Source organism: Colletotrichum siamense (genome assembly GCF_013390195.1).
Source record: "Colletotrichum siamense strain Cg363 chromosome Unknown KSG_Cg363_contig11, whole genome shotgun sequence".
NCBI classification, from domain to species: Eukaryota; Fungi; Ascomycota; class Sordariomycetes; order Glomerellales; family Glomerellaceae; genus Colletotrichum; species Colletotrichum siamense.
Window position 1 is genome coordinate 598,840 of NW_023501024.1, and position 72,089 is coordinate 670,928.

The following is a 72,089-nucleotide window of genomic DNA, read 5'->3' on the forward strand; positions in this document are numbered from 1 at the left end:
CTTGGCTTTGCGGGAAAGAGGAAGAGCATCCCAACCCGGCGCCTCATCACATTGTGGAAAAATGAGACCTGGCGGCCTATCATAACCAGATGGTGTGATTGGAGAATCAGCGATGCAATCTTTAACATATCTAGGTGGGACTGGATAATGCGAAGCAGGATCCCAGATGTAAGTTACTATACCCTACTATCCACCCTACTATCTGTCCACCTTACCCTCTACGTGTTTATATGGTATGTTGCTCCATGCGACACATAGACCTAAAGTCTCTTCTCTCATAACCTTCTTATTCTTTCTTCTTTTTGTTTTGTTGTTTTTCTTTTATTCTCGAAAAACAGACCCAACTTCCAAGCTCATACTGGCATATTTCGCCTCTTACTCCTCCGGCCGCAATAGTTCAGAATAACGTGACTAACGTAAAAGGTGCTGTAGTTCTGGCTACAATGGGTTGACGAAGTCTTACACGTCCTGGACATCCTCAGTACTTGCTGCGGCGTCCCCGTTGATCCTTCGGCGGATGAATGGAACCGGATGAGGTCAGACATGCTCCTCAGTAGTCCCACCTCACCTCCCGATCAGATATCAGAAGCTGTCCATACCTCTTACCTCCCTGTTCCTAGGCCTAGTCAATCTCTAGCCCCCCTCACAGGCCACCTTATCGCCCAGGTTCCATTTAACAAGTCTTCTCAGCAAGTCTCAGACACCATCGCCTCCCTCTCACCCGCCCGCCTATTCAACATCACAGCACACCTCGCAATAGCCAGGTCTGATGCCGACGTGCTCGCTAGGGTGATGCACCACGTCAGCCTCTGGGTTAGTGGAAACAGCCTAGCCCCCGCCTATAGCAACACCACGAAACCACCGTATCGTTCCGCCCTCGTCGCGCCCTGTAAGCGCATCCTACTCAACAGTAGCAAGGACCCTTCTCGCTGCCCAGCAAGCGTGCTATCGTTATGTGAGGTGCTAGAGGCCGACCTCTCTCGCCTCACAGGCCAAGGATTCTCGTACATAAGCGACAACGCTATGCCCCGTAACGACGCATCCGCAAGTCTCCCCCTCAACCACTTTCGGGCGATCATTAGAGCCTATATAGCAGATCCCCTCTCCGGCCTCGCGGAGGTCATGTCGATAGAGGTACAGAATGACGTGTGGAGGGCTGTGCAGCCCATGCTTGAGCTTTGGCGAGACGATTCCGCCCTCCGCGTGTCGCTCCATGACACCCACAGCTTTGGGTCCGCCGCCTACAGCACCCGCTTCCAGACGCACAGTCCCTGGAGTGACGTGCTAGGCGTGGTGGCTCGCTGGTTCGGCCACGACGCCTTCGCGCCGCCCCCGGTCATTCCCCCTCTCAGCCATAACCTTCTGAACCCTCCTAGCGCCAGCTAATACTCCCTGGATGGATACCATCCTCGCTGGCGAGCGTCGCAGCATCAGGCTCGCATACCAGGTGCCGTTCACAGTCACGCCGGAGTTGATTAAGAAAGGCTTTGAGCATTTGCAGAACCGCAACCTGCAGTCCACCTCCAAGCCTGCGCTTGCTGCTCACTACCTCTTCGCAAAGCAGCTGCTACACCGCTGTATCCTTAACCGAGAGCCTTTTGTCGACCTAATCCTTGTCATCGCGCTTGTTTTTGGCAGCTGTAGTGGTACTCCTTATGCCTCGCCCGGCACGGATGAGTTCGAGATCTCCGTCAAGGGACCTAGCCTTGGGTCTGTCCGCGCCGCGGCTTTTATCGTAAGGGCTCTCTGGTTCGCTAAAGACGACGAATTTCGAGAGGCCGAGGCTAACGGCGCCATCCTCCGCAGGCAGGAGCTGTTCCGTCAAGTTGGTGAGTAGATCTACGCTGCCCTGTATTATTAGGCCTCAACATAACTACCTTCACCCCCTAATCTCTTAAATCCCCTTATCATAAATCCACCTCTATATTTTCCTTTTTTTTCCTTTTTTCCTTTGTATTCAATGTTTTCTCTCCTTTCTTTCCTTTCTTTCCTTTCTTTCCTTTCTTTCCTTTCTTTCCTTTCTTTCCTTTCTTTCCTTTCTTTCCTTTCTTTCCTTTCTTTCCTTTCTTTCCTTTCTTTCCTTTCTTTCCTTTCTTTCCTTTCTTTCCTTTCTTTCCTTTCTTTCCTTTCTTTCCTTTCTTTCCTTTCTTTCCTTTCTTTCCTTTCTTTCCTTTCTTTCCTTTCTTTCCTTTCTTTCCTTTCTTTCCTTTTTCTTTTTTTTTTTGTTTTATTTTTCCCTTTCCTTTTTTGACCTTTCACTTGCCCCGGCTACTACCCTACTTAGGTATCTAATACAGGCGTCCATATAAATACTTACCCTCCTTCTTCTAAATAGGTAATCCAGGTCTTAACCATTACACCCTAGTCCTCGTGGGCCTTTGCGACTTTGACCCAAAAAGGCCTGCGAGAGAAAGTATGTTCGACCGCCAAAAGATAAAGAGCCCGGCAAAGCTAGAGGCGTTGCGTAAACGACTTTTCGGCCTGTTTAACAGCCCTGAATTGTTCTTCCGCGAACTCTTCCACACCCATGACTATAGCCAGTGGCTGTTAAACTGCAGCCCAATCTTAACGACCATTACCTCGTTATAGCTTTAAACATAAGCTCTCGGATTAATTACTTGCCACCTTCTTCGTTTTTGTCTGTTTAGATATAGAGAAATATATAAGTGATATTAGCTTTGATCAGTAGTTATGCGATATATATATACACACATATATATAAGGTACCGTATATACATATATCTTAATACACACATATGCATATTCTTCCGCAGCGCCCATACCTTCATCACAACCACCCCTACCTCTCAGGATCGGCTATCTATCAAGCTTCCACAGTATCCGGCAGCATTCTACTTACCCATAATGCCATCCTGGTTAACCCTATGCTGTCATCCTCCTGCTGAAGTGGTAAACCCATCTGTAGAAGGTCTTCCTTCACAGACCGTCGCTCATCCCTAGATAGTCCTGTGGTTGCGCATTCTAGTGCCCACTTCGTCAAGATGTCATCATCAAACCATCTATCACCCGATAGCCTAGCTAGAATCTCTTCCCCAGCGCCCAGCTCACGCAACTGCGCCTCAATTACATCCCCTTCTGTTGTGGCGAACAAAGTAACCCAAGCCCAAACTAGTGGCGTTACCTCTGCTGATCTCTCATCATTGGAGGGTTGTCGGTTATTCTGGCGATATGTGGCCGTAGGATGTATAGTTGTGCAGCAGGCGTCACTATCCCCACCCTTCATACGAAAGCAATAAAAGCATGCCCCCTTTGCGACTGCGAGATTTGCGTTTTTGGTCTTCCCATGTTGACCTACGACGACGTACCAGAATACGTTACCTCGTAGCATATCAGTTTTGATGCGAGGGTGCGGTTTCTTCCAAGTAGTGCGCGACAATGGACAATCCTTCGACTGGTGGCCACCTTGCATACCTAAAACACCACAGATAACACACCTATAGAGGTACAGTTGGGTCATTTTTTCCTCAAACCCCCTCATCATGCGAATGATTTTGCTGGCAGAAGGCTTCGTGGCTTGTTGGGACGGCCGCTCCGAGGGCAGCATTTGGCTTTGTCGGTGTTCATGGTAGGCCGGAGTCTCGACGTTCTTGAAGCTTGCCTGCTGCACCTGTTGATCCCTCTGCTTAGCTGCCTCATCCTCTAAATAGCTTGCCTGGTGAGAGTGGCGTTTTTCCAACACCTTCTGCCGCTTTCGTACTGGCTGAACAGTGACGTGTTGTTCATAGTCTTCGTCGATGCTATGCTCCCTTGACGCTGTGTTACGTCTACCTACAGCAGCGACGCTTGAATCACCACGACGTACGTGACGAGGTTTCTTGGCTGGTTGTGGATTCTCCTCGCTGTCGCTTTCGCTAGATGTAGGTGTTCGCGTACGTTTTTCACCAGCCGTTGGTATAGTGCTTGTAGCACCGTAGTTGACGGGTCCCTCACGCGGGCTCCGGCTGGGGCTGCTGATGTTGCTTCGGCGGTCTTCTCCTGGCGGCTGTTGCCCACGCGGCGCGCGGGGATGACGTTTTCCGATGTCGACTGATCCATCCTCCGACCTCAGTGGTACTGTTGATGGAGTGGTGGATGTCGCTGAGCCCTGCTGGCTGGAACCTGCGCTGGTTGTAGTACTACTAGAGGGTAAGCTGTTGATGGGCATATCCGGGCTGGATTCCGCAAAGTCAAAGTCTGATGCGTTCGGACGTTGGGCGTGGAGACGCCACTCGCATAGGTCGCATAAAGCCTCACCCGCGTCCCGGATGCATTCCGTCCGCTGGTTCCCCCTGTCGAAGTAGCGGGCCAGGGCAACCCGGCGGCATGTCTTCGCCTCCACGAACTCGTTCCGCGCTCGCTCGCTGCCCTTTGCGAAATCCTTAGGGAGGGTGGCCTTAGAATACCAATCTTGCATCGCAGAGCCTCTGGCCTGAGGACATATATCGGGCATGCCTGGGGCCTTACGGCCGGGCGCGAGGTATATAGCTGTGCCTTTGCTCGCAATCCTATTCGCGCGGCCCAGCGTCTGAACAATGTCGCACATGCCAGCCCTCCCAGCCATGACTACCACATTCGCGTCTGTGTCCACGCCAGTACCCATGATACCCGTCGCAAACAGGACAACGCACTTTGTCGCGTCGCCTGCCAGCGGTTGATTGGGCCCGACAGGCGTCCATGCGTTAGGCGCAGACCTCCACGCCTCCAGCGCCGCACCTGCACGTTTCCGCGCCTCGGGCGGTTTGCTGTCATAGTTATGCTGGGCGCAGATCAGGGGCTGACCGAAGTGACCAGCAACCTCTTCAGCAACTCCTATGTTCACTGCTAAGATGACCAGCATCTTTCGGGGTCGCCTCAGGTGCTCCGTGTAGATGTCATGCGGCTGGCTGATGGCCTCCTCCAGGCGCGTGATAAGCTCCGCCGTGTCCTCAAAACGTCGAACGCAGTAAGTCAAGTCCAGCCGCTCCGTCGGGCGGCGGAAAACGATGTCTGGTACGCCCTCTATCTGTTTTCCGTCGTACGGCAGCAGCCTGTTACCTATCAAGAGGTCGTTCAATGCCTCCTCCGCCAGCTGATACTCCCCACACTTTGCGATCCTGAACGTGTCAACGACCACATGCTCTAGCGATGGGGGCAAGGTAGCTGTGAGCACGATCCACCGGGGAACATGCGCAAGGCGATGGAGTATGTCGTAGAATGCTAGCCGCCATTTGTTGAACATAGTGTCGAAAAGACAGTGGTATTCGTCGAACACCACCCTGTCAAGCTCCTTGTCCTTGATGAGATTTGCCACCACAGTGCCCATGGGCCCACTTGTTAACGCTTCCGGTACTGCGATGATAAGCCGTGTCTTACCGAAGTGCCTTGCGTTCCTATCTGGGGAGAGCTGGGCTGATGTCACGGCCACGATACCGGCCGCCTCCGCGCGCCTCGACATGTCCTCCATCATCGACACAAACGGCACGATGAGGAGCGTGACGCCTCCTTCGGACGACATTGCTGCTGCGAACGTGATCACCGTCTTCCCAGCACCTGTTGGGAGGACCACCACGGAAAGCGGGTTCCCGCTGTAGGCGAATCTCAGGGCCCCCTCCTGACCCGGCTTGAACTTGACGTCCGTTGATCTCTGGAGGGTTCTAAGCAGCAACAACCGGCTTTTTCTTATAGCATGGTCAACGCTTAGTAGACGTTGCATTTGTGTCGTCAACCTGGTGTTCTCCACCTTTGCGATCTCCTGTTGGCTTCGGGCCAGAGATGCCCCCCAATGTACCACCTGCGGAAGATTTCTGCGTACGATAAGAGAAAGGTCGTTAGCCACAGATCATGCAAATCCTCTAGGTATGTTGCCAGTCCACCAGCCTCCTGCCCGCACCAACCATCCCAGCCTAGGTAATACCTCTCCATATGGAAATAAGCAGATCATACAGGTCACTACTTACCGCGTTAGGACTGAAAGTGGCTTTGGTCTCCCGACCATCTCTGGTCCGCCGAACCACGCGTGAAGCACTCTGCTAGCGTCGCAGTGCTCCAGTCTTGTCTTGACATCTATTAGGCCGACGCCCCCACTAGAGTCCACTGCGTATTTCGCCATCGCTATGCTGTTGCTATGCCCAGCCATCTCATGGACGATAGACAGGAAGCTTTCGCCGTACCCTTCAGAGCCCAGCGTGTTGTTATTGGGTATTTCGAGCAGGGAGTTCAAATGCCGCCCCCACATCTCCGCTATGTGTCGGTAGTCCGCCAGCCCTATCTTAACGCCTATGCCCACAAAGAACCTTGAGAACTGGACGTAGAACATCTTTGGGACCCATGCGCCTGGCGAATGAGGAGACGAGCTCAGTGTGTATAAACTCTCCGTTTTGCTGTCGTCGTTATGGTTGACAGAGTTGTTGGTGCCCTTGTTCAACAGATCTAAGGCTTCCTGCCCGAACCTGCTCACGAATGTTGCGCACAAGTCATCGTATATCTCTCTCAGTTCGAGGCAGGCATCCTCCTCGTCATTTGCTACTGCCTCCTCCTTCAGGTTTAGGTTTCTGTTGTACTGCTTCTTGTTGTGCTGCCTAGTGTTATTGTTGTTGCTGTTGTAGTTAGGAAGCTTATTGTCGATTCTGTCTGTTGACTCCTCCTCTTCGTCGTCCTCGTCGTCATCCTCCTCTTCCTCCTCTACTAGGCTACTGCTGAAATCAACGACCTCAGGTGCCCCGGCCGTATCCTGGTTACTATGCATTAGCTCTTTCGCAGTATCGTCCAGCTTAAGGCGAGCCGCTAGGTCCTTGATAAGATGTACAAATCTTGCTGACCGCTGCTGCTCTGGTCCCCTCATGCAGAGGAACTCGCTGTGGTTAATGCCTTTACTGCCGAGCGCTCTTGCCCGGGATTCGTGGAGAGACTGCATAAAAGGGAGCACGTAGAACAGGTAGTAGGTCAGCACATAGCCCATGTGAGGAGGCAACAGGTGCCACGTAGACCTCTTAGGGCTGGGCCCATTGTCCGTTTTGTGGTAAGTTATGTTCACCACCCAGCTGGCGTAATTCTCGTCCCAGAACAGGTTCCGCTTGCTGTTAGCGATGGTATTCGTGTGCCGGATGGTCAGGAACTCCGTCCCACGACACTGTGTCCCAAGGAGGAGAAAGATTGCTACCAACATATCCCCGAGGAAAGCGTGCACTTCCTCAAAGTACTTGGTTACAGCGTCGTCTCTCAGCTGGAAATCCATCCCATGTTCGCCTTGCGTAACCCATGCTGAACTGTAGGGCTTGTGCAATAGCCGCCTGAAAAGCTTCGCACCCTCGCTGTTGTGGTCTGGGAATGTCTGCGTATATGCCGACATACCTACGTCCCTGTTCCCGAAGTCGTCCTTGATGTTTGGGAATGGGATATGCTTGTCAATGTGGTCCTGCAGTGAGGAGAAGATGCCCTGTCCCACTTGGTCGTCTCCCTCGCCACCGCCGCTAGCATGATTGTCGTTGCTACTTGCTAGTTCAGGGATCAGCAGCAACGACGTAAGCCTTTTGTGTAGGTCGACCACCATCTCGCAGAGACCCTGATGTAAGCCGATGATGTTCAACTACACACAGGCACGCGCGCAATCGCTCATGGTTAGCACTCATACACCTGACCAAGCACAGCCGGTCTCCTAGGTCGGCTTAGGGAGAAGGTACTTACCTCAATGTTCGCGCCGTGCGTCACAGTGTTGCCGCCGTTCTTGAGTAACGTGCTTGTCCTGCCGGGGGTCGTGTAGCATGCCTGCATAGCGATATTGCGGAGGTTGTAAAGACAGGCGAGCGCTCTCCGTTGCACATAAGAGGTTACATGATTTCGATATTCCGTACCCCGCATAACATACGAGGAGAGCTCCTCCCGAATGTAGGTCGGCCAGCAGTTGTCCAACATAGAGGTGAGACCTGCTACACGCCCACTGTGCTCCATCTCCCAACATCCCCAGTAGGTAAAGGTCGCTTTAGCGCATGCGATGAGGGCGGACATATCCTTGCTGGCGACTGTAGGGTGCCTGACGCCCTCTCTATCAGTGCAGAGGACCCCCGCCACGTGTACTAGCGGGCAGGCGAACTTTGTGGATGTGATGACACCCTCGCTCATCGCGAGACTTAGTGTCAACAAGCACAGGCACCATTTGTCCTTCGATGTTCTCCCGTCATGAATCACACCTTGAGGCCGCACAGCAGCAGCGTTGATCTGCGAGGGCTCTCCTCCATCGCTCTGGGCCAGTTGGATGATGTCTTCCAGGGCAGCTCCGACTGTCTTACGACTGAACTTGTGGGTACGGTGCCTTTCTCTAGGCGGCAGGTCCTGGATCTCGCTCTCCCACTCGATGGGCGGCAGGCCGGTCATCACACCGGTAGTCGATTCGCTCTTGTGGAGAGTATAGCGGCGAAGGAGGTATACGCATGCCCTCCCCCAGACGCGGAGGTAGGCAAGCAGCGTTTTGTCCCTGACTGCAAAGGCGGCCTTGCCGTGTGTGCCGCGGTTTGAATATTGGTTGCACACCGTCTCTATCTCGCGCCTGGTTTCCTGGTAGGAACCCCGTGTTAGCACTTACTTTCTAGCGTTCTCTCACTAACCCAAGCATTGAGACACTTAAACAAAAGCTTTCTAACCACCTTATCGACCACAGCGCTTACGCCACGCAAGGAAGATTAACACCACCTATGATTAAAGGCCTAACAAAACGCCAAAAGAGAGAAAAAAAGAAGAAAAAAGAAAAAGAAAATGGCACTAGGTGGAGATGTTTAGTGCTTACTCACCTTGTGTTGAAGCGTTGCCAATGCCCACATCTTTCTACTGAACAAGGGGAACTTTTCAATCATCTTCTTCACCGCTAGCGTGTCATCTTCTAGTGCATCTGGGCTCATGAGGGGGCTTAGCTTTCTGAAATCGACACCATTAAGCAGCCCGGAGTTGAGATCCATGGCTTCCGCGTACTGGTAAGCGTCGTCAACGCCTGGTCCGCTCGCATGAAAGACCATTGTCGTCGGAGTCGGCGCCAGCGCAGTCGCCATCTTCGCTAAGGCTACCTCCATACCCCTGTCACCCTCTTCAACAGGCCTCTTATTAGCACCTAAGCAACATCATAAACATACTTCGTACTCAGGCCCTACTCACCCGCTAGTAGGGTGGGAGTGACGCTCATCGCCCGGATGTCTTCCCTAGAGCTCTGTGTATTCTTAGACGGGCGCTCAACGCGAACGAACACCCCCAGGCCCTTGCCACTACCTCCCTCCTTGCCCTCGGTGTCTGTCTTCTTCTGGCCGGTTCTAGTACTTGTGAGGAATTTCTGGAGATAGATCATCTTCAGGCTTGCCCCGCAGTTGCAACTGTCATCAGGACACTCAGGTCGTCCCTTGCAAGGTTGTTCGAAAGCATGCAGCTCGGCTTCACTACCACTAATAGACCCAAGCAATAGTTAGCGGAGCCTCTCCCATGAATTAACCTGGTATATAACAAAGTTGCTATGATCCTCAGCCTTCTGGCCCCTTCTTGATCTCACATACCTTTGGAATCCGTGTCTTTCCCTGAGGTGCTCCTTCGTCTTGGTGTTGCGGCGGTGCTCTTCTTTGCGGTTGGCTTCATCCTTTTGCTTGGGTTCATCTTTGAAGTACGTTTTCTTTGTGAACCGCTGGTCCGGCTCGCACAACATGCAGGCCCAATGGGCCGCGACAATCTCAGAGCCGTTGCCTTTCTTCCCAACGTTAAGGTCCAGCCTCGGCGCCCCAACACTAGTCGACAGCGGCGGAAGATGCTTCGAGAACCTCCCCTCCAAGCTAACTCCAGCAAGCTGCTTCAGATACCAGGCGAGAGGCTTCTCAGCGACCCTATGCTTCCCTATCTTGAAATGGTTCTCTTTTATCGTAAGGTGTCTGTATACCTAGTCCGCGTGTTGTTAGCTCCGGCTTGTAATCGAAATTTGTATGTAATCATCTGCATGTAAATAGCCTGCAGCCCTAATGAGCCTAATGGCGAGCTATTGCTTATTACATCTAAGACGCTTTATGTCTCAAACGCATCTAGAAATCGCAACAGCGAATGCTTGCTTTTCCACAAGCTAGATTGAAGTAATAACAACAATAGCAACAACTATAACAACAACAACAGCAACAAAGACACTCATATAGGATATAAAACCTAATACTCCACATTCACTAGAAGCCTCCACAGCACCTTATTACTCCCTACGCCCCTATAGAAGCGGGGGCTTAAAGGGCTAGACTAGTACCTTATGTATAGATTCCATATATAAACCTGATATAGGAGAAATAGGCAATAGAAAATAATCAAACGAGATATAACCAGCTTAACGAAACATAAGAGAGCGTGTTTATATAACTTACCTCAAGAGTCTCAGGAGCGCTGCTAGTCTTATAGTCAGATTTATCTGCAGCTATCATGCCAGTACAGCAGCTAACGCAGTAGAACTGCTGGACCTCCGGCCAGTAACGTATGTTCTTATCAATGTCGCGTCGGATATCGGCAGGTACCTTGTCGTCGGGCTCTGGATCAATGTCCATACCTCGGCCGTCGGAGTCTAACTCCGAGGCTGGCTCAGTAGCTATACCCTGAGGATGGTGAGGGATGTCCGGGGGCATCCGGTCGGGGATAGTTGATGGAGTTGACGTCTGCGTATCCATGATCGCCGAGTGGGGCAGGAGGTAGGCGTTAGGGAGTATAGGCTCTTAGTAGCTGCTACAGCTGGGTCCTGTCTAATAAGGTGACTTGGTTAGCAAGCACTAGCACCTCTTTCTCCCTATCCAGATACATATATATAGTATCTGATCAACGCGTCTTGTTAAGTTCCCATCCTGATCAGGGTCATACTAAGAGGGCCTGCACATGATACTAGGTAGACGAGTAGTAGGCAGTAGTGTATGGTCTGGGAGGCTGACATGCCACTGCTCAAAACAAGCATGATCGATATATCGGAATCCATACCTCATTCAAATAAAAAGGAAGATATTTAAAAAGCTTACTGCGTGAGATGATGAGAAAGTGCGAAAGCTTTCGGACTTTGATAAGAGAGTGAGAAGGAGGAAGAGAGTAGCTGAATAGTAGTGTCTAAAGTTGTTTTTCGTTTTCGAAGCTTGAGGAAAGTGTTATCTGCAGTAGACCTTTTCCTATGTAGGTGAGCTTGATGCGAAGACGATGTCAAGATTCGGTTCCTGGCTAGGACGCAGGCCCTTTAAATAGTCGTTCAGGGATCGCCTGGACCCAGGGCATCTCAATCATCCGAAGCAGACAGGTCAAGCGGTATACACAATCCAACGCATGACAAAGCGCGTCTGCGTTGCGTCCTCTGTCGCCCTGACTCCTAAAAATCGGTTCAGGAACCAGAACGCAACACGCACGGGGCAGCCACGTACTCGTACCTCAAGACATGAGGATCGCAACCGAAAACCGAAAATAAGAACGCCTGCATAAGGCCTAGCTGATCACATCACTTGAAGGACCCCTTTGCCGCCGAGTTTCCCCATCCCAGGGTTCCCTCATCATACCCCCTCATCATACCAAAGGGTTAGAATATAAGCCTTGCAGCCATCCATCCCTATAAGCCAGCAAGGTTAGGACACCCTGCCCAACAGAGCATGTAATTGGGCAGCTAGCCAAAAATAAGATTCACCACAACCTGGAAGCATGTGTAACTACAGTCTGGGAAGGATGATGGTGGTAGACAGGGACGTAGAGACTACATGACCTATATGGTCTCGGCCTAATGAAGAATGGGTTTTTACAACGCCGGGTTCTCATTCCTATAAAAAAGAAAAGAAGAAAAAAAAAAGAAGAAGAAGAAGAAAGAAAGAAAAAATACAAGAAAAAAGAAAAAAAAATACAAGAAAAAAAAAAAAAAATACAAGAAAATAAATATAGCATGATATCCTATCCTCATCCGTAAATTTGATCCACCCTCTCTACCTATCTCCTCTATATCGCCTCTAGTCAGTCGAGGTACCAGAGACATAATATCAGGGTTGGTCTCCGTTGATAATACGAGATAAAGGTAAAAGCCTGCACTGAATCACCCTTATAGGCCACCCTTTCCGGTAGCCCCCTCTTAGAGGCTCCTGCATACCTGCGCACCTTCCTCTTCTTCACTGAAAGCCATTTTAGTATACCCACAATAGCAGCCCTCCCTCCTCACGGCTAATATACTTCGTTCTACCTACGTCACCACGAGGGCCTTATACGTTGCTTTCTTAGAAGCTTCGCCTCTTTCCTACTCGGCAGGGTAACTATCCTAACTGTATGAAGAGGTGGACGCGTGAAGGCCTTCTCTATTCACCTCCCCTCCCGGACCAGAAACGAGGGCGAAGAAGGGAAATAACCGCGCCCCGTATCACGCGTCAAAAGCAGAACTTTCCAAGGGAATATATTGATACTATTAAACACCATATGTAACGCCTCTACTGTTCATCCCACTCTCGTAACTCCACTAGGTAGGAATGTGGCTATATATCCAGCGCCGAAAGTAGCCGCATTCTCCGCATTGTTCCACTATGTGGAAACGGAAGACAGAACAAGAGAAGTTAAAGGGAAAAGGAAAAGAAAGAGAAGTAAAAAAAGAACAGGGTGGCCGTGAGGTGGATAGGAACAGTGCCCCCAGGTACGGCGCCCTTAGCCGTTACTTTCATCACCCACATAGCTTATATGTAACCGGTCAAACTGAATCAACCTACCTGTCTTATACACCCCTCTTCCCCCGCGACCCATATACCCCCTACTGCTTGCACGGTTGCCCCACATTCAACCCCCCAAGGTGTTCCTCCATTATGGAACTCACCTTGCGCCACCCCTGAAAACATACGTAGGAATGAATAGGTATAAGCCGTCGAAAGCTGAACCCCGTTTAATGCATTATACCCCTCGATCCTCCGGGCCCCCACACACGCTAAGCATGCTACTATCAGAGCCTACAGTACCTCTTCCTAATATTCCTCTCCCCTAAAGGACCAAAGAGCCTGTGGTTATATCTCCCTTGTCAGAGGGCAGCAGTACTATGTATAGGTCGCCCTAGAATACCTGATCCCCGCACCACTCTGCTTGACCCTGTGTGTCGAAGGGCATGCGGTTATGCACACATGTATATAACTGGATACCTGGACGCCCCATTAAGCCTATCTCGGGGCTTCGGCATTACGAATATCCAGCTGTAGTTCACGCGTCCTGATTCGTTCTAGAAGTGGTGTCTTTGACAGCAAGCCTATCATATCTAAGCAGATTAGTACATAAAACCCTGCTACTAAACTTGGGTATTCTTAACTACCTACCCCTGCTCTATATACACTTTCTACACCATGTTGTTTGTGCGATAGCAGGCCTGTATCACCCGCCACATCCCACTCCCAACACCGGTTTATCCTTCTTAACTTCCCAACCGCATGGTTTTCCATTAGAATCACTTCTAGCCCCCTTCACCAGTAACAATTTTTACACTGGCTGGCGGCTAACCACCAGACCCCTCTACCCGCCTAGCTACGCGTCGCACCCATCGCCCGTGGCCCTCACGCCGTCCATAGCTGGCTGCAGCATCACCATCAATCACCATCAAGTGTCCGCCACCTACCCATATACTTCCCTCACCTGATTCAACATACCTTACCTAGGTCCACCTCGCCATACAGGTATCTCCTAAACGGGTATCATTCTAGGCTCCTACCTATACATCCGCCACCCTTAGGTCCCCCCCACCACTCGTGGCCTGCTACCCACCCCTCCCACCTCTCACCTCCCACCTCCCACCTCCTACTACCTCCTACCTCCTACCTCCTACCTCCTACCTCCTACTACCTCCTACTACCTCTCTGTTGTGAGACCAACAGAAGAACCATGTCTCCCGCGTCGCACCCTGTTAATGTACATCATCCAAGGCAGGCCCTGCGCAGGTCCACTGCCCAAGCCGCGCATGACGCACCCCTCCCAGATGACGGAGGAGACAGCCATAAGCTCCTGAGCGGGCAAGACCCACAGCCAGCCCGGCTCTTCAGCTCAACACTCTCCTCCCTGCCCGATTCTATCATCACATCGAAGCACAGGACGCCGGACATAGCCCCGTCAGCAGCCAAGGGAAGGCCGCAGGAGAGGTCACAAACCCCACCGCCCTCTGCCAGGTCCTCCCCCATAACCGTCTTCATCCCAGCCAGCGATGTGACGATGAACCTTCGCTGGCGCGTGTTCAAGTCCATGCAGGCGGGAAACTACGATCGAATCCTCCGCCTCCCTGTATCGACAGGTATGGGATTCGCCAAGCTTCACCTCCAGACCGAAGAAGGTAGCGGGCTGGTCGAGCTGCTGCTCGACGTCGCCGACCCCCCAGTGTGTGTCCAGATGTGTACCTTCCACACGTCGAAGACCCTCGGCGTGTCCATCCTCAACATGCCGAAGCCCAACACCCAGACGCAGGAGGCCGTCGTCGTCAAGGCGAGCCCACGTCGCCGCGCCCCACGCGTGCCAGTGGGAGCCTCACGCCAAATAAGGGCACCGCCCATACAGGCCGACATGGCTGATCCCTTCTCCCACCAGCCCTCACCCGACACCATCACATCATACTCCGCTGGCATATACGGAGAGGCGGGGGTCACAGGCGACAGCTGGCTGACCAACCCAGCCCTCATCGCCAATTCCAAAGATGGGGTAGCCACACTCGTCAACTCCCCGGCGCCGTTTAGCTGTCCCGGAATGTACCTGCAGCGCTCATCCTCCACCACCATTGATATTGTTTTCCGCGGAGGGCCTAAGGTCTGGCTCGTCGTCAAACCCACGTCCAGCCGAAGGCTTGAGGACTGCGTAAGGGCTATCCTCTCCCGGCCGTCACAGGGACAGGGGAAAGGACAGGGCGAGCAGCAACAACAACAGCGACCTGCGCGTGGAAACCCTCCCGCCACACCTTGCTCGCAGTTCTTCCTCCACGACAGGATCTTCATCACAAAAGCCGTGCTCGACCGGTGGGAGGTGACGTATTGTATTTTCCGCTGCGTCGAGGGAGATGTCGCCGTTGTGCCCCCAGGCACCTACTTCTAAGTTTTTAACGCCGGACCCTGCCTGTCCCAGCTTGTCACCATTCCAGCCCCTATGTCAGACGCGGGCAGCCCGTATACAGGCGACCTCCGTCCCTGTGGTGATACCTGCGAGACCCTCCAACCGCCCGGGAGCGCGTGGCCCGACGATTCGGCCACCAGCACCGCTGGTGACAAAGCTGCCTCCTCAGACTGCGACCCGGCCGCGGGTCCCGGGCGGAAGAAGCTACCCGAGAGTCAGCCCCTGGACCACCGGGACGTCGTGGGCGGCTCGGGACCGAGCGCGGGGGGACCGGCAGATATCCCTGTCGTAAGGCGTGGCCTCCGGAGAGCCGTGCCGCATTCCCCGCCGTCTTCGGGTGACGACGCCGCGGATAGTCCCACACTCGGCGGGCGACCGGCCCCACCATCATCATCACCATCATTATTATCATCGCACCCCCTCGCCCGGCACCATCACCGTGGTATAGCCACAAGCGACAGGGCATCTACGCTCCCACGTGAAGGACATCCAAGTGGGAGGACGTCAGCAGGCAAACGAGCCCGGGCCACCGATCCTCCTACCAACGACGACAACACACCAGCCAGCAGCAGCCAAGCCCGCGCCGCGGCCCAACATGCCAGTAAGCGGAGGTGCCCGACACATAACCCGATCCTAGTCTCACCGCAGACGACCACACGCCCGGGAGACCAGCCGGCCGCAACACGAGATAGGCCCCACGATGGGCAGAGCAAGAACCACGCTAGGGATGTCGTTAGTAGCGACGAGATAGATGACACGGATCATACAGACTATGGAGATGGTGGTGAGGATGTGGAGGACCTCGACTGCGACGTCTCCCGCCACGACACGCCAGATAACGTCGCAGAGATGTCCGAGGATTGCTCGGGGAACCGGGACGACGCCGACAACAAGAAACCCCCCTCCGGCGAGGCCAGGCCGCATACGTCCGAGCCGGCCTCGTCCGTGGACAAGGTCGAGGCCATTATAAGGTCCCTCGTCACCCGCGGCGTCGAACAGTGCGTGGCCCTCTTGCAGGCCTGGCGGGCCGCCGCGACGAGCTCGACGCTCCACCTCCCGCGATGCGAGAGCCGTGCCGTTCTCTACCGCAACACCCAGCAGGCCAAGTGCCACGAAGCCCTCGCCAGGTACCAAACGAGGCTCGCCTATATCCAGCTGAGCAGGCGACTCAAGAAGCCGGGACCCGACAGCGCCGCCGTGTACCGGAGCCGCAGCGACATCCACAGCCTCACCTGCGAGGTGCTCGGCGTCGACCCCTCCTCCGCCGATACCAAGTCGAGGGCGTTCTATCTACAAAGGGCCGACATCAGCCGTTGCCTCTACACTGGCCGCATCTTAGATATTGTCTCCGGCGATGGTCTTGACTTCCTCCCCGTCCTCCCCGCCGGCAAGCTCGGCCTCACCCTGTCAGACTCGCAGGACCTGGCTCGCCGGCTTGTCAGCCTCGCGTCCGGGGAGGCTGAGGACGACGAAGGTAACACCATTAAGCAGCTGGCCGCCTTCGGCCGGTTGTTCGCGAGAGTCGTCCAAGGCGAACAGGCGGATCCCCTGTTCGGGCTCGACGTCGAGCCCGTCGCCCGCCTGGCGTCGGCAGCGGAGACGCCCCGGCCGCCGAGACCTACGTCTGGCCCTGAGCGTATCGCCGCGCACACATGGGGACTGGGAGATAAGCTTCGGGCGTCCATCGGCAGGCTGACCGGCGCCGGGCAGGACGTCTCCCTCCTGCGCGTGGGCGGATGCGCCGTCTGCACCCATCGCCACGGCCCTAACCCACTACAGTGGCGCGAATGTGCCTTCTAACAGCATATAGACCTCCCCCACCCCTTTGTCCGTATCACCTACACGGGGACTCCGGCGTCGATGGTGCCGAGGCTGCAGGCCGTCCGTCACCCCGACGTTCCCGTGCTAGGACCTTTAGGAAGCACCTCCTCACCCACCACCAATCCTGACCAGGTCAGCATCACAGCGGGAGATATTGTGAGCGTCGTCCCTGGCGAGCTTATCCTAGATAGCTCCTCTGCTGCCTCCGAGCTCACGCCCGCTAGTCGCTGGCGTGATATTAGGGATGAGGTACGGGTAGCACCCGGCGTGGCCCTTCGCATCGACAGGGCTAACCCTTTCCTTCAGATGCTACTGGCGCCGCCTACCGGTTCCCAGTCCTCTGAGCTAGAAGCCAAGGTCTTAGCTGTTAGTGCCATAAGCGTACTGGTTCTAGTTGCGGTGTCTGATGTTAAGAATAGCGATACCCTCTGTCTTAGATGAAGGATTAACAGAAACGGCTGTAAATATTAACTTAGCCTTACCTAAATAAATGTTATTAGTTACCCTATGCCTGCCTCCCCCCCCCCCCCCCCCCCCCCCCCCTCTACACACACACACACACACACACACACACACACACACACACACACACGCACACACCCCCTTCATTTCCTCTTCTGCATCAGTATAGAAACCACCGGCCTCACCGACGCAGGCATCGTTTCCTGCATTCGCTGGTGAATAGCTATTGCATCCGGCATAGAAACGCTAGTAACGGCATCAAGCATTCTAACGTACGCCTGACAGACTGTTACCATGCTCTTATAGAAGAGCGAACCACCTGCAGTATAGTCATTCCAGCCGTTCATGTCCGCGAGGTCTTCTGCAACGGCCAGTAGTTCCATCACCTCCTCGCGTGCTCTAGGATCCAAGGGCGTGCCTGGCGGCCCTCGGACCTGAGGCCATCCCGAAGTAATGTCGGCTGTAGCTAAAGCGGCCATCCTCGTAAAGATACAGGCCATGGGCAGCGGTTCGTCGGCGGCGACGGTCCTCATCGCCGCCTGGGCCCCCTTGTCCAATAACCAGCGGACGCGATTTTTAATATGGGCAGCCGGCATTGGGCTGACGTCGCCAATGACGAAGCAGAGAGCCATGGTGCCGCAAGACACGAACGCGCGATCTAGAAAAGGTTTCTGCGCGTCCCTCCCGAGCAGACCGAGTTCCTGGTCGAAGGTGTGGAACCTGACGTCGGGCCCGGACGGGCGTAAGGCCTCTAAGTCGTCTTCCCGCACATCTGTGTTCTGTAGCGCGTAGAAGTATGTTGTCCACAGCTCAGAGTCAACATCGCCATGTCCTAGGCTTACTCTGAACATATAGCGGGTGCTGCGGATCCACGATCGCAGAAGCAGTCTCACCGCCGCAAGCAGCTTCGATCGCATATTCGTCGGCATATACCCTTTCTTCAGTAAAGAGAAAGCCGTCTTTAATACCGGGGCACTCCCTCTCCCGGTCCCGTCCCGTCGCCCGCGCGGCCGCGCTCCATCATGCCACGCGAGGCCGGCGCTATGAAGCAGGGAGTAAGCGGCATCCTCTTCGCCGTGAAGCAGCGCCCAATCCAGTGGGGTCCGGCACTCCGCGAGGGGGCCGGACATCGCCGAAAGGTCACGCGACTGACCTCCTCTGGGGTCCGCCCCAAGCCGCAGCAGGACCGGCACGGCCCGGGAACCGACCTCATCTAACGCAGCGTAGCATAGTGGCGTACGATGCCAGCTATCCATCTCATTCACCGACAGCCCGACGTCCCGCACGAGATGCTCCATCATATCCCACAGACCACGCTCGGCCGCTGTGTGCAGGGCCGTTGCCCCGTAACAGATCTCAACACAAGCACCGCCCCGGGGCTCGCCGCGCTGCCATGTCCTACCAGCACCCTCCGCAGCAGTTGCCGCCGGGGGCTCCTGGGTGCCTCGCCCATCTTTGCTCTCGTCGTGGGTCCTCCGGACGACGACGTTACGCGGGTTAGCCCCCGCTGACAGGAGGAGCCTCGCGACCGACTCGTGCCTATAGCAGATCGCCATATGGAGCGGCGTTGACGCGGAGCAGCACCCCGCATGGCTTGACACCTGCTCCCCATAAATTCCGCGGCCACGACTAGCAACACATCGGCAGGTCATTGCCTCCGCCCGCTCCACATCGACCCCCTGCTTGAGGAGCCATGCGACGGTGTCGTAGTTCCCGCGCGCGGATGCCTCGTGGAGAGGGGTCGTCCAACAATGAAGCCTAGACAATCGCAAACCGTCTCCCGACCTCCAGTGGCTCGGCCAGTCGTCGGCGCCCACCCTGCACAGTGTCGTGCCAAGGTGCGCCCCGTATCGGACCGCCGTCCGGAGCGTGGCCAGGTTACCCGCCGCCGCTGCCCTGACTGTGATATCTGGCAGACGCAGGCTCACCGCCCGACGGTATAGGGTACCCTGGAACAGGATGTTCAGATACCTATTAACCCGTGCTAGTCTGGCTACTGTCGACCACCAGTCTCTCGGATCCTGACGCGAGGCCATGTCTGCAATATGTAGCCAGATCTCGGCGGGTAGTTTGTTTGCTGGCACGGACCTGATGTGCCTGACGTCCCCCCCCTCTTTAGTAGCCACCTCATTATCTCCCAGGTCGTCAGCCAGCATATCGTCCAGTGATAGCCTTAACCATGGCCAGCACTCGTACCTTGAACGCTGGAGTTAGCTATGTCGTTTCCCTATTTTTTTCCCGGGTCTTTAAGCAACACAGCCCACGCACGCAGCCTACCGCTTACTGCGCCTAGCTATACATACCTCACTTCGGCCTCAGACACTGTAGGGGACGCTCCCTCAATCCCGGCATTATATGACTCCATTGTACTGATGATGCAGTTATAGGTAAGTAGGTAGGTATGTGATACACAGCTTCTAATAGGGCCGTGGATTGTAAACCGAAATATCCCCTGAGTAATTGTCAGGTGGTAACTAAAGCCCTTTCTTGCTTTTCCTAAGACGAGGTAGATTATAGTGTGCAGGTAGAGAGAAGGAAGAAAGGTCACGATAGAGAGGATAGTAAAAGGGATAGTGGCCTTTCTAGCAGACTAGGCAGTTATAATAGAAAAGTATCGTCATGGTATTAAACAGAAGAAGAACCTCTATCGATCAGGAATGGACGGTTGTAGCTCAATGAGGCTCAATGAGGCCCCACGATAGGGCTGCGTTATATATCCCAGCTCCCCATTAAAGACATCTTACGTGTTACTTCTAAGATGTAGTACGTTACGAGGCATGTTCCCCGCAGGGCTTAAGATACCTATAGTAGGTACTTGTAACAAAGCAGGTGTCGTAATTGTAAGATTGATGTATCCCTCAGGGTCTAGACTAGCTAAAGTATGTACTGCTAGGTATAGAGGCGGGAGAATAGGAAATGGGTGTGTAGTAGTAGACATGGAAGCTTCAGGCTTTTTCAAACACAGCCGATATAGATGAACGAATACCTAAAAAAAAAAAAAAAAAAAAAAAAACAAAAAGAAAAGAAAAAGAAACCGCAGACGGCCGATAAGACACAAATGTTCAAACAGCCTACAACTATAATCTTCAATATATAGGAATAGAAGCCGGCATACTTTGAGTGTAATCTAATCTTTCCTTCTGATTAACACCTTGTCCACGTCTTCTCGTCTATCCCAGCATCTCGCCACCTTTACGGTTATAAGTCTTGACGTACATTACATTATCGTAACACCCTATGGATTCAATTCCACCACTAGCCCGTCGCAGCGGTTTTCTTGTCCTACTTGTTGTATTTTGCATATATAGTACGTATTAGGTAGCTGTGAAGGTTATCCATCTACTACTTTATTAGTACAAACGATTCATGCTAGGTACCCTTTTGTCCTATGCCCGTCTAAACGACTTCTCTAACATGCCTAGATGGGTGAATACTACGCTTCCCTTTACCCATAGAGGCGTCAACATGACCATACCCGTATATCCTCATTCAATTTATTGAAAGTCTACATTATTGGGTCCCTGTAATAGGTCCTCCTATCCCATACCGGACGCCACATAAATGGACTAGATTCAGGGTGTGCGACCTGGATGTCTTCTCTTTGTATACCCGTACCCTGATGCTTCTATAGACCCTTACAAGCTCCACTACCCTCAATTACCAGATAACTAGCGAAGTGCTCAGTCAGCCAACTGCAAGCGTTGTTTTTGGTATATTCTGTCTACAGGTACCTCTCCATTACAATCAAAACAAACACACGTATCTCCTTCCTCAACCGACTTGTTGATTCGATGATAAGCACACTCTTTTTTTTTTTTTCCCTTTTTTTTTTTTTTTTTACTCACTTTCCTTATTTAAAAAATAAATAAATCATCACATTTATATATACTACCTTTCCTCTCCTTTACTTAGACATCTATCCATCTTTCCTATCCATTCACCCTCGCCCTATTTCCTCATAAGCAACCCTCACTAAGGCAACCTTTAGATCTCATCCTCACCTTCCTCCCTCTGCTCAACAGGGCCCAACATCTCACAACATAAAGATAAAAAGAAAGACATAACCACTCTTTAGGGGTGATAGCCCCTTTATTCCTATTCTAACAGTTTCCCTTTTCTTTCCACCTTTCCCCCCTTTTCTTCCTTCTTCTTCCCTTTTCTCCTCTTTCTTCTTTTCTTGTTTCCTTTTCTTGTTTCCTTTTCTTTCTACCCCCTCCTTTCTACCCCTCCTTCCTTCTTATTTCTCTATTCTTCTCCGCAGCTTGCCAAGGCATCTCCCTCATGGATATCGAGTCTGTAGCGAAGAGGAAACGCGTCATAGTCGACGTTGACGAATGGGAGTCAGCGCGGGTCATCAAAGCCGCACGACGTCATGTAAACACCACCCCTACTTCTCGCCAAGTCCCTCAGCCTGAAGTCATTGATCTGGATGAGTGGGAGGCTCGTCGACCCCAGCAGCAGCAACGTTGTGTTACGCCCCCCCCCAGCTGTCTACAGCGTCGTCGTACGGTATCATCTCCCTTCCGCCTGACGCGGATCCCTGGGCTTCCCGAGCGCCATAACCGGGACACAGTCACGCTTAGTGATCTCGTGGGCGATCCGCTGATATCGGAATGCTGGAACTTTAACTTCGTCCATAACATCCCTTTCTTCCTAGGCCACTTCCACAGAAGCACGCAAGCCTCCGTTGCTATTCATATCGTCTACGGCTACCACGATGAGGATAATCCCCTCATGACGTCTCTCAAGGCCCAGCAGAAAGACCATCGTAACACTGTCGAGCTGCACAGGGCTTATGTGCCCATGTACGGCACGCACCATTCCAAGATGATGATCCTCTTCCGGCGGGACCACACAGCTCAGGTCGTTATACACACGGCCAATATGACCAATAAGGACTGGGCTACTATGACGAACGGGGTCTGGGTCTCACCGCGGCTCCCTCGCCTGCCAGCTGGAGAAGCCGCCCAAGCCAATACAACACCACCCAGGCCATACGGGACCGGCTCGCGCTTCAAGTACGACATGTTAGCTTACCTCGCGGCCTACGACAAGGCGAGAAGAGAGTCGAATGTGGGGCCACTCGTCAGGAAGCTGAGAGAGTACGACTTCTCGCCTGTTCGTGCCGCCTTTGTCGCAACCGTGCCGGGATGGCACCCTTCCGACGATGGGTCTGTGGCCGGTGGGGTCCCACACCCTTGCTGGGGCTGGCCGGGCCTCCGCAACGCTCTGAAAGCCGTGCCCGTGACCCACCAGGGCCCTGGCGGAGAGGCGTCCGAGATCGTCATCCAGGTGTCCGCAATTTCCACCATCACCGAACCCTGGCTGCGGAAGTGCTTGCTCCGTACCCTTGCCACAAACGCCGGGCCGGGAGACTCCGATACGTCAGCATCCCCATCACGAACGCCGGCGTTGCGAATTGTCTTCCCCACGGTCGACAACATCAGGTCCTGCGTCGGTGGATACTCTTCCGGCAACATGGTCGTTATGAGAGGCCCTAACAAAAAAGGGAAGGATACGCTCCATTTCCTCCGGCCCTGGCTCTCTCGTTGGGATAACGCCCACGGCGGCGTGGCCCCGGCGCCTTTCTCTCCCACTACCATAGGTCAAAACAGCGGCCGCGGCCGTGTTGCGCCGCACATCAAGACCTACGTCCGCTTGACAGGTTCCACCGTGGATTGGGCGCTTCTCACATCAGCAAACCTATCCACGCAGGCATGGGGCGGGCAAATAAACAAGAAGGAGAGCTCCGGGAAGGTATTTACTTCCTCTTGGGAAGTTGGCGTCCTCGTCTGGCCAGGGATTCTCGGCGACGATAGGCACGCTAAGATGGTCGGTGTCTTCGGCACCGACACGCCGCCATACGAACAGTCCGACGCCAGGAATTCCAGGGCGGGCAACGGCGCACCACTCATCGGCTTACGCTTACCATATAGCCTGCCCCTCCAGAATTATTCGTCCTACGACAAGCCGTGGATTTCCGTCTCACCACAGAGCGCCCCGGATGTAGAGGGTAATATCTGGGATGGGAGAATACACTAGTGATCTCTATTACTTAGTTCAGGTTTCTTAACGTAATTACGGAGTCTTAGAAAGGAGAAGGCGGGAAACCAGAAAGAAATGAATAAATAAAGAAAAACACACACACAAAAAAAAAAAAAAAAAAAGAAACAAAGAAATTTAAAAGTAAAAAAAAAAAAAAAAAAAAAAAAAACTCTTGCCTAGAAGACAGCTCATTTCTTATAATCCACACCATCCTACCTAAGTACTAGATCCCCGCCTTCGCCTTGACAACTCCTCCCAGGCTTCCAATCTTTCCGTCTTATTCAGCATATACCGCCGCTTCCCCTCTATGACTTGGTGTGAACAGAACTCCTCCGTGATCATGTTTACGTATGCTGTCTTCATCTTCCTTGCATCCTCCTCCCCCGTCTCCTCTTCCCCCAGCCTAGGATACAATTGCCCCTCCCTTACGACCCTCCTTACGAAGTCGATAACATACAGACCACACAGAGACACACCATACTGGCCCCTTGTCTCTACCACCGTTGCGTTCTTAGCAAGTAACCGGCATAGCCCCTCACTGAGCCCACTCTCCTGATAATGCTTAATCAGGCGACGGAAGTCCGCCCGTATCACGTTATCATCCGACTCTCCAATTGAGTCGTAAAAATACGGCGTACACGTAACCTGGTCCACCAAAAGCACTCTCCAGTGGATCTGATTCTTGTTCTGTATGTTAACACCGAAGTCGGCCTGCCTCAGATGGCCCAAGCCTAGTTCAAGTGGTAACCCCACAACAAACCCAATATCATCCACGTTACTGTCACTACCTGGGAAGCCCGTAGGGTCAAACCCGGACAGCGACTGGGGGATGAACACCACCGGCGGGGATCGATCACGATCCTTCTCCGAAAACCTCCGGAGGACCAGCGCTGCTAGGCCGCGAAGGTCGTTATCCTCGAGGTCTTTCTCTAACCCCAGGCGAATCTGTGCGTCCCATAACCAGCACATGTCCTGGGCAGTCAGTTTAGGCTCATGTGAGCCAAAGCAGCCATCATCGTCAAAAGCAGGAGCGTAACATTCCTTCATCTGCTCCACTCCCACCTTTCCCTCTAGGAATCCTGCAGGTTTAGGATTAGCCTGCGACCGCCTTCCCGGCCCCGGCGTGTCTTGTGGTTGGTTCGGGGGCGGGTAAGGATCGAAATTAGCGTCGACAATCCAGCCGATCTCGTCTCCCTCCTCACATGTCCTCCATTGCATCTCTGACGTTTCTACGCCGTTATCCGACGTGTCCGGCAGATGGGCCTTTTCAACGAGAGCCCTGCCAAACGCCTCAACCCACATGTTCTCCATGGGCCTCTCCGCTCTGTGCCTTTTCCTCCTCATCCCCTCGTCGCTGCTCTCATAGCGGCGGCGCTTCTTGCTCTCCGTAGCATTGTTATCTTGCTCCTGCTGTTGCTCCTGCTGTTGCTCCTGCTGTTGCTCCTGCTGTTGCTCCTGCTGTTGCTCCTGCTGTTGCTCCTGCTGTTGCTCCTGCTGTTGCCCCCGTTGTTGCCGTTCCTGTCTGTCTTTTTTCCTCTCGGCTTCCTCGTAACCCGACGGTCCCGTCCGACGCCTTGTCGGTGTTGTGCGTCCTAGCGCGGGGGCCATCCCGTTCCAGCGGACGCTGATCTCCGACGCTGTGCGGAGGAATTTCCCGATCATAGCGGTCCAGAACCTCGCTGACGCCTTTAACTTCGCCTGTGCGCGGGCCCTTTTAGGATGATCGCTTTCACCAAGTAACGTGGTATAGAGCGAGTTGAGCAGGAGAACACCGGAGGCCCACGCATCTGACCCGGACGTGATCTGCTCGCACTCCACGATGCGAAGCCGGGCTCTTAGCAGTTCGGAGGCTTTCTCCGTGCCAGTCTGGGTGTTGTAGAATGCCCCGGCTCGCCTCTGCAGCGTTTCCAGCCTCTTTCTGCCCGGCTCCGGGTCCTTCCTGTCGAAATCGCTGTCATAGAAGTAGTTGAGGAGGCTCTCCTGGTCCACGAGTAATGCCGAGTAAAAGACGGTTCTAGCATCTGCGTCCTCTGTTGCAGAGACTGCTGCCTCCGACGCCATCACAAACACCATCCAGTAGCATTTGCTGGCCAGTACACCTTGAGCCTGCTCGTCCGGCCATGCCATGGTTGCCATTTCGTCGCTCGCAGCGCTCCGGAAATCGATATAGACCTTGGGCAAATGGCCAAAGGCCAGGGCTGCGCCGACCATAAGCTCATCCATCCTCGGCGTGAGTTTGTGGGCAATTGTGTTTCTCAGATTATACAGATGACAGAGAAACAGGCTCGTCCTCGCGTTCGTGCTTTCTTCGTTCAGGCGAATCCAATTGCAATCATGTAGTGCATCCGGCATGTCGCGCCATCTGAAGCCTGGCCACATTTTGGCAGTCCATACCCTCGTTCGTATGAGCCCTGGAACTAGCCAGTCTGGAGGCTCGAAACGGCGGCTTTCCGGTCTCTCCCCCGCGCCGTATACGACGCTTCTGGCCCCGGCCATGCGCGCGGGAGGGTGACGGACGTAGGTATAATCAGCATCTCCTACACGCCTTACCAACACGTCCTCCTCTTCGGCTAAAGAACCGCCTCCTGGACCCGCGGCCTTGTGTATGCTCTCCACCCTGCGAAGATCCCATCGCTGAGCCATCCCCAGCTGGCAGTTGTAGTCATACCAGGTGCGGACCTTTTATTAGTGGAGGGGCTTGGGTGCTCAACACCTCTTTAGATCTTTTGTTGGTCGTAACTAGGAACTGTGGTGACGTCCCTGACTTGAGAGGATCGATGGTAATGAGGGGCCCCTGGTAAGGGTATGATGTTGTAGAAGGAAAGGTCTCGAGTCTGGAAAGATGTTGATAATAGAACCATCTACCTACGCATGTAGGTAGCCCGTTAAGTAATAACTGTAACCTTGCCAACATGCATATGAGATAGCTCCTCCTGCCCTTGATTGGCGGGGTCAATGTTGACCTGTCACCCATCATCAACTCCCATGCTAATGATTCATTCACCTCATGGGAGACTGACAAGCAGCCCTCTACCCCCTTTCAAAGCCCGATAACAACAATCAAATCCCATCCCCAGCCCACAATCACATAGGCACGTGGGATTGGTGGGGGGGGTGCTGTGGAGCTGGAGGGACGTCCCCGTACAGGGCGGATCCCTGCCACGTGCGTATACGGGGGAGAAATTGAAAAAAAAAAAAAAAAAAAAAAAAAAAAAAAAAACAAAGACAATGCCATGAACATAAACAAAACAATAGGACAGTATCATACCTATAGCAGGAGATAAGGGTACTTACGTCATGTCTATTCTACGCGATATACCCTGAATTGGTTTGTTGATACTATCCTTGAACCCTGTGCTTGTCGGTGTCGCTAGGCTTTACCCACATTACACACACCCTACCAACCGCAATCCACTCCCAATCCTTGACGCGAACGCTTAGGCACCTCTGTGAACAGGGCGAGTGTGTTCGCCGCCCTCCCCGCCCCTAGCACGTTGCAGCGAACAATGTAAGTTGTCATCATTTGTCCAAATTGTATGTTACACCTGTGGCCTGGGCCTAAATATTCCTCATCACCCACCATCCACATACCTATTGTTCTTCGTTCGCCTATATCTAGGGTTAAGGCTTGGTTACCAGAGGGATCACCCATAGCATCTCCGCCTACTAGACCAATTGAGCTAAGCATGGTGCCTTATCCCTCAGACTACCTTGTGCTGTGGAGGGTTGGAGATGAGATGAGGCAATGGGGGCCAAATACCACACCCTTCTGCTAGGGATACAGGTAGGGGAACTACTAAGAGGGGGCTACAGACTAGTAAGGTGGGAATGTGAGAAGGAGAAGGAGGGGGGTTTAACAAGAGGGGAGAAAAAAAAAAAAAAAAAAGAAAAGAAAAGAAAAGAAAAGGAAGCAAAAAAGGCAAACAAGATAGCAGAAAAAAGGATGCTTGACACGAAAGCAATAATGAACATTTAATAAATATAATATAGAAAGCAACCAACCAACTTATATACCTTACCTTATGCTGATAACGGTCTTCATTCAGAATGTAGAGCTATTACTCTAGACTGTTTCTCCTATATAACCTTTTATGTCTTTTCTTACTTCAACTAACCTTCCATTACATATCTACCACCTCTATCATTATTATCCACCTTAAGGTAGCCCACAGAAACCCCGCTCCAGCAGACCGACATCCAGGCTCTCACTGCAGCTAGCGTTAGTGCTGTAATTGGTGGCTGCATCAGTGGCTGCATCAGTGAATGCATCATGTCCGCCGCGGGCAGCGCGTCACCCACGCCTCCCTTCTATCGCAGCAGATCTCAACCAGCCACTGCCACGGGCAGCAGGCGTTCTCCCCCACCTGGACCTTCAACTGCTCCAGCAGCTAAGAGGCCTAAGGTTGGGCGTACCCAGGACACCCTCCCACCTGGGGAAGACCCCCTCTCGCTATCGACTTTCATCGTACTCACCCCATCGCCTAACGATAGCACCGAGTCGTCAGGCCGAGAGCTAGTCGATCGCCATCAAAGAGACATAGTCGGTCATGGTTGTGGCTGGCTTGTCCCTGATAATGATGACAACCCCCCCTGCCGCCTCTTCTGGCATTTGCTGCCGCCCACCTCGCAGCATCCCACCCATGCTACGCGCGGCCATGTCGAGTATAGCCTGGAGATGCTCCTCGACCTCTGCTGTGGTGGTAATGGCTCCCTGGCGAGCCACCTCATTCTTGTTATCCGTCCTCCGAACGACAACGGAGAACCGCGCCAGATCGGTGGACAGGACGCGTGGGACTCCTTTATACGCTGGTTCTCCTCCGCGCCAGTCCCCAAAAGAGGGCAGCCCGTGGTCTTCGCCGCCGTGCCGCGACGAGTAACGCGCCTTGACCTGGCACAGGCTATCTCGAGGTATAACCCGGCAACGCAGACCCCGCCATCCCCCGCCTCGCCATCTTACGTAGACTGGGATCTCCCATCCCCTAACGACCTGCACCAACGCTCGCCACACACCCCTCTCATTGAAATATCTGACGACAACGACGGCGAGAGCTTTGAATTACTAGATGATGGAGATGATGGAGATGATGGAGATGATGGAGATGATGGAGACGATGGAGACGATGGAGACGATGGAGACGATGAAGACGATGAAGACGATGGAGACGATGGAGACGATGGAGACGATGGAGACGATGGAGACGATGGAGACGATGGAGACGATGGAGATAGCGGGGATGGCGGAGATGGCGGGGATGACTCTCACATCGAACCCCCAGAGCGTACCTTTGCACCTGTACGCCTCCTCCACGAAGCCCTGCCACTCAAGCCCCCCAAAGGCGCGGGCGCCTTCGATGTTCCGGATGACGACGGGCCCGAGCAAGACCACGCCGGCGATGAGGGCGCTGGAGATGAGGACGCTCCTCCCCTAACCCTCGATTCCGTCCCCTCCTTCGCCAGGGCCATCGTGACCTCGGATGACAAGGTGCAGTATAAAAGTGCAGCGGATTTCTACGGCATCAGCATGGACATCGTAAGACGGTTCTACAACGCACTAGATGCGGAGAGTGTCGACGCAGACGTCAAGCAAGCCCTCACGCTGAAGGGCACTAAGCAGAGTGCCAGGCCCGACCAGTTCTTCGACGCCTACTTCATGCTTCAGCGCATCGCCGACAAATCTGTCAGCGGGTGTTTCCTTGCAAACGAGGCTGGCTTCGGCAAGACCCGGGTCATGCTTATCGTCACCGCAACCCTGAGGCTCATCTCCCTGTGCCAGTTACATGTCAAGGAGCACCCGCAATGTCACGCGGGCAGTGCTAAGGGTCCAGAGCACTGCTCAGTCAACTTTACCTTTAACATAGTCTGCACCTGTGTTAAGGACAGTCTCAGCCGTAAATTGGCCCTCATGAAACCGCACTCTGAGCACCAGTCCACAATGCCGCATCTGCTTATATCCCCGAAAAACCTCGTCGACCAGCACTGTAGCACAGCAAAGGATTTCTTCCTAGACCGAATCGATATACTAGGCCAACAACACGCGTTTATCGAGGTCATATCCCTGGCTGTTGAAGGCAACAGAAAGCTGACGGAGGCATACCGCGGCAAGGTATATGTGAAGTATGATTCTGACAAATTCCCTAAGGGACCACCAGACTATCACTTCGAGGGCGGTGGCCAGGGCGTTGCCCATCTTAAGTATATTAATGTCAACCTGGAGAAGAATGTTTCCAGCCCTTCACACCCTCACAAACTTCGAGAAGGGGTAGCCTTACGTATCAGACCGGAAAGATACCTCAGTCGTACGAAGCCCCTCATCCTTTTCATCCTCTCAACCAGCATACTTTCCTCCGGACAGCTGCCCTCCTGGATCGCGCTGGATAGGCTTCCCGACGGGATGATGATACAGATCCATCCAAAGAACGGCGAGAAGAGGCCTGCGCGAGCCTCATGCAGTGGGTGGCCAATTGGTATCGTCTTCAGCGTCATCTTCGTGGACGAGTGGCATCAGGTCTCGGGCCACGAGACAAATCGAAACCTGCGGCTCGACGGTCTGTACGCTATGCGGTCTCCCCGTCCCTTCTTCTGCTTCACAAGCGCCTCTATCGCCAAGCAGCCGCTCCCCAGCTTTAAGACTCCTCTTGCCCTCATCCACCGGCCGCAGCGGCTGCGACACGAAACGTTCAAAGAGCTGGACGATCTACAGGACCAGGCGGACAGTGTCCGCAGAGAACTCCGCGACCTGGAGAAAAAAGCCAAGGACGCCACTACCGATACCCTCTATAACGAGCTTCGCTACGAGGAGACCCGGGACGACATCAGGGGCAAGCTGGGCCGATTCATGAAAAGCAAGACAGCCCTCTTCAGCGGCGTCTACATCCGGCGCCTTGCTAACTCCACAGTCATGGATACCCCTATCCTTCCCGGCCTGCCGCCGCCTTGGCCCGTTTCCCTGAAGCTTAAGGATGCCGACGTCTACGTTAAAAACCTGGACAAGGTTGCTCGGGATATCCGGAAGAACCTGCCGGAAAAGACCCTCGAGACACTGATCCGCGAAGACAGGATCTCATGGACATGGGTGAGCGCCCAGGTTAAGAAGGTAGAGGGGTGGAGGCGCCTGAGGCTGGCCTCTTTCTTCCCTAATATCCTCGGCGAAAGGGGGACCTACCAGCTGAAGCTTGAGGATGCTAAGGACCTCTACCCTATTATCAGGCCTTCCCTTCACCATATGCTTGCGTCCTACAGCTCCTTCTGTGCAAGGCAGAAGAAGAACAAGAAGAGGAATGGTAATGAGATGGACGGGGGGCGTTGCCATGTCTGGGAGCCTCCAGATCTCTGGGACTACCCCCCCGGTGGGGACGACGATACTGAGAATAGGCAAAAGCATCTCCGCAGGTGCGACGATGTGAAGCGAGTGAGCGCCCCAGACCTCGAATGCTACCGCATCGATAAGATCTGGGACATGCTCACTCTAGAGGCTCCCAGGGGCCAGTTCAACTGGGATCCCCATTGCCCGAGCCACACGGGGCCGCCTCCCAAGCCAACACCCCGACATGCTATCATATTTCTCGAGACTCCCTGCATCCCCCATGATGTAGCTGTCGCCCTGCAGCACCGGCAGCGTATCAGCGAAGAATGGCTGAGGACGGACCCAAGCAAATGCGCAGGCCGACTGCCCATAAGTGTCTTTTACCTGCCCGTCGATGAGGCCTTTGGCGCACGGGCAAAGAAAAGCCCCACGCCACGGGAAGTCGCTCTCGCCTGGCTGCAGCAGCCGCGTGATGCGCGGTCCACTGTGAGGGTTCTTGTAACCACGTATAAGGCAGCTGGGACGGGTTTCGACGGCCTGCAGAAGTCTTGTAATATCGTTATCCAACCGATTCTACCGTCTAGCAGCGTACTAGACAATCAGGCGTATGGGAGGATCCTCCGCGTAGGCCAGACTCTCCGATGTATGAACATCATCCTGACTATGGCCATGGATGCCCAAGAGGACGTGGTTAGGCAACAGCGGAGCCAAAAGGCCATTGATGAAGGCGATAGCAACCACGGCTGGTTTTTTAACCTAGTCCTACAACAAAATTCGTCTTAAGGGATCTCTTCTTCACGACGCCCTCCTCGGAGGTCCTCCCCCCCCCCTTTTTTTTTTCTTTTCCGTTTTTTTTCTTTTCCGTTTTTTTCTTCTTCGTTTTTTTCTTCATGGTTTTTTTTCTTTTTCTTTTGTTTTTAGGGTTCTCCTCTTCTATCAGGCTAGTCCTAATAAAAAGATACATGGATTGCCATGCTTGACAACTTTGCCCTGTGGTGACACACATTCTTTCCAGGCACTCTCTTTCTTCCTGTTCTCTTTGTGTTTTCCTTTTCTCCTTTTTTATTTGATACATGTTTTAGTTTGTTCTGCTGTGATATCTACCCCTCCTTCCCCACTCCTTATACAAATATCTATATATAAGGTAGTGGTAGCACACACCCCATGCTCTGAACAAACACCGCATCCTTCCTATGTAAGGTAGTTACTATATATACACATAACACTTTGTCATAGAAGCATGGGTCTACATTGTAGTACGACGCACCTTAATCCGCCACCCAACCCAGACCCACCTCTGGGTGCCCTCCATCTCCAACCCCAACCGCCCCTCTCTTCTAGCCATAATCGCTGCATTATTAAACAAACCGATATACCTAGTCATTACATTCTGAATCACGAATTCTGCCAGGACATTATACACGAAGTGCACTTAAGAAGTAATAAACACTTTTATCTATTGAGTCCCTTCTCCCCTTCAGCCAGCATCCAGCGATCTACATCATGTCTCATGCCACACCCATCTACTTCGTCCTATTCCCCCAGCCATCCCATATTCAAGTGTCAAGTAACAAACTATATAAGTGTTTCTGTCAGATACCTGAACGCCCGCAATCCGCCCTGCCCCAAGACAGCATCGGGCACCTCGTCATCACCGTCTTCTACGGCAACTGTAAAGTCTGCCTAGGACGGAAAGCAAAACTGAAAAAAACCGATTTCGGCAGATGGCGTACCTTTCTAGTATCAGAGGGGCTTGGAGACAGCCATCGATGCAACATACACTGCTTATTACAAGGCAGGTCGTCTCAGAGCGATGACCTCAACGGCAGCGTCATGTTCATCTTCTCAGCAACCGTCAAGCGTCCTAAACTAGTGTGTGAGCAGTGTGCGAAAGCCGTGTTTGAGACAGAGGCCCAGCCACTGCTACCGAGCGATGTAATGGAGGTGAATGAAACGCCTGTCCCAGGGCTCGGATGGAGCAAGTGCACATTCCCGTGGGAACAGCCTTCTAGAGACTATTCGGAAGAAGTCCTCGCTACAGCACAAGAATACGATGGCTCCGCGTGGGTTGAGGACGCGCGCCCGGATCATCCGCGGCGAGAAAGCGGCCAACACGCCTGCCACGATGACTGCGATCCCACGTTACCGTCTCCACGAGAGCATCCCTCGCAGGAGGAGGCGCTCGAAGAGCAGTTCCGTCAGGAGCAGCCGAGCATAGAAGAACAGCATAACGACGATCGGCAGGAGGGCTACACGGGTCAATATACCGAAGAGGTTAGAGACGATGATATAGGAGATATCGAGGAAGCTGATACTACCAATGACATCGATGAGCATGGCTATATCACAGATGATGAGATGGGATCGATCTCCTATGCAGAGGATGATATAGATGGCCACAGCGAGGGATGGGATGACGAGGAATTGCTGGGGTCAGACGCTTCTTTTCATAGTCAGGAGTGTTATGAGGAATAAGTATGTAGCCAGCCTTTGCAGATTGGGTTTCTGTGTAGGAAGTAGGTGTCTTAGAACGAATGTAATCATTAGAATAGTGGGTATATCAGCGAAAGCTCTCCTCTACACGGTCGCTCCTCCCTGGTTTTCTCCTTCTCTTTCTGTTGTTGTTAGATAGTTTGAACGAAAGATGAGAACAGCATGCAAGTATGATGAGCATTCATCGTGAGTGCGCCTTACTACTCAGAGACAGCAATACCACAACCCTATCAGTTAGCGAGGAGGAAAGTGGTCTAACCCTGTTCCTCACCCCTTCCCCCTCTGTTGTAAACTGACTATAACGTAGGTATAGCATCTGTGTGACTAAAGCGGCTTGATTCCTTCTAAATCAGAGTCCGACGCGAAGGGTCTTTTAAGGAACAGACGGGACGGGACGGGACCCGACCCTGACGCGCCGGAATATCGTCGGTCCGGATAGGTGGATCGGGAGTGGGTCACCTCGCACCTTCCTCTAGGTGCGAGGCTGCCTCGGATGCTTGAGGATATCGCGCGACACCCTTCCCAACACCCCGTCGCCCACGCTCGCCCTGTCCCGCTCTCACTACCTATCTACAGAGTGAAAGGTGCCACAGTCATTCTATCCGGTCCCAAGCGCTTTCCGACACCTTTCGCCTCTTACCTTAGTATTAGGTCTTCCTTTTGCTGCCTCAATTATTTCCCATCTTTCCCTACTAGAGTCCCTCTTACCTTTTGTCTTCTTTTTCTCCGCTCCTCCCAACTTTCACCTTCAGGCTCTCCACATTCACCATCTGCAAGCTCCGCACCTGCCACACTGCACATCACACTGCGGTACCCTTCCTGCGCAAAGGCCGTTCTACCTCGTCTCAAATCGCGTTCCTGGGGAGCGGTCGGATTACGTCAGCAGCCCAGCGGCGGATACAGGTATTAATAGCGTCCAGTACCCCCAAGCGAAGTGAACCACCATCCTCCATCCTTCCAAAACCACAAAATCTCACCCGCGCCTTCTCGTCTTCCCTCCTTAAGATCAACCGCCTATACACTAGTCCTACCTACCTAACACACCAGCTCAACCTCTACAGCCTAAGCCTAGGTGTGTATACCTACCCACACTGCCCACAATGGTCTTAGTCCCGGTGCCTGGGGCTAAGGAGGAGCCACTGGATATTCCGCATAACTTCAAGATCACCCCTCACTCCGGTAAGCGAACCCACCCCACTCCTCAAGTACTGCTTTTCTCCTATGAACTGACGGCTGTCCTACGTTATACAGTTGCTCTCCTTATCGCCGATGAGAACGCGGACAAGCCCTTCCTGCTTTTCTACAATGAGTCGGCTTCTCCTATCACCGACGGCGAATCCTCTACCTCGATCCAAGTCCGTCTTCGGGGCCCTGATCACAAGCATGGCCACACTGCCGGCATAACCCCCACTGATCGCCTGGTTTACCTGCAGTGCCCCACTGGAATCCCCAAGTCCGCAGACGCTTCGTTAGGAACGATTGATGTCCATTAGAGATGGGCTCAATCCGATAACACGTCTGGCGAGAAGACTCCTAAGAGGGTCAACAAGACATCTGTCTCGTTCTCGACCTCTTCGTCCACCTACGGCAGGATTGCTGTATGCTTCATCCACAAGCGAGCGGATGAGGGCTCTCGTCCAGACATACGGGCCTACAGCTCCCTTCCTATCGATCTGAGCTGCGGTGTCTTGTCGGCTTCTGGCTTCGAGGATCCTTCCCCGCCCGGCACACTCAATTACGTCCTCAAGCAGCCAATCATCAAGGCCAACATCGACGTCTTGATACCAGTTGGCAAACATGGGTACGTCTACCTTTTTCCTTCTAACCTCTTATAATCATCCGACTTCCATCTGTGACGGTCGAAAAGGACGCGTTCACCTTGCTTTCGATATATCTATCTATCTGCCTTAAGCTAATGGTCCTATAGTGAGAATCTCTGGTCCGAGGCAAAATATAAGTAGTCAATGGCCACTATCACCGTGGCATCTCGGATATGAGTACCCACTCCCCGTGTCGCCTTCGTTAATCGTCCGCCTGCTGACTTTGGAGCTAGTACTCCCAACACAGAGGCCCCTCGTCCTCGGCCTTCCAGGCGCGGTCATGAAGCCGGGCCTCACACACTCGTGGTCTGGGTTTATACAGGGGGGATAGACCGCCAGGTAGTTAGTGCGAGCGAGCGGGCGAGCGAGGGCTGCAATGAGGCGCGGACTGGTTGGTTACCAGGGAGACTTCGCCAAAGGAAAACGTGTATTTATTAGCAAGCAGTACCACAGCTAGGTACCACGCACGCAAAGACGCCGCTACCCCTCGCATCCATCTAGTGTCCAGTGTCATCTTCATCTAGAGAACCTCAGAACGCCCTTACTGGGAGCCACACTACACACCATCGCACCATCATGTCTGTAGCAAGGCGCAATTTCCCGACTGAATCGCTTTGTACCCCAGCCCCTCCCACTCGATAGCTTTTATCCCCATCTATGCAGTGAAGAAGCTCGCTAAACGCCCCATGTCTAACCATCCTTAGCACTGATGATGATCTTGAGCTCGGTTGGACTCGCAACTACCGCTGCCTCGGCGAGCCCGGGACCATAGGCCAGGCTTGTGCACATTTGGCAGGCGTAATTCATATAGCGACCAGCCTCTCCCTTGCTAATAATGGGGTTAAGTTACCTAAACGCCCGTCCGGGTACGAGCAGGTGGGCTGCTCCTCGTCGTCGATCTCGCTCCTCGATCTCGCTCGACGGGGGCTTCGATGTGTCCAGCTGACCTGGCGGAACGCCCATGCCTCCACTATCATCCAAAAAGGTCCGTGACCGGCTGTTAAAGACCCCTGAAGGCCTTGAGTGCCTCGAGTATGGGATCCTCCGAATCCCAGGAGGATATCGATGTCTATCTGAACTAAAGGCGCCTTTCTTGCGATGATGTTCAGGATTCTAGTGCCACTCGGGGACTTTACAGGCCTTAACCTGTGTGCGTGATCGAGTTGGTGGACGCAAAGGTGAGGCTCCCTGGTGTTGTTGACTTGAAGCCGTCCATATACCTTCTTCCCCAGGCCACTGTAACGGAATTATCAGCCCTTGGCCTTTCTGCTGGGCTATACTGTGATCGGTCTCATCTTCTTCAGCCTCAGGGTCTTTCTCCTGCCTCATCACCGCCAACTCCTCTCCCACAGCCACGGGGGTCGTCTACTGGCTGTTGTCCTATTGGCCGTCACGATCGCCTTTGCTGTCCATCATCCTGCATGCGACCTGCGTCAACTTCCTGCCGTTAATCGGCGTAATCCAAGTCCAGCGCATAAAGGATGCTGAAATGCAGGTCCTTCTTGAGATTGCCTCGAGCCTTAAGGAGGCATGCACTTGATTGGTGTCTATCAGAAGCCCTAACCTTGTCTCCCTCTCCCTGCTCCCATTGGTTTGCTTTCTGTTATGTTTCTTCATTCCAATACACTAGTGAAAGAAATCTAGATATTCTTGGATACTCCAAACCACCTAACCCTTTTACTTTATTATCTCCTCCCTGAGGTAGGAGCATGACAGCATCAACTGAAATCGTCCTAGCCCTTTGGCTAGCAGGGGCTGTTACCTTCCTGTCCCTCTTGATCATCCCCCTGTGTATGACCTCATATTGGCCCCCTCCCTATGCGCGCGCCCGCTATGACCGCACACCACACCGCAACACCCACCCTGGCCTGCTGCCTAAATAGTAGCAAACGTTCTCATACAAAGCAGCCTGAGTAAACATTGATAGGATGACGACCCCGCCTGTTATATTGCCTCTAGGGAGCGTTTGCCTATGCATCACTAGTCCCTAGGCCCTGGCATAGCAAACTTTGCGTCAATGGGCCTGGTGGGCCCTGCCGCCTTCATCTCAACCCACCTTACCTTATTTCAGCTGGGTATCAACCTCTTTAGCCGTCCATCCCCTGCCATCCCCCCACTAGCCAGCATATCAATACGCAAACAATAAGCATCTACCTTATGAACAGCAGCCACCCCTTAGGCACAGCAACATGTCCACCGCCCCAGCCCGCGCCGTCCCAGCCCGCGACAAAGACCATCACGCGAGGGCTTACAACGTCCGAGTGCAGGAGTCCCCGGTCCGCGTAACGTGGTACCCCTTCTGGGCCGCCCCCCCTTTCTCCCCGGATCCGGCGTCATCAGCAGCAACCCCTCTACAGACGGCCGAAGCCTCCGGTGTCCTTACTAAGCGTTTCCCTATCCACAAAAGCACTCCCCTCTGGCCGCCATGAGGCATTGTCCTTCTTCGGCATCCTGCCACGATGGACGCCGCTGAGAGCTTCGCACAACGGTTCAATGATCATTATTGTGAGCAGCCAGGCTCCCAACAGGGACCTTCCCAGAGTGATGCGGATTGATTGGGGCCATGGATGTCGAGGGCAAGGCCGAATCCGTTTGCCAATCCACAGCCTAGCCGCTCTTCTCTAGCTGCGGCAAACTTGAACCTTTCGCACCAGACAGACCTTGGAGGGTTTCGTTACCCATGGCGCCATCGCCACCATCGTCGCCTACATCATCAACAACATCATCCGAAACCTTCGCTTTGGGAGGGCATTACCCCTCAGGGGCGTCGTCAAGGCGCTGGGAATCACGCCTAACACGGCCGCAATCCCTATACGCCCCGTTCCTGACAGCAACCGCAACAACAGCCCAGCTTCAACGCCAAGCAGAGTGCGAGCAACCTGCGATATGCAGCCGTGGGAGACATCCTCTAGCCGTTGGAATAAAGGGCTTTAGGGGTTATTCAACATCAGCTACGAGCTCCTACAAATAGCCGCTGCCACATACCGGGTCGATCAGGAATAAGACCTCCGCCTGGGATATCCTCGATCGGAGTCACATCACCGCATGCTTAGACTCCTCTAGGCATGGTATTATAGATACGCGCAAGCATATAGGTTTCCAAAGTATAATCTATTAAGAGGAGCTACGTAGTGAGACTCTAGATGAGCTTAAGGTTACGTAATGGACCTGGAGTAACGACAGGAAGGGGAGGGGAGAGACGGAGAAATGGGATAAGTGGGCAGTATGTGGAGGATTGGATGAAGGAAGAAATCATGTCATGCAACATAGGTATAACCTAACTATACTAGGTGAGATTTAATAAACTACTAGCGGCAACTAAATAGAAAAGGCCACCTCTCTAGGCATAACTAAAAGGAATTATACTCCTCCCCACAGTTCATGCGTCGATATAATGCTGGGAACTACTCTAATCGAGCTTAACATGAGGGCCTTGTCTAGGTAGCTAATTCTTCAACTTAAAGCTTATCTAGGTTTATGGACCTGTATGAAATCAACGCTCAGAGTTACTTGAATCCCCTCATGTGACAGGGGTAGGCGCTACCTCTACACCAGCATTTCGAGGTCTCTAGGTTCGAATCACAGCGTGGGACCCTGTTCTCCTATTGTGTTTTATTTTTTTCATTTTTTCTTTACTTTTGTTTCTTTCTGTTTCTTTCTTATAATTCTTTTGATTTAACAGCTACTCACCCTGAACTGGCAGGGACGTGCTTGGCAGCCACTCACTCTGAACTGGCAGTGACGTGCTTGGCAGCCACTCACTCTGAACTGGCAGTGACGTGCTTGGTAGCCACTCACTCTGAACTGGCAGGGACGTGCTTGGCAGCCACTCACTCTGAACTGGCAGTGACCTGCTTGGCAGCCACTCACTCTGAACTGGCAGGGACGTGCTTGGCAGCCACTCACCCTGAACTGGCAGGGACGTGCTTGGCAGCCACTCACTCTGAACTGGCAGTGACGTGCTTGGCAGCCACTCACTCTGAACTGGCAGTGACGTGCTTGGTAGCCATAGCCTTAGTTAGCTTCCTACGACTGAGATGAATAACATTTGTGTTAAATCTAGTATTAACAGGAGTTATTATATGGTTTGTAGCCGAATATACAATCAAACTAGAAGGATAGTCTACCTTAACATGTATTGTTACTAAGAAAGATAGATTACGTGAATTTTATTTTTCCTTTTCTTCTTTTTCTTTCTTTCTCTCTCTTGGTTTTTTCCCTCTCCGTTTCTCTTTTGCGTACGACGGTAATCTAGACTCAGTGTACTCAGTATCCTTGCAGCGAATTAATGCTTTAACAAGCAGTAAACATTACACTAGTAATCCGTAGCGAGACGAGGAGGCTGCTATAGCGGGCGAGCAGACAGCAGGAGAAGCATTGTTTAAGACCGCCCTAGTGACTTTGCAGCTGGAGTTGTTACCCGGGCGAGGTGTCTACCTTTAGGGAGTACCAGGGGATAGAGTTTAGGGCGTGTTTAGGGAGCAGTAGTTGTAGTTTGCTCTAATGAGGCGCAATCTCTCTCTCCCTTTCTCCCTCTCGCGCTTCTACCGCACGTATAGCTCTCGCGCACCCCTAGACTTGAACCTTAATCAGTGGCGGCAGCGGCGGCGGCGGCAGGATCTGTCTGTTGTTATGGGCAGGTGGCCCCTCGGATCAAGCCATGAAGCCATAGCGGTGTCTATCCGGGAAACAAGCCTTAGGCTTATTACTCAATACGCCTCTCCTAAGTACCTAGCAGGAAACGGGCGCGCGTATTTGAGAATAGTGGCTCTTTGGCGTCCTGCAAACCATCCATAAGGGTATCACGCTTATACTTTTAACATTGGCGTCCGCCTGATACTCACCCTCCTCCTTATAGCTTAACGCCTATATAAGCAGCCTGTATATAGTTATGTTAATAAATAGACACAGCAGCTTTTTCCCTCCTTTCTCCCTCCTTTTCTCCTTTCTCCCCCCTTTCCCCCTCCTTTCCCCCCTTCCTCCTAGCACTAAGACGCTACTATGCCTCTCTCGCCAGGTTCCCTCCCAACGAGCAGGGTCTCTCATACCTCGAAAACGGCTAGCCGAGAACCTACAGCTCCTACGGTCGACGTAAAGATGCCGACACCAGACCCCACACCGTCAATCAGCCCAGGTGCCGCCAACACAGCTAGCATATCACATGACACACCACAGAGCCCGAGGCAGCCGGCCAAACCGGCGTCCTCGGTCTCTGATCCTGTGGATTCCATCCTCCCATCATCCGAAGAGTCGCTTAACGCCGCGGACGTGTCTCAAGACGCCTGCTCCGGCTCGAGGGGGCGCGACAAGGAGGCCCCATTGTCCTTTGCGCGTGACCCCTACCTTCCCCATACAATGACGGCTGGTCCCCCAGGCCCCCCAAGCCCCTTAATTCATCCATACGTCCATCGTCCCACAGCACTACATGCGGCATGCTTCCAGGCGATGATGGTAACTATGCCCGTCCTCTTCTGCATGCCCTTTCCAGGTCCGCCGGTAATGCAAAGGCCTACTCTTTGCTCCAGGGGGGGCCAACACTCAGATGAGGCTTGGCTCAACAGTCGCGCGTCTGCACAGCCCCAGACGCCTTTCAACCTAACAGGCCCCACATCACCAGTACCCAGCCACAGCCCCCCTATGCACCCCATTCAGCGCAGGCCTGGCCCAGCAACTCCTCCTTTAAAAGGACGCTACCCCCATCTCTGTCATCAGAGGCCTAGTGGTCATAGTAGACAGGCCGTGGCCCGCTTTCTCCCGTCGGAGCACCGCCTACAACCGCTCACATACGGACACCACGAGCTCAACAGTCAATACAGAGATTCCCTACTAGCTAGGAAACTGCCCCCTTGCCCTCGCTGCGGCGCAAGATTCTACAAGGAGGACGCCCTGAAGGTACGCCTACATTGCCATTCCTTCTCATCTAAGGCCTATGCTCACTTAGCCTCTTAGAAACACGGCTGTCCTAGCGACGACATGCCAGCATATAGCAATATCAGCCTTGATACCTCATAGACTAGATGGATAATAAATAGTATGTGCCTACTCAGCCTCTTATATTTATCGGCGTGGTATTACGTGTTTCTAACTACGGTTGGAGATATCGTCGTCTTTTACTGAGGCAACCCCAGCATTATAATCTACCTATAAACAGCATCCCTCTTCTACATGAAAACGTTCCAGCGGCCTTATTCAACCGTTAAAGACGTAATGTAGGGTTAGTACATTCTCTTACCTAAGTGGATTGTAAGAATCTCCTCTGTGTACCTAACGACACCAAGTGCCCCTCAAACTAGGTCTGAGAACCTCAACCTTTCCTCTTGTTAAGCTGCTTTCTGCGCTATATCGCTTGTATCAGGAACGTTCTCCTCTACTTACCTAGAACCGCATGAGACGTCCACATACATCTCGGTCTGTGTGGTGCCTTATAGACCCGCTAGGCTCTATACATAACGAACCTAGCCCCTTGTCTATGCTTAACTGACATAGCTGCTATGTGATGTATGCACCGTCAGGCTATATTGCCCCTTGCTATCCCGTAGCTCCACGTCTCCGCCGTATGCCGTTATTCGTAGTTGATTCCAAGTGACTCGCATCGTCCGGCTGTAAGCCTTACGCCCCGTCCCAAACCCACCTTAGGGCCTCGATCGCATATGTCTTCGTATAGAGCCCTTCTAATACTCCACACTACTACAGCTATCCTTACCCTTGCGATATGTATTACTACGTTGAAGACTAGTGGTGTAAGTAAAAATGGAGCATAACACCAGAAATCCTAGGCAGGGGAGGGTATACTGCTATGTGTAGCATCTTGACTATGACCGCCGTTATCAAAAGTTCTTCAAACCGACCATTGCATCGAGGTTAGGTAGTTAGGGTTATGGTTAGGCAGTTAGGGTCATGGTTACGTTCGGGTTATGGGATATGAACACTCCGCTACCTACTACTCACAGGAATCCAACGCTACATACTTCACTAGAAATTTATCACTAATTAATAGTAGCTACTAGACCTACACGATGTACTAGGTATGGATGTACATGTTATAGACAGTGTACCATCACCTACCTCTTCTGTCGTCCTTATCCATTCCTACGTATCCTAAAAAGTCCCCTAGGTTTCTTCAATACATCATCAGGGCCTAGTCAGAACCTTACATGCATGTCATCTACACCAGTAGGAATCCACATCGCTGAAGGCATTTATAAGCACCCTTATGGTCACTGGACGTCCCCTACTACAGCTTCGGCGGGGCAGGGCTACTCGCCTATAATTACCTCTAATCCCCACACCTTATCCTATCACTCTTCATCTTCCTCTTTCCCTTTCTCCCCATAGGTATACACAAGTGTTGCACATCTGTACCTGACCATCTCGTTATACGCGCGCTAGACTTCGAAGCCCACCACAGACCAACGTCTACATACTTACCTTACAACAAATACACTATATCATCTATAGCAACTTCTCAAGATGTCACAAACGACAAGTTTAACGAGCGGTAAGCGAGCTAGTGACAAGCTTCTTATAGAGGCACGAGAGGCGCGTTATAAGAAAGCTAGGCGCACACAAGAGGCGGGTACCATCTGCAGTTTCAGCGAGAGAACCTCTCCCCGGGAACTCGCGCGTCCTTTCCTGCTTGCTGTAGCAAAGATGTCTACTGACGTGTTGGATACGAACTGGAGCCTTGGCACGAACCGGCCCCTCGACCGAGGCCACGTTGAAGATTTGCGACAGGTATTCAGGCGGGGTGCCCTTGAGCGGCGAGCGCCTGAGAATCGTATTGCCGTCCTCTGCACCGCTGAGGAAGTACGCCGCATGCGCATCGACGCGGTGGATGCCAACGGCCATGACGCAGTAGACAGCAGCGGAGAAGAATCATTCCTCAGATAGGCCGACATCAACCATAGAAAGGTTGAGTTAGTAGCTGGTCAGCATCGCGTGCAGGCCCTCCGGGAGTATGCTGCCGAGACACGGGCGCCTACGTCGGAGATTTGGTGGATGTGTGAGCTCTATGATAAAGGTGCGTGTCGCGAAAAGCCCTCTCAGCTCCCTCATCCTCCCGCAGCCTTGCTCAAGAGCGGGCGTATTTTATACGTCATAGTACCCTAGTTAGTTAAGGTAGCTAACAACAACCCGCCCACACAAGAACGCCTGCCGCATAGCGTCAACGTTGCGCTGAGAGCAAATCGAAGAGACCCAAGTCTACCAGACAACCACGGGCAGGTCTGGACCCAGCTTGCATCCGTCGCCCATGGCATTGAGGGAATCACTGGGGACGACCCCAAAAGCATGGATCACATGCTTGCGGGGGTCCTCCGACTCCATCGCGAGAAGCAATTCCCAACTCAAAGGCTTACTGCGTTGTGGAACCACCAGGGTTGGCGGTCTATCATAAACCGTTGGTGCTACGCAAGGGTCGGTCTCGAGACGTTTAACATTTCTCACTTTGAGTGGATCGCCACCCTTGGTATTGTTGAGTACTGGCTTGGCGCGCTTGACGAGGTGCTCGGCACCCTTGCTATACTTCCCGTCGACGAGAGGGTTCATATCACTGCACTCGACTGGAAGCGTTTATCAGCAAGCCTACGCCCCAACTGTTGGTCGACAAACGACGTTAAACGTCTTTTCTATACCCCAAGTAGAGAAGCCCCACGCGACAGGCGTGCTGAGCGACTTCTAACAACACTCAGCGACGAGGCGTACAGCTCCCTCTGCGACCACATCTCCCACTCGCCAAAGCTCCGTATCCCAGACTTGAGTCGCATTCTTCAATGCAGCAAGGTGGACATACGCACTGCCATCTGCCTGCTGTATCATGTCGTTGCCTGGATCGACCAAGATAGCGCTATAGCTATTAGCGAGGCCTGCGCTGATAGCAAGAACAAGCCTCTCATCCGAAAGTATTTATCACAAGCGCTGGATAAGCTCAAGATTGCCCAGGGCCGTGAGCTGTACCCGGCGATCGCCGCCGTCCGGCTACAGACACTCGTACTAGACTTCGCCCGGTATAATCTCGCAGAGTTCAACGCACCTGGCGCTGTGCCACCCGTTGAGCAAGACGTAGTGCGTGTCAATGATGCCACGTATAATAGGCGATTTCAATACGCGGCATGGGCTGGTCTTCTGCGTCTCGTGCGACGTATAACAGATGCTGATGGTGGACTGCTCCGCCCGCAATGGCAGGCTCCCGATATAGCGCAGTATACACAGCGTCAGCTGAGGGCCTCTACCGTCGTCTTCAACTTCTGCACCAGCCTTTCTAAGCTCGCCAGTGGACACGACCCAGCCGCCATAACCAAGCTTCGGTGGAACATACAGCGGGTAACGGCGCACTATCTTGGAGACACTGCAGAGATGAGCCCCTTCTACTTTCCTCTCATGGACAGTGCCCCAGACTATGATGAGGATGAGGGGGAGGATGATATCCTTTGTGAAGAGGATGTTATCTACCTGCGTACTTGTAATGAAGGGTTGTAGAGTTATAGTGATGCGTGTAATGCTAGAAACGTAGTAATTTCCGTTATAAGCGGGTGGATATATAATATAATATAATTCCTAGAACTAGTTCTCTGCCTATTGCCCCCCCCCCCCCCCCCCCCCCCCCCCTTTGGGTAGGTACGTACACTACGATCCTCCTACTGCCCCGGACGAAGCAAAGGCCAAAGTCACCTCATTGTATTTTATCGACTGTGGACCCTCTTATAGGTTGAGCTATAAAAACTTCCCCAACACTTATCTCTCTGCTTAGCCGTTCAGCTGCATAAAATCGACCATTGAATTTCTGAATTTGTCGAGAAATAGTGTCGATCAATAGGAACAACATCTATTTAGCTGTACCCCGCACATCTAAGTACTAGCGTCATCTAGCACTTGATGGGATAGGTACATATATAGGTACATATATCGATAGACATGCGTATTCCTCGTCTTAGAGGAGGAATCACGATCAGATAGATGTCTTATTACGTCAGCATTATCGCTCTCCAGAGCGGGAATCGCTAGAAGCTAGTTACCGTAGTGCTACTGTTATACATCGGTAGCGGGAATCCTAACGTTAGCAGCCGAATGTAACGCCGCTGATTGGCCGCATCAGCCGCCCCACCACGGCCCCGCTACCTTCCCGCTGGCCTCAGGGCAATTGATACTGTAGATTAGTACGACTTTCCCCGTAATCAATTGAGCACATAGCTCCGTAGTCAAGTGCCTTCTATTTGACACTTATAATCTAGAGGATCAGGGTTCGAACTCCAAAAAGTGATGCCGTTATGTGGTGAATTTTGGCGATAACTTCAAGAAAATCCAGCGCCTGTTGCCCAACCATGAATATGGGGCCGAGCTTTTGCCCTGCCAATAAGAACTTGCTTACGTCACTATCGTTGCGCGGATGCTAACGTTAGCCCAGGAACAACCGTCGCGCAACCCTGTCTTCCTAGGTAACGTTAGCCCTCCACGACGGTTGTGCTACGGTACCTTAACTACGGTACTGCTATTGCTAGTATGCCCTGGCTTACTAAGCTCCCTCCCGCTGCATCAGCCACCCCAACTACCATAGTGCTATATTATAGGGACCTGTTATTCATGTGCTTCTTGGTTAGCTGGTGGGGAGATAGGAATATTGAAATTTATAGAGGAGGGCTAAGCTCCTATATAAAGAGAATGGCCAGAGGTAGCGGCGGTAAACGAAGAGGTATTCTCTTCTGCCCTACCTAACGCCCCTCCTTCCCCCCACTAGCAAGCACCCTTTGGTTGTCTCAACCTTAGGGTCCCTCAAGAAAACTCTCCTCTACCTCGGCCACTACCCGTAACATAGTTTCCATGTAATCCTCCTTAGCCCCTTGTGACATATCAGACACATATTCATCTTCCCTTTCAGGGACGTTCTCCACCCTAGCTATTTCCTTCCTCCCTTCTAACTGTTCTTTCGTAGTTTGCCGCTCGGAGGCGTACCTTTGTGACTGCTCTATAACTCTGACGGGGCAATATGTAGAAACAGAGTGACCTGTATAGCTTGACTTGACCCCAGCTGTTTGTAGAGTTACGTCCGGCGCATGTTGATCCACGGCGTCGTCAGTGTTGATCTGCGGCTCCGTGTCACTCTCGCTATCGTCTTCGGTTTCCGAGTACTCGTCTTCGCCAGGAGGTAACATTCCCAGCAGGCCCCCCGATTTGCGGCCGAAAAGCTCAGCTGCCTCAGCCCCCCAAACCTCTGGCTTCTTCACCTCGCTGATATCAGCAAACACAGTTGTGAGTGCCGGCCTATCCTTGAACAATGCCAGTTAGCCGATGATGTATTGGCTTCCGATCTCTCTTCGCACTTACAGCTCCATCGGTTCCACTAGCCCCATCACACCACTCTCTCAGGTTAGTGGTGATTAAGTCGTCAGAGCTGATGCTACCAATGGTCGGATCGTCGGACATCGCCTCCGTTGTTTCCGCTGAGGGGTAAAACTTAATACACCCGATCATATGCGGTCCAAATCGCTCTGTAATATCCCCTCTTTTAACGAACCTCATGATGTGATGTAGCGTCATGCCGGCAACGATCGCAACAATCTTATCAGCACCACCATTATCCACTCTTTCAAATTCGTGCTCTGATACCTGTAGCAGTCCAAATAGTTTCGCTGGAGTAGGGTCGAAGTCGTCGACCACAGGATCGTTGCCCATAGCAAAGACCAGCGACCCGGTCATGTTCGAACTTTGGCCTGAGTTTTCGAAAGGCTCGTTGTGGGAGGTTTCAGAAGTAATGCGTACTGTTTGAGGCAAACCCTTGGTGTATTGAAGTTACCTAGGTACTGCCGCCTGAGTCAAGCGAGCCACACCTCATGTCGATGTGAGATCGCGGACGGCAGCTCAATGTAAGATATCTGAAATCTCGTATGCAGGAAGCTTAGATGTTCTAGCAGGGTCAAGCCACGGCAATACCTCCAATTAATCTTTTTCTTTTTCTTTTTCCTTTTTAGGGTTATTTTTCTCATTATCCCTCTTTCGCGTTATCCCGCGCCCTAAGCCCCCCTCAACGGTAGACCTAAGACGCGTAGATAGAGCCTGTGGCGTGCTTAAACATCATGCGAGCATGCGTAAGTACTGACATATAAGTATATATGGCTTTATAGGTCGTCATATCAAGCCCTGGGAATGCATTCAGTGTCCACACGTCCCTCCTATAGCTACGCACCTTGTTGTCCTGGAACGAAGCCGTGCTGTGGCGCTACTACGAGAATAATTATATCCCTTATTAATAGTTATCTACGTACTGCTTACCTAACTATCTACTAGTATACTATTTATCTATATCTTATAACACTCTTCAAAGCTTAGTGTAGTAGAAGCGTGTTGTCCTCAGAGGATACTCGGTGGCTATAAGTCTATCTAGTACTAGAAGGTAAGCTGTGTTATGTAGGCTTCTATAACCAATCCTAAGCAGTACTGCATCGTGTATTCGCGCGGGCGGCGTCGAGGGCGTTAAGGCGAAGTTTAGCCATTTGCTACTTGAGTTTCCAGAGCCTTTGCCTTCAAACCCTTAGCAAGGGGCTTCGCACGGCTCGTAATAAGACATAATCAGTCGGTGCTAAGGTACCTTGGCCAGAAGAACACAAAGCCCTGTGACCAACAGTCTTAGGTCCTATAGGCATATCAACAAGTCTCTGATTTCTTACACTGCCTTCTAAGCAAACAACACCATGTTTGGTGTGGGGAAAAGGGGTTAGATTAACACAAAAACATTGCTTATAAAAGCTGGCCCGTGGAGGATTCTACCAGCAATCCGGTTACCAAGCCAAACCTACCTAGGCTATAACCTAGAGCCTGACTTCAGATAGAACCGAAATAAGTCTGAAATAAGTTAGTGATTCACGCTGGCTGTGAAGAGACGTGGATGTGAGGACAGGTGGGGGCTACAAAGCAATCTCCGCCCCTTATTATACGTAATGCCCTTATTATACGCATTTGATCCTACTAGTTGAGTTACTCGGTGATGTTGTTACATACTTACCTATACAGAGAAGCAATACGGTCTACCACAATGTCGTACATATGACCTTACTTTAAGCAAGTAAAGGGTGGCCAGCGTTAGGTGACCAAGTACACTCGTCGCTCTAGCAATTCTCACCCCTGTTAGGCCTCTAGTTAAACTGCTTTTATTACTAGATGAATGAATGTTCGAGTATAGGATGAACAGGACCGAGCATGTTGCGGAAGTTTCGAGCCCACCCAGTATGGGGCTTTCAACGTAGGGGGACAAGCAGTAAAAGCACCTCGGTTGGTGCCCAGTCCAGTAGCAGGTTCGCAGTATACAAACCCAAGGGTCCGGAATAACTGCCCGCGCCGACCCCAACTCGCCATACCATTGTGGCTGTCAGCCACGTTGACGATAGCTTTGTTGCCAGCAAGGTCGACTGCCTCGCCCGCGTGACTCACGAGCGAGACACGTACCAGAGATGACTTCACAAGGTCTTCAGCCATGGAAAAGCTTGTCTTGGCCACGCACTTAAGACGCCGCTCGCGCGGAGCCTCGAGCCCATTCCTCCCCAACCAAATCACCTAGGTTCCTTCACGATGTGTTCCATCCTGCCCGATCCATGGGGTCTCATGCGGGAGGGCTTTACCCGACGCACGCCCCAAGACACCAAGATCGATACCAAACCGCAGGGCCAGGCTTGCGGCGATCAGCAAGACGACTCCCTTCAATGTGCAGAGCCCTAGGGACCAGATAGCTACAGCCAGGTCCTGCCTCGAGGCCCTAGAGGCCAACCTCAGTGGCCACAGCGCGGAGGCTGCCTGCCTGCCTGCCTTGCCGAACCCTATCGCTAGACGACGTGGACGCGTTTGCTGCTGATCCTGGCATTTGCGCCTACTTTGACGACGTCGAACAGGACCGAGCATAGAAAAAGTATGAGCGGGAAATAATAGACTGGAGTCCACGGCAGAATAGTGGTGGATTATGAGACCGACATCTGGGGATCAGCCCGGCGGGCTGCACAGGCAGCCAAGCTGATGAGTCTACCCTAGGAGTGGTAGCACCTGCCTCGTTATTAATAAAAACAGGCACTGGGATAGGGCCTGACCCGACTCCCGGGGCATCCCCGCTACCCGGTCCAACCTTACTGACCTTGCCCCGTGAGAACAAACGCCCGAGGCGGTGAACATAGCGAAAACTACGTGCATAGGCCTTACCTTACCTAATACCAGCTGCAAAGAAGAAAAATGAGAAGGGAAGAAAGATTACCTAATCCTACAAACCAGCATCTCCTCTTACCGCGCAGGCAAAGTCAAGGGTCATCTCATCCACCACAACGCACAAGAATCCACCTACAACCCGCGTCTTTCACACGACAGCCCCTGCACCTAGTTCGTCCCTTCTCGCAGCATCTCTAGGGACAGCTATATCATAAGTGAGTAGTTGCAGAAGAGGCCCAGCATACAGAACACGTGCGTTGGGGCCAGGCGAGGTAGGAGCAACTGCAGGCCTACCTTCCAGCCTTGGAGAAGCATAACTAAATAAGATCCTGGAGCGCCATTCCATTTCTCCCTTAACAAAACCAATCATAAAACAGCACCTCCCTAACAGCGCCTCCCCCCCTCCCCCCCTCTCTCCCTCTCTCCCTCTCTCCCTCTCTCCCTCTCTCCCTCTCTCCCTCTGTTTTTCTAAAATGGAGAAAATGTCGGTTCGCGACTCATGGGCGGAATATCGCCATCACGCCAAGACTGTGGTAGGGTGGATTGCTGATGCCGGCAGTCGTTTGAACGACCCAAACATCTCATCAAAGGCGCCCCAGGCTATAGATTCACCCCTCTTCGCCGAACTCGTGGGTCGCCACTGCGCCACCGCGGGGGTTCTGATGCCGTCGGAGGTCGCCATGTCAGCCCGGCATTGCCTTGCCGTCAACGAACGTTTTGAGGCTTGGGTCGCCCATCAACGTGGACACCATAAGCCGCCCGTGCCGAAGAGGGAGGACGAGCCTCATCCCTCACTCGACGCCAAAACCTTCAGACTCATCCTCAGATACTTCGAAAACGCACAGGGGCGTACGGCAGAGGCCGCCACATCCCCATCGGCGCCGCCACAGTCTATGCAGCAACAGCCGAAACGCGACAGTGGCGCCTTCCACAGCGTTCCCCTCGGCGTCTACCTCCTGTTCAGCGATATGGATGATATCCGACAAAACATCAAGCGAGTGTGGGAGGGGTACCGCGCAAGGGAGGTGTCTCTCCAAGCAGCGGCGGTCCTGACCCACAGTGCCTGGGAAGCCGTCGAGGCATTCGACGGAGCAGCCACATCTTTAGGAGCTCCGCCGACCCATGGGGCGAAGATAGGCTCGCTGTATCTCTATCTCGCCCTTAATGAGATGAACGGACGGCTCGGCAGGACTGTCCGTCAGGTCAACGACATGATGGACCGCTACAACACGTCAGGTTTCCAGCCAAGCCCGGAGCTGCAGGCCTGGGTCATGAGAGATGTGAGCCGGATGTTGTTAGATACACGTGGCTGTTCTGACGAAAGGCCACTTGGGGTCCGGCTACACCCTGACCTCCAACGCCTCATCCCCGAGTTCAAAATTCTCCTCTGGCTACGTAGGGTGTCAGGACAAATCCCCCGTCAACCCCACCTGCAGCGGTTCCTCGACCTACTTACGGTACACCTCAGCCGTGAACCCGAGGATTCAATGCAGCTCATGACGTTTATCTTTGCATGCTCCACGATCTTGGATATCCATAAGATCGACCTGGTGATCCCAATGGCGTACTGGGAGATGAATGTCGCAAGGTACTCGCTCCGCGAGCAGCAGCACAGGCCAGGCGACTCGCCTAACGTTCGGTCGCTGAAGGAGACGCACAGTCTGCTACGTCAGTGGGTTGATCCTACTATCTTCTTTCCAGGGAAGAGCACTATCACTATCAACCCAGTACTCTCAGGTCTGGTTACATACTTGCTTGCTGAGACGCAACATGCACTCCTTGTTTTGGAGGTGAGTCTCTGCACCTGCCCTAGCAACTCCCCTTTTCTTCCCCCCCATCTCTCCTCAGTGAATTCCTAACAAAGCATTAGGCTGAAGTCCCAAGCCCTACCCTAAACCTACGATACCTGTGGGAGTCGTACATTAGTACGTCGGAGAAGGGCCAGCTTGACTGTTTGGGGCGACCCGCGCCCCATCTTGAACATCGTTTCGGCCTGCTCGCGAAGGATTGGGAGGAAAAGGAGGAGGCACTGGCCGCAAGCGACATGCGTAAGATGGGTATTGATGGTCTGCTTGAGAAGGTCGAGGAGGAGGTGCAGATCATCCTTCCCTTCTCACTCCAACTCACTAATCTTTCGAGAGTGTTATGATCATTATAACGCCGCATTCTAGGGGTCTATATATACCCACAGGAATCAGATTGGAGGGTGGATAGGACATAACAGCATTCCGGACCTACTACGGTTAGCCTAATAGATCTTATATATACTAGGCTTCAGAGCTTATACAAGGGGATTTACTTGGCTTTTAAGAGGTATAGTGGTATGTGTGTAGATATGTATATGTGTATATGTATATGTGTGTATGTGTGTGTGTGTGTACTTAGTTGAGTGTGTAGATTACAAAGTAATATTTCCCGCTTATTTCGTGGAAAATATTCCTTGTGAAGTTTTGTATAGCCAAATGAAACATGAGGACTCTTCTTCTCCTCTATCCCAAAGCAGGCTAGTCTCCTTGACCATTACATACTTGGATGAGGGTAACGATGGCAACCAGCTCTTGGAGCCATTCACCATGCTTCTTGTTGGATATCCTGTTGATCTCCCTCGCGTTATTCTCATCCTTCAGGTTCTCAGCCATCCATTTGGAATCTCTGCTTGGCTCGACGGAGAGCTTGGTTCTCAGGGTCTTCCGAGGGCCTGATGCGTGGCATGAGGAGGAGGAGGCCCACATACGCCATGGGGTTAGCCATATAAGGTAGGTTACGCTGTGACCCTCAACACATTTACCCGTCAGAGTCATACAGCAGGCAAAAGCGTGGGCCTCCAGGCGGCAAACTACGAAAGAGAAGTCAGAAGGCCAAGAATGATCCACGTTTTGCGCTGTTGTCCATTCCATTTCATCCCACCCTCCTTTGCTTTTGTCCCCCATTATTATAGCAGAAGCAAGAAAGAATAGGAAAAGGGGATGAAGGTAAAATGTGCAGCTGTTGCATGAAAGGGGAGAAGCAAACAAATTTCACATATATTGGTCATCAGGACAAGCAAACTTGAATACGTTTGTTGAATGCTACTGGCGCCTTGGCCTTTCCCGGGTACCTAACAGGGGCATCGCATTGTTCTTCCCTGAAAGGAAGCCGGACCCCAAACAACTTCCCTGTCCACTTCTATGCTTTCAACAAAGGCATGTTACACGGGCCTACAGGGTCAGGAGTTGAACCATTTAAATTATGAATAATACCAAGGAACCTAACCCCCTCCCTGACCTACGTTCCGTGTTACCTATGCAGGGGGGGGGGCTTTTTGCGCATGACCACGTTGCTCCTTTGTTACCCCTTCCCTCGTTGTAGCCCGTCCTGGAAAAAATCCTGAAAACGCGCCGCTTCTTCCACCGCTCTACCCTTGAAGATGAATGGGATAGTGGAGACGCCAAGGGGGCACCATAGTAGCAACATCCTTCAGCCCGTCTGTAGGTTGTATCGAGGCCACCCTTGAGGATACCCGCGCGCTGATGAGGCCCTATCTATGTACTAATGGTGCCTTCGTCTTTGATATCTCTTGCCTCAGAAGACTAGCTGATGGCCCACTCTTCCAGCGCTGATAATTGATTCCTTCCCTTTTCAAAGCGCGCGCGCATACCTACACACACACACACACCCTATCTCTTTCTCCTCCATATCCGCCACCCCCACTCCCCTTTTTATCTTTGTTTTTGTTCTTTTGTTTGTTTCTCAAAGAACACTGCATAGCCCTACTGATAACATGGACCTATCGGCCTCTCCTTGTGTGAGTGCCTGAATCTTCTATATCTATAACTATCCCCTAATACCACAGGCATAGCCAACGTAGGTAAAGTCCAACTGACCCCAAGGCCAAGGAATTCTCAGGCTATAACCCGGCAGCTAGCCGCCTCTCCCTTCCGCCATCAGCAGCAGCCCCACCAACACACAAACACTCAATCACAATGGCTCCAGGCCATCCCTCCCCAAGCCGGTCCAACAAGGAACCCCTTAGCAGTGGCGACCGCTACAGACTATGGGCCAAGAACAACCCCAACAGCAAGACCGAGCTGTGCTCCATCGTACGCCTGCCCAACGACGTCATCCTTGGGTGGGCTGATGACCTCATCGATATTGTGAAGGACGAGGCGCGCAAGAAGGGTGATGAAGAAGATCGCAAAGAAGAGGAAAAACATGCCGCCTACGAGCCACACAGCCTCGCCGCTGCCAGCAAGCCGAAGCCTAAGCCAAAGACCCAAACAAATACCCTCATGTCCACAGGCAGCCGCGTCCCCGAGGACGAGCTCATGATGCCAAGCGATAACAGCATCCCACAAGGTCACAACCTATTCTATCAGTCTGGGAAGGTCACCCCGGAATACGTCATTTCTTGCGAGGGGTTTCGTGATGCCAATAGGTTGCCCCAGGTCTACTTCCCACTCATCGTCCCAATTCAGAAAGACTGGCAGGACTACGTCATTGACGCCGACTGTGATCCCTTGGAATCCAAGAACCCATACAAATACCAGCGCGAAGCCCATGAGGTCAATTTCCACCTCTTTATCCAGGACAACGCTGAGGCTGTCCAGGATAACGCCCACCCTATCCAGGATAGCCCTCAGTCTACCCAAGACAGCTCTATCGCTGTTACTAGACGTGTCCACAAACCCTTTCTCGACATTATAACCAGCAGTAACACTGGATATTCCACAGTCCAGGACTACTGTCGTGCCTCATTTGATGAGACGCAGAGATCTGTGAGTCCCCCAGTCTAGGATATCCCCTCCCCCTTCCTTTCGTTTGCTTTAGCCTAGAGTTCCTAACCATACCAACCCGGCAGTCTGGATACAACGTCATCTTCGTCCTTGACTGCGATGAGGACGTGCGTTCACTTCCGGTAATTGAGCCGCCACCTCAGGCCCTGTCTACCTGGCTCCAGTGGTTCGGTTCTGACACCACGTCGTAAGGATAGTCCTACGTAGGCTAGAAGGGAGGGCACATCGGTAGGGAGGGTGGGAGAAGGTGTCTGTCTTGGGATGGATATCCGAAAGTAAATGATCGGACGGATAGAAAAGGAGTTAGGTACTTATTTAATCGCTAGCACACCTGATCCTGTCTGAAGAACATGAGTTATAGCTCTCTACCTTAGGCAATCTCCTGCCATTGCAACTAGTGGTCTGATATGTCTAGCCCGCTAGACCTATATTAATCGCCCTTTAATCTAAAAGACTTTTTTTTTCTTTTCCTTTCTTTTCTTTTTCCTTTTTTTTTTTTTTTTCTTTACCTTTTTTTCTCCCCTTTTTCTTTCCTATCATCTTTCACGTACATCAACAGTATCGTCAACTACCCTAGACATGCTCACTCAGTACTAGACGTTAGCCTCAGGAGATAAAGGTGGACTCTGAGCTTCTTAAGACATCCTCTCCTCAAACCCTGCTGGTCCCTCGCTACACAGCCTATCCCACCTTGTATGTTATGAATAATGTTGCGCTGAGGTACTGTCTAGAGGCTTCCCTTCACTTAGGACTACAGGTCCACGGCCTCAGTCAGTGGGGGGCCTGGTTACATCGGACCTAGTTATATGTGATGGGCCAAACTCCGCAATATCCTTCATAAGGCTGTAGAGGCGGCTTTATATAGGCAGGATGCTAGGCGCCTACCTAGAAACCACACGTACGTAAGCAGTGCGCGTATGTATCCAACGCCCACGCGCGTACTCATGCGGATTAGCAGCGTTCTTCTTAGAAATCAACATCAAATCAACATCCTGCAGCTGTCCTTTTGCCGCGCCCTGCACTTTGTTCCTACACATAACCACCCCCCTTTTCATTACTTACCTTAAGGCAGGTATGTAAGTACGTACATACCTAGGCACCTAGGTACGTATCTATGCCTGCACGGGCCACAACGTTTTGCGAGAACTGTTATGGCCCGTGCTCCCCACCCACCTCTATGCTCTACCTTACCTAGCTTGGTATACATTTGGAGGTCTTGCTTCTGATTCTGTGGTATCTGCTCTAGATCTCTCCCTAATTATTGAAGCTAATCCTAGCGGTTCTAGCATCTAATAGAGCAGGCGGACCGAGGGCCCTTTCCCAGAGCCTGATACGTATTACTACCGAATCTACCGATGCTGAACGGCAGTTGCGATACACAGCTGTTGCGCTTGACGGAATCGGTATAAGGCCCCGTGGTCGTGATTTGGTTTGGTTGCGGGTAGGAACCATTTGGGGGAAGGTGCTATGAGATGATGCGCGGCCCTTCCCGAGTTTAATTTGCTGGAGCGTCTGGGTGGGGGCGTGGGCATCAGATAATATAACGCTATAACTCGGGTAGTGAACGGGGTGATGAAGAGGATGCTGAACATTTGTAGGTGCGTAAGGGGAGTGGTGAGCGAATCCGCTTCGAACGTGTTTGTCACCGCGGTGGAATCCACGCTAATATATAGACTACCGGGGGGGGGGGGTAACCGGCTCTGCTGCTTCGCAGACCTCAGATGTAGGGCTAATGGTCAATCGATTAGTATAGGAACAGTGAAAGACTGGAGCTCCTTTTGTAAATCAAGTGATCTCTCACCTGGAGATACAGGTAATGAGTAGGTCTTGTCCTGCTAGCCGGGCCTAGATGGGGTTTGTTGTGATCGCACTAGGTAGTGGCATTAGTATTTCTATCTACCTAATTAATTAGATTCGATCTACCTAATGTACCTAAGGCATAGGGAGTAGTAAGCAATAGTAATAAAGAGGCCGTCTCTTAAGTCTCGAACCGGCCATTACTACTAAGCGGCCCGTAAAACTTGCTCTTGCCTTTTAACCCGATCCCGTCGTGCTCGAGACGCCGTTCGTCTGCTCTCCCCACACCCGCCTAAGTGAAGCAGCAGGAACGTCCTCTTAACGCCTTTAGCACAAAGACCCTATAGCGGGACCTAGGATAAGATGACACCGGAAAAGAAAATAAATATTCATCCCAGGGTGAGCTGATAAAAATTAATACCTATCGCTGACGTAAGGATCGAGCGCCCCACCGCTATATTCAGCAGGAATCTACAAGACAATTAATCCAAACGTTACCTGCTACGTCCTTAGTGGCTGCCTCCTGCCGTCTTCCTTCCCAACTCTTTCCTTTACCTTCTATTATCTCGCTCAGGTGGGTAACTAGAGTCTCTCCCTCACTACCTCTATATATAAACGCAGAGGTAGACGTCATCTCTTCCCTATTTTAGCAGCACCCCTCCATTGAACACCACAAACCCAAGTCTTCCAACGGGCAGCACCATCTTTCAGATATAGTAGCACCCACCTGCCAACTCAGCCAGGTTAAATTAAGAAAAGGGCTAACAAGCGTCTAGACCAGTAACAAAAGGAGCAGACTCCACTCATCACCCCAACATCTCACATACTAACACTCAAGAGCCACACTCAAGATCAACATGTCAGCGCCACGGGAGACCTCTCCCGTACACAGCAGTAGAGGTAGAGATTTCCACGCGGGAACAGAGCAGCACATCAGACTGTGGGACGGAAGGAGCGACCGGGAAGCAATTGGGACCAGGAAGGAAGGTGCCACCGACGGCATGGCCGAGCAGCAGTCACAGGGAACAGCTATCGCTAGCACCCCTCGGGCAGCATTCAACTTCTCGAAATTCCGACACTACATGAAGGAAAACGATATATCGATACTGGAGAAGGCCGTCAAGGCCGGACTAGGCATTATCGCTGCCTGCGAAGGGCCTGTTAAGGTGATGGCGGGTCTCAAGGAAACGTCAACGGCGGACAGGGACGACCCATCCCGATGGGCCGAGTCGATCAGGGAAGTCCACCACCTCGCACGCCCGACAAGGACGATTATTGGGGTCGTAGGCGCCACCGGCGCAGGGAAGAGCTCGTTAACGAACGCCCTGCTTGATGTGGAAAGGTATGTTTATCGCCTGTTATTACCTACTAACCCTAAAGAACGGTTGGCTGGTGCTTTGGCTGACATGGCATACCCCTAACGTCTATAGTTTACTCCCAACGAGCTGCGCCCGCGCCTGCACAGGATGCGTGACGGAGGTCTCCTACAACTACGAGGACATGGCATTCCGGGCAGAGGTCGAGTTCATCAGCCCCGAGGACTGGTATGGCGAGGTCACGAAGCTGCTCCAGGACGTTGCTGACAGCAGGTCGTCCGGATCATCGGAGTACATGAACCCAGATACGTACGCCGGCGCGGCCTACGCGAAGCTCGCAGCGGTGTACCCGCACCACTCGGCGCGTGACTTTGGCGAAGTCTCCAAGGAAACCCTCTTCGGAGATCACGCGGTACAAGCGCTGCTAGGGACGACCATCAAGCTGAAGGAGCCTACGTCGGACGAGCTCTCTGATAAGCTGCGGACCTACGTGGAGAGCGGGCGAGAGGGGCGGGAGGACGGCAGCAGCATAGACTACTGGCCGCTCCTGAAGGTGGTGAGAGTGTTCATGCGGGCCCCGGTGCTGGCCACAGGGGCTGTCATTGTTGACCTGGTAAGTGGTAGGGGTTTATGGGGGCAAGGGGTGGTGGTGGCCTGTTTAATAAGGTTGGTTTCCGCGGTGGCCAGAGGCTAACGTCGTCTTCTCTTCCCTCGTTGCGCACAGCCGGGGCTACAGGATTCTAATGCCGCCAGAGCGGCCGTGGCGACCAGCTATATCAAGGCATGCACAAGCCTCTGGGTGGTCGCGCCGATCCCCCGGGCGGTGGATGACAAGTCGGCCAAAGACATGCTGGGCGAGTCGTTCCGGCGCCAGATGATGTTCGACGTGTCGTACTCGGCCGTTTCCTTCGTCTGCTCCAAGACGGACGAGATCGTCGTGCAGGAGGCCGTCAAGAACCTGGGCCTCTCGAGGGTGGTGGGGGAGGACATGGCAGCGATAGATTCGGCGAAACTGCAGGCCGCCTCCCACAAGACGGCCGCAGAGCGGTTGGTCATGGAGAAGTACCGGCTGATGGACGTGCTGGCAACGAAACAGGAGGAACTGGATGAGAAGGAGGGTGTGGTCCAGAACGATCACCCGGGAGACAGTCCTACAGGATCCAAGAGACGACGGGGCGACGTCGGTGGCGGGCGGCAGGCCGACGGGGCAACGGCCGCGCTCGCGCCCGAAGCAGACGTAGCCGTTAAGGGGAAAGAGGTCGAGCGACTGCGGAGAGAGGTTAAGGAGACGCGAAGGGCCGTCTACCAACTTTACCAGGATATCGACAAGCGCCAGGCGGATCAGCAAAAGGCCGAAGCAGCGCAGGAAGCCGCCTTTAACGGCGTCAAAGGGCTCTGCATCCGGCAGCGGAACTCGGTCTCAGCGGCCCGGATCAGGCTCGACTTCGCAGAAGGAATAAGAGAGTAAGGCCCCAAGCGTGCGCGCGGGAAGGAAAAGGGGGGTGTTTCTTATTACAACGAAAAACAGCTAACCATCTTACAGGATAGAAGAAGCTAACGCAATCGAGAGGGATGAGGACGGGTTCGACCCTGACGAGGGGCTCAAGGAGTACGACAACATCGCACAGAACATGAGCGTGTTCTGCGTCAGTAGCCGCGCTTATCAATGTTTGCGGGGACAGTTAGCCGGTGAGGGTTTCAACACCGCGGGGTACAGAGGCCCCGACGACACCGGAATACCGGCCCTTCAGGCCCACGGAAGGCGCATGACCGAGATGACGCGGGCAGCGAGGGCCCGACAGCTGCTAGGGAAGATGTCCGGCCTCCTATACAACGTCAGCTTCTGGATCACGGGACACGACATGGTCCAGGCCGGACTGGACACCGTTTCGGTCAATAGGTACCTTGAAGTGGAGCTGACACAGCTAGCGGGGGTGAGTACTAATAGCCCGAGCATAGAGGAGCACGGCTGGGGTCTCATGACTCCAACAGGGAGGGTGCTGTGTTTTTTTTTTTTTTTTTTTTTTTTTTTTTACTGACGCGGGGAACCAACAGGTCATAGAAGAGGAAAGCATGAAGTGCCATGATGCTATCAAACAGGCCGTGCAGGAAAGCATCCGGGATAGGGCTGACAGTCTCATGAAGAGGATGAGCGGAAAGGGCGTCGCCACAGTTCGGCGGTGGTTTTCCAAGGTTCGGGATGGTGGGTACGCGTGCGCAACAATCAGGGTGCTGTGTAAGACGCACGGCATCAGGCCCGCAAAGGGCGCCAGCGCCGCCATCGACCTGCAGGAGGAGCTGGCCCGGCCTCTGAAGGCTGGGGTGTCAGGCGGCTGGAAGTCCGTCTTCTCCAGGGCCATCCCCCTCGCTGTTGAGGAGTTCAGTCTGAACTGCAGGGGGCGCTTGAAGGAGTTCGAAGCCCGCATCGAGGCCAAGTACGACGACAACGCGAACCTGGCCGGCGCACTGCACCTGTTCTCAGAGAGTATCGCGACCAAGTGCCAGTCAGCTTCGTACTTCTCAATGGAGCTCAAGAGAGTCATCGACAGCGCGCAACGGGACGCAAACCGGGCCTTCATCGATCCCATTGCGGCATCCATGGCGCCGGTCTACGAAGAGTGTGCTGATATCAGAGGTATGGTAAATGCAAAGCCGAGGGGCCGCAGGTGTCTAAGGCTGAACAGGACAACAGATGGCTAACACTTTTCCGCAGGGACAGGATGCACTGCGAAGATGCGTGGGGCGATGGTCGTCCATCTCGAGACAGAAGGGTATGAGATGTACCAGGCTTCGAAGATGGCGGTGTACAGGCAGCTGGACGATATGGAGAGCAAGGTGAAAAAGATGCTCTCAAACTACTCGCAAGGCATGCGCACAAAGATCGAACGTGACCTGGCGTCTATCTTCGTTGCAGCAATCGAGGGAAAGCGGGTAAGGGATGGTGAGGTTGCACCTAAGGCGAGGCTGACGGAGATTCTCGGCGGCGTGGATGCTGCGATGTCCTCACTTAAGGAGTGAGGAGGGGTTATAGGATCTCATCTTCCTACCTTATAGTAGCTTAGAAAGAGGAGGTAATACTAGCAATGCCACAACTATTTACTCAGTCCCTGCAAAAGTCAACTACACCCTGAACCCCCACCGCTGCCCCCACCAAAAACAACATAGGTCTCAAGCAGTAAGTATACGTAAATCGCCCGCAAGACCTCTAAATTAAAGGCTGCCAGGGATGATGACGAGGATCTCGATTTTGTCAAGCAGGAGACGTTATGATGTTCAGAGGTGGACCCCGGCTTCAAATGTCCCTCGCTTCCCACACCAGACTGTATTGCACCCCAAGGCGTTCGGTAGAAAAAAATAATACATGCAGATTGAGTCGTTTCTAATTGTTTATATGCCCTCTGCTTAACCCAATAGCTAAATGGCATTTCCTCTGTACTATCCTAGGTAACGCGTTGCATTCGACCTCGGCTTATCCGCTGTTGAACCTTTGCCCTGTACTGAAGGTACGTAGGAAGGAAGTGTGCTATCGCTCGGACGCAACCTCCAGCGTATATGTAGGGTTGGGGTTGGTTTAAATCTAACCGCAGGACCTGCAGATCCATAGGCAAGGGAGAGAGAAGCCGAGTCTGTGGCAGGTTGGGATATCGTGGCTGTGGGATACGTTCCAGTAATGTCCATCTCAGCAGATACTAAGTATATGCCCCAAAAGCCTGCAAAGCGCTGCTAAGGCAATACAGGCCTAACGACGCCTGTATGAGACCTAGACCCAGTGGGGGTAGAGATGGAGATGCTCTCGGTTAGCTTTGCGTTACTACTTGCAACAACTGTATTGACGCCGCGATCTGATTGCATCATTACACTTTAACCTCACCATCAGAGTACCATTCCTCCTCCCAGGGTCTCTAACAGCGTGATCATGTTAGATTATACATGCCCACATAAGCAATTGTTATACCAAGCCTGAAGCATAAGCACTAGCTACCTATGTTGTGTGAGTTGAACGAACACATACGGGCTGCGATGTATAGGTTACAATCACACTTGTAATAGTTCGTAGCCTATATAAACAAACACAAACACGTGAGCATACACATAAATGTATCTGTAAGTGGGGATATATACATATATAACAGGTACTTATCAATTTCATCCACATATGCATATATCCTATCTATCGATACGTATGCTGTAGCTATCATGCTGGGCCGTAGAGGTTTCCCTCTGCCAGTCAGGGTTTAGACGTCATTTAGTTAACAAGGTGCGCCATTATGGGGCAGCCCCCCAATACGAGGCAATGAATTGAAAGCTTAAACGGGGAGACGGCCTCAACAAATGGACGTGCCGAGGAGGAAAGACGGATGGCTCAGCAGCCCGCAGCTTCATGTTTAAACAGTGCTCTTCCTACCTCCCAGGCTCCAGGCTAGGTCACATCGAACGTCCCACGCAAGTCACCCAAATCACCCACTGCTTTAATACACACCAGCCCTTGAGCTTCGTAATTGGTCATAGTCCAGCGGTTGACCAGCAGGTATCTCCTCTCCCCCCCACCCCTCATCACGATGGGCAGTGTCCCTCCGACTGGCGTCGGCCAGAGCCTCAACCTAGGTCGGATGGCGACGCTCCCCAGAGAGCTCATCATCTCCATCTTGAACCACGTCGCAGCACCAGCACAAGAGGCGCCAAGACACCTAGCCCCCTTCCTGACATGCGGGCGGGAATGGTTTAGCCTAGCGTATCCTTTCGTGTGGAGGATGGTATGTATTGATGCCATCACCCACGCGGCTATTGATCCCGATAGACGAGCAGCCTACGCAAGCCGCATCGAGGCCTTCCTCGACACAGAGACCTGCGGGTGTCGGCGATGCACGCAGCTCTCGACCTTTGAATACCCTGGCCGGCCCAACAGGGCTTTTGCGTGGCCCGTCCGACCCTCCAGCGCGGACGCACTAGTCACACAGACTGTTGTCACCTTTCCAAGACTCCGCTCGCTTGATCTCGGATATCACCAGGTCGTATCATCAATGGTCAGCGTTGCGCAGCATATCACCGGATTGGCCGAGAACCTGACCAGGCTACGCGTGAGGCTCTGGGCAGATGGGTACGAGGCCCCGGGGTCACTCATCGCCCTGGTGTCTCGCCTGGACAGTCTTGAGCATCTAGAGGTATACAGAGGTAGCTTCGGTCGCCTGGAGCAGCCCCCCTTGCCCGACCGTCGTCAGCCTTACTGGCCCAAGCTTGTATCAGCGCATCTGTTCTCGCACGAAATGTGGGAGAACCCCACCAACATCCGCTATTACAGAGACTTCCCCCCGTGGGACGTTTGCGGCGCGCTCCTCAGCGCTCTGTCCGGCGCCCCAAACCTCCTCAGGCTGCAGGTATTCATCCCCAAAATGGTCGGCAGCCTACTGCGCCCGCACACGTCCCGGGACCCGCCATCGACAACGTCTAGGCGACGGCCCTTCGCCGCGCTCGAAGAACTGATGATCGCCGTCGAGAGCCCCCGAGCCCTCCAGCATCTCCCGGAGCTGACGCGGTTGACTAAGCTCGCTGTGTCGTTTAATGCGGCCGTAGTGGGGAAGAGCATGATGGGCATCTTCCCGCAGATGCCCCATCTGAGGCGGCTGAAGCTGCTGGCCCACTACGGAAGACATCCGGGGTATTCTTGGTGTTCAACATTCACAGTAGCCGACATCGCCGTCGCTGTCAGGCCTATGAAGGGGCTGCAATCCCTTACTTTCGATTTCCCCGTATGGAGCCTCCACTGCAACAACGCCTAAGAAGCCCACAAACTACTGCTGCTACTTCCAACCAATAGCCCATCGCTAGAGGAGCTGCATCTAGGCTTCAGGGTGCCATTCCCACTCCCGTCGTGGGACATTATACCACCGAGTGCTGATAGGTCGTCACTGCATACCTTAACGATAGAGTCATGTAAGACATATGACTACCAGAGTAATACTATAGATATTCCACTGTCGGATATTGCAACGAACGCTGGGAAGCTGCGGCGGATATTCCCCCGTTTTAGAAGGTTTATATCGAAGGATGACGGCGTGCGTTTGGACTTGGCACAGTAGCTGAGTGCCTGATCCCTCTGCTACCTAGCCCGCAAGGCAAGGGCTGGGGAGCACAATAACCCACTTTAACTGATAGTTTTACCTACCTTACCTTACCTTACCTAAGTAAGGTGATATACCTACCTACCTTATCACTAGCATAGAGGGGGAGTAGCAGCTATTCCTTTCAGCGTTACACTGTTGTCTTCTAGGTACCTAAAACATACAGCAGAAGATTATGAAAGACGGCAGGAGGGTACTATTAAAATGATTTCCCATCGCATATATACATAAACATTTGTATAAGCTAGGTTGTACACCCAATTAACCTAACAACCCCAGCATCCCTATACTGGATTTGTTTTTAATAGTCCTAGACATATAACTACTGGACGCCCTTTGCCCTAAGACTTAGGGACGCACCGGCGTAAAATAATACACACACACACACACACACACACACACTATAATGTGGCCACCCGCCGTACACATTCAGTATACAGTTACTTAAGGGACGAGGTAGGTAAGAGGATGTTAGGAGCACTAGGCTTTTAGCGGTGAGAAGCTGTGGGGTATGTTATCTCGTTACCTCGGCCTCCAAAGCGTCAAATCCTCACCAGTGGTAATTAATCCGCCCCTGCGCAGTCAGCGAAGCCAGGTCAGCTAGCATAAGCTATCAGGGTTGCATTTAACTTTCTCAATTTAGGTTATTGGAACACCGCGGCGGTTTCAGTCCAGGGTCCGAGGTGCTATCGCTGGCGTGGTCTAGCTAGGGCGTCCATAGACCTTTATTAGACAGCTTGCATGTGTAGCACTCCCTGTTCACTTATTACTATCTGCTGCCCGCCTTAATAATGTTGACCGTTTCTCAAATGAGTGGTTAAAACGGTCTTACGCTCCGTCATATGCATTGCCACATGTGCTAGCTCTGGATCTATAAGCACCTCTCTCTTATACAAAAAGACGTTTCCTTTATTATTATCATTGTTATTACGCAGTTATCCTTGCGTCCCCCGCGTTAATCGCCCTTTCCGCTTCTTCGGTGGCCGTCCTCTTGGTTTTGGTGGCACCTTGTCCTTTTCGATAAATACCCCATCATGACGCAGCGTCTCCTTAGATGTTTCGTTATGGTCTAGGTATTCCGAAATCATTGAAATGCGATGTCGAGTGCTCATTGGAACCACCGGCTTGTCATTATCGCGCCTAAGCTGGGCGAAGTAGTAGAATGGCTCAGCCCAGAAGATGTTTTTATCAGTCGCTGTAATAGCCCCGCGTGGCAGCTTGAAGTCTGGATCACGCTGCTCTGGTAGTGGCTTACCCCGGAACCCCATCGCTCTAGCTTGGAGCCGCAGCTCCCCGCCCTTGGTCATGCAGGCAGTGACGACTGGGTGGCTGTCATGCTTAAGCGCTGGGTTGTCGTACAGCCTCATATCAACAGCCTTCCTAGCGTCCTTCGTAAGACCTGGCTTCCACCACCCAACTATAATCATTCGTGTCTCTAATCTCGGTCTCCTAGGCATCCTGCCTAACTGAGAGAGTTTCGTTGCGTGATAGAAGTAAACAAATATACCAGACGTTATCAACAAATCAGCCGCCAGCGGTTTGTGACGAAGGTACCGATATGCTAGGTGTAAAGCGTCTGTTCCTGACTGGGGCGGGACAAACTTTAACGCCCTAACCTCCACGCGCTAAAGTACTATGCTCGGGATTTAACGGACACTAAGCCTCGATTCGATCTGTGTATATTGGCTGAGTTGCTTGAAGCACTAGTCTCATCCGTCCTCCCGGGTCTGCTGATACGTATAACCGTGACGTGCTAAGCCTGAGGAGATATCTGTTTCGAAATGACGAAGTATTGGGATAAATAGGGGCGACAGTATTCAAGAAGGCATCAAGTGATGAGTAAGTGCGTGTGAGGTACACTGTGGATAGTTTTAGCTTTTAGAGTTCAGGGAGATCTTACTAGAGATATAGACTCCTCATAAGCCTCACTGCGTTATGTAATAGATTGTTACCTACGTTTCATGAACATAGTTCTATGCTCTCTAAGGCTTGATATATTGAGTGAATGAGAACAGTATCATTCGGGACTTTATCAGTGTGCTGTTCACATGCTAGTAGCAAAAAGGATGAACAGGCATATAGTCCCTGGCCCATAGTAATAGTTCACACACACAGAAGGGGCGCCTTTATCCTCCAGAATTTATTACCCTTTCATCAGGTTGTATTTCAGCTCAAAGGCGCCCAGGACTCAGCTTTGTCCCTACGAGTTCTTTGTAAAGCTTGCATCCCTCGTCCTAGTTTATATAATGGTGCCGATTCAATGGTTATTCCCCTTCTTCTAGCAGACTGAATTTTGATTAACTAGTTCTCCAAACGCCTACTAACTTCCTCTGCCATTTTAAGTGTCCCACCTTCCACTTACCCGCTTTCAACTCATCCTCCGTTTCCTCATCTATACAGAAGTACTACCACATATCCCCTGAGAACTCTCTCTCTCTCTCTCTCTCTCTCTCTCTCTCTCTCTCTCTCTCTCTCTCTCTCTCTCTCTCTCTCTCTCTCCCTCTCTCTCTCTCTCGCTGTCTCTATCTCCCCGCTATGGGTACCCCGCAGCCTGCTAGTAACAACTCCCTGGATCGAGACATAGAGGCCAGGGCTTTTAAATCTATCCGGAGCAGCACTGAGGACAAAGGACTTGCGGAGTACTTGGCTAAATTTCATCAGGCACAGCAAGACAAAACGAGTTTCGACGAACTAATCGCGAGTGTGGAGGACGCCAGCATTGCCTCAGGTATCGCAGAGACCATTACCCACGCCGTTATCGCCGGCTCACTGCATCTTCTCCCACGCAGGCTTACCCCACCAGCCCAGGGTCGCAAAGAGTACCCAGTAATATATACTGCAGCTAGTCGCCTACAGGAACGGATCAACGACTGGCTCACATACCTCTATAAGTACCTGAGTCGTGATGATGAATCTGTCGACCCTTTTAGCTGTGAAGAAGCTTCTCTCACATTTTTCGTCCGCTTTGGCGCCCGCGATCCCCAAGATGCCACTTTATTTCCAGACTACGTGTGTTTCACTGTACGTGTGAGAAGAGGTACCAGTCATCGCCCGGCTTCGCGCAAAGTGCGATTTGAGCTCTGGGAGATGCGCGTGTTCGGATGTGGGCCGGACATGCCCTCGGAATCATACCGCCGCAGGATTATACACGACCTACATGCGTGTGGGCAAAATGATGGAGTGGCTTCTAAAGGTCCATTGTTCAACCTTGAAATTTCACTATACATACCAATCAAACATATGCTCGTTGGCCAGCCATCGTGCGCCGGGTTAGCAGGTATAGTTGATGCGTATCTTGGTCGCCGCCCGCTTGCGACCCAAAACGTGGCAAAGGAGCTTATACCACTAGCTATTAACCTATGTAGCACGTCTCGAATGCTGAATCCAACCCCAGACGGCGGCATATACATCAGCGACGTGTTAAGCCTTCATGCGGACGTGGCTGCAGATAATGCAGATAATGGTAACGAGGCGCAGCACTGGCCGTACGATAACCACAGGAGTGAGGAAGAAGCTAATAACTGTAATATTTGCAGTAGTTTCCTCCCAAGACTCTTCCGTTCCCCAGAAATAGGGGGAGATGGCTGTGTTACATATACTTAATGAAGTCTAGCACCGAACCACCTATTCACAAGTGCTGTATACCAATCTAGAAAAAAAAAAAAAAAAAAAAAAAGGAAAAAGAAACATCAAACCGGAGGGGTTGCCTTGCTTGTTTGCTTAGCTTGAAAGTCCACTGGATCTTGTTGATTGGATTCTTCCTGGCACATTTTGTGTAGGGTTATGTGATCCCAAGTATTGGTGGCGTAGGAGAGCAAAATCTCAGAAGGAACCCCCCTCCCACCCCAGCTTAGTTCGAGGGGGACGTTAAACTGAAGATATATGCCTATAAAGCCCTCTCCCCTAAGATCGAAGCAAATATTGTAGTGCTCCTGAACAATCTGAAGGCCAATGCTGTTTCTTCGCCGCAACCCAGTCATGAAACCACCCTTTAGACAGTTAGCTTTGAGTTCTATTTTGAATGATGCTATTAGCTACAGCTCACAGCCTTGGTTTAATACTAAGCTACCCACCCAACCTGCTGATTTGAAGTCTGCGACTTTAGGTGCCATACTTATCCTACCTGCCCAGAAGGAACCTGCTTATTCCAGTAGTAGCAAATGTGTCAAGACCATCGCACTACCTCAGCCGTTATACTCAACCCCCTCAATAGTGGGCACCGTTTCTAATTCAATTTCAAGGAAGGAGCGCTCCTTTAAACATGCCATGCGATCCTTCCAGATACTTCAACATTTCCCCTGTTTAGTCACCATCGCCTGCATCTGAGATTTTCTTACGTACCCCCCTTCCCCTCCCTTTCTTATTCAGTTTTCGTTTGTCCATTTCGTTAAAGACTCGCCTTACCTACCACAGGCCCTTTTGCTGCAGGCGCTCCCCAAGCCCATATTGCCATTTATCAAGGACGACCTAATCCTCTCTCCCTCCCCTCCCCTCTTACAACAGCCGCCTTACGAGGGTATCGCGTGGTTGAGATCGCACCTGCCCTTTGCAGTCCACCGTGCTTGCCCCCCTCATGTGAGGTGGGCGCCTGCTGCAGCGGAAAGCAGCGTCGTTCCTGCTCTCTTTGTCAATACCATCAACGCATGGTGATCTATTCGTTGACCGAGTTCCTTCTGCATCTATAAAACAACGTTGTTTCACCAGCCCCAGAAGAGGTGTTTTTTTCTCTCCTTCTCACATCCACATCACACCTACAGCGCCTCGCCCTGCCTGCAGAGACCCCCTCCTCGACCCTAGTGCAACACTGCTCCCCAGACTCGATAGCAACAATCGGAAACAAGACAGTTATCCCATCCCGCCTGCCTCACCAATCGCTAAAATGGCATCATCAGCAGCCCAGCATATTCCGCAACGCCCGAACAGGGAGTTTCGAATCCCCGTCCACATCCCAGAGGAGGAGCTTGATCACACCACCTCCCAATTCGACCCGGTTTCCAAGACTTCGGTGGCCGTATTCGACGTCCTTGAAGATATCTTGGCCCCCGTTGCTGGGACCGAAGCCACGTCCTTGCCGACGGTCATCGCAGTTCCATCCGAAAGCTACTGCCGTGTCCTCGTGAACACACAACTCCTCGATTCGACTAAGCCCTACGTCTATAACGTCGATTTCCTTATCGATGACAATATCAACATCGACAACAAGATCGACATCAACAACAAGATCGACATCAACAACAAGATCGACATCAACAACAAGATCGACATCAACAACAAGATCGACATCAACAACAAGATCGACGCCTATGAGAAGGCCAAGACCACCAAGAAGAAGCTGACTGAGGCCGGCCTGGGTGAGCGGTTAGAGCACATATCCGAGTATGAATGGGATGTACGCTTTTTCCAGAAGGAGGACATCTACCAAGCAGCCCAGGAGAACGTCAACGTTAATGGCAATGTACGTTCACACATCCGCAATCTCGCCCCTCCAACCCCCCACCTGTTCTTGTCCATTATACAGCAGCTAATGTACAAGGTCCAGGCTTGTCGCAAAGTTATCTTCACCACGGTGGAGCGTGTCAAGAAGGCTAATGGCTGGGGGCAAGGCGTTACTCGGATCCGTGAGTCCTGCGGAGGTGGCGTCGTCCTGCTGCCTTCTTGCGCGGCTGCCCCAAAGGACACCAATGAAGAGGAGCAACATGTCCCCAGCAAGGGACGGGGCCTCGGGCAGAGGCGGGATCGCAGGAAGGAGCAAGTCCTCGAGAAGGGACTGCATAGAAACAACCCAATCGTCATCCTGCCGTCTTGTGAAGAGGACACTGAAGAGGATGAGGTACAGATCATCAGCGAGGGACAGATGCTTGGCAGCGGCAGGGGCCTCGGGAGGGGGCGGGTTCGCAAGAGGGGGCAGGTCCCCGAGAAGGGGAGGATTCACAAGAAGACGCGGATCGCCGAGAAGGGGCAGATTCCCAAGAAGGGACTGCATGGAGACAACCCAGTCATCATAGAGGAGTGAGAGCATGAGACCCACGCCGGGACCGACGATAGAAACAGAAAGCCGCCCTATTAGGATGGCACAGGGCAAGAGAGACAGCCCCTCATCTGCAGGATATCACAATATAGCAGTATAGACCGCTAAGCTCAGGCATACTGTGATTAGCACGCATCATTACACATTCACTCAGCTTCGCATCTTGCCTATTATTCTGATATATCAAGTCACACTGTTCGTAATAGGTATATAACGTGTGTTCCTATCGCATAGACCTACAACGTCTTCCACTCCTGTCCCCAAAGATTGCTAGTGATACTGATACGTTGGACAAAGGTCTTTGCTAATGAGGTAAGCCGAGGCACATGGTACAGCATGCTCGGGGCTACAGACCGCGCCGGCGCCTAGTAGAGACCACCCAGGTCCCAGGGAGCAGGGCTCAGCGCCGAAGCATGTGGCCTGTACAAGAGGGTCATAGGGGGCATAAGACATAGAGGACGATAACGAACAGGGGAGGGGTAACAGCAGCGAGGGGGACAGGGGTCGTCAAATTCGGCTACTACGTATAGCCGCCGTAGATCGGGGGTCGGAGGCAAGCTGGAAATCACAGTTCCATTGCTGCTCGGGATGGAGGCTTGAGGAAAGTATAGACGCTGTTAGAGCCCGAACTACGTAGGGAATTATAAAGGTCTTCCATCTGCACCGGGAGGCTGTGTGCCTTTTGCTATGGCGTACCACTCCCGGGTGGATTTCAGAAGAGCTTTCATCTCGGTATAGAGAAGGTCGCCATAGTGGGAGCCCTTGATCTCATTGACCCTGGTCCTGCGGACTAAGTTGTCCAGCCCAGATTTGCCCGGCTTTCGGTCGTGTGTAAAGAGGGGGTTATCATGTAGGGTCGCTGCACGTACGGGAGAGTGTGAGGAACATGATTGAGGCCTTGTTTGAGGAAGCGGTCGATCTCTTATGCCATAGCCGCAAAACCCCTTTTAGCCACGCGAAGAGCGCCTACATTCTTCGAGTTTGCACCCCCGGCTGTAGGTTAAAGCCATCACCGGGCTCCTGGTGCGCGAGCTACGAGTGTCAGTGCGCTGTCAGGATGACGACGACCTTTTCTTCTGCAAAGCCGTGAAAGGGATAAGCCGAGCGTCAGTAGCCACTTGTGATGAACATCGAGACCTGGCTACTTCGCTTTGCCAAGATCGGGCATAGGTGAAAAGTGGTGCTGTTAGGTTCGAAGTAGTATAATACAAGTATTAGGTGAACAGCAATGCTTACTTACACAGGTTAGATAAACCGCTAAATATAATTTCCTGTTCCGGTATCCCAGGTAATAGCCATCAGCAGTGCGCCTTGCCCCATTCCACCTATCCCCTGACTCGCACTACCTTGCCCTTTTACTATAGTATCAAATGTAAATTTAGGATGCTGTCTACGCTAGAGGAGGGACTCTGCTGAACGACTTGACTAGCAAATAGCTAATAAGCGTAGCATATTGATCCACCCCAGTAGTCCAAGCTCACCTAGTGCTCCATCTAGCGGGGATGCCACCCCGGAATTATAGACCTAAAGGGGTCTTAGGGGTATACCCACTCTAACTTCAACGGTAACTTTCTCTCGTGGGCGATTTCGCATGGAGTTTTGCTAACTGGGCCATGTGAAGTTTTAAACCTAAGATATTTAGAGTAGTTTATCTAAATAATGGGGAAAACTTATTCTTTATGTATTTAATTATGAAATCTTAATTTACATCTACATAAGAATTTACATAGTACTCTAAGTATAATACATATAGATTTTAGAAAGTAACATATATTTCTAAATAGTAACTAAGTAAATTCCCTATAGTTTAGTTATGCGTTTAAGAAACCAAAGATATATTTGTATTAATCATATAGTTAAATATCAATATACTTGAAAAGAAATTCTAGCAAGTATCATATTTAAATAGAATAAATATTTGGAAAGATCCACACGGCCCGGATAGCCAAATTACACGGCCCGGATAGGAGAGCTCCATACGCATGCTTTGATAGCGATCCCTTTTAGCTCTGCGAGTTTAGCAATACGCTAGACCTCCCGCCTAGCCTTGCGAATGTGTTCTCTCGGGTCATTATATACCTAGGCAGCAAAGCACATTATCAGCTTAATTCTCCCGCCCACTCTTAAGAGACCTCGCTAAGCCTGCTGTGACGCGGATACTGGGAACTCAGTCGATCCCCACGAATATAGACAGATCTGAAAGTCAAAGCAAGGTCTCCCAGATGAGTTGCCTTGTTGCTTCAGAACCCGGTCCGTAGTAGGCCATAACCTTTTGCCCAAGGTACATTCCAACCAAGGGCTAGTGTGAACAGTCGCCACAGCAGGCTACAACCACTCGAGAGCCTTACCTTCCCAATAGTGGGAGCTGTCGACTGGGAGGCCTGCGTCCGACGTTAGGAACCTGTGCCGGGCAATACTACGTTAAGCCCCTCTCAGTTAGTGATGGTTCCACGTGCGCTGCGGCAGCAAGGCTGTGCCTGCAGCAGGTTAGCCTGTTAGGGTTATGGTTAGCCAGTTAGGGTTATGGTTACAAAGTTAGGGTTATGGGATATGTCTTTGTCGTGCTTACCCTCGTAGGTACCAAGCAGCTGATACCTAGCCTCTAATCCTCGAGTAGGTTGCTATTATAAGAACCACACCTTTATTAGCAAAGGATGTGTAAAAGCCCTAGGCCCTATCCACGCGTCACTTACACCCCCTGGCAGGTCCTCTAAGCAAGCGCAATAACATATCTATAGCCTAGCTAAGCTATCACCCTCCGATGGTATCACGCTCCCGCACACCATGCGAGGTTGTGCCTATAGCCATGCCACATCAGCTCGAGTCAAGGTGTTAATAAGATAATAGGAGGATCGGGTAGACGATGGAGCTATACATACAACGTGGCGGCTGA

The 72,089-nt window shown here is 52.3% G+C and overlaps 2 protein-coding genes across 2 annotated transcripts; both read left to right on the forward strand.

The window, feature by feature from the left end:
* Window positions 1-15,075: 15,075 nt before the first annotated feature.
* Window positions 15,076-17,300, forward strand: CGCS363_v015034 (uncharacterized protein; the record flags this gene model as incomplete). The annotated part of the gene is made up of 4 exons (XM_036646883.1): window positions 15,076-16,770; window positions 16,846-17,112; window positions 17,170-17,229; window positions 17,283-17,300. 4 exons carry the CDS (start codon window positions 15,076-15,078, stop codon window positions 17,298-17,300), a joined length of 2,040 nt encoding a protein of 679 aa, XP_036487900.1.
* A 25,336-nt stretch (window positions 17,301-42,636) lies between these two features.
* CGCS363_v015035 (uncharacterized protein) lies at window positions 42,637-44,463 on the forward strand (the record flags this gene model as incomplete). The annotated part of the gene is made up of 3 exons (XM_036646884.1): window positions 42,637-42,840; window positions 42,898-43,006; window positions 43,133-44,463. 3 exons carry the CDS (start codon window positions 42,637-42,639, stop codon window positions 44,461-44,463), a joined length of 1,644 nt encoding a protein of 547 aa, XP_036487896.1.
* Window positions 44,464-72,089: the final 27,626 nt, after the last annotated feature.